Below are 58,538 nucleotides of genomic sequence, written 5' to 3' on the forward strand. Positions count from 1 at the left end.
CAACCAGGTCTTGTTAATTGTGATGTCATCAATACAGTAGGTCTACGACCAGGTCTTATTAATTGTGACGTCATCAGTACAGTAGGTCTACAACCAGGTCTTGTTAATTGTGATGTCATCAATACAGTAGGTCTACAACCAGGTCTTATTAATTGTGATGTCATCAATACAGTAGGTCTACGACCAGGTCTTATTAATTGTGATGTCATCAATACAGTAGGTCTACAACCGGTTTTGTTAATTGTGATGTCATCAATACAGTAGGTCTACAACCAGGTCTTGTTAATTGTGACGTCATCAGTACAGTAGGTCTACAACCAGGTCTTGTTAATTGTGATGTCATCAATACAGTAGGTCTACGACCAGGTCTTATTAATTGTGACGTCATCAGTACAGTAGGTCTACAACCAGGTCTTGTTAATTGTGATGTCATCAATACAGTAGGTCTACAACCAGGTCTTATTAATTGTGATGTCATCAATACAGTAGGTCTACGACCAGGTCTTATTAATTGTGATGTCATCAATACAGTAGGTCTACAACCGGTTTTGTTAATTGTGATGTCATCAATACAGTAGGTCTACAACCAGGTCTTGTTAATTGTGACGTCATCAGTACAGTAGGTCTACAACCAGGTCTTGTTAATTGTGATGTCATCAATACAGTAGGTCTACAACCAGGTCTTATTAATTGTGATGTCATCAATACAGTAGGTCTACGACCAGGTCTTATTAATTGTGATGTCATCAATACAGTAGGTCTACAACCGGTTTTGTTAATTGTGATGTCATCAATACAGTAGGTCTACAACCAGGTCTTGTTAATTGTGATGTCATCAATACAGTAGGTCTACGACCAGATCTTGTTAATTGTGATGTCATCAATACAGTAGGTCTACGACCAGATCTTATTAATTGTGACGTCATCAATACAGTAGGTCTACGACCAGGTCTTATTAATTGTGATGTCATCAATACAGTAGGTCTACGACCGGTTTTGTTAATTGTGATGTCATCAATACAGTAGGTCTACAACCGGGTTTGTTAATTGTGACGTCATCAATACAGTAGGTCTACAACCGGTTTTGTTAATTGTGATGTCATCAATACAGTAGGTCTACGACCGGTTTTGTTAATTGTGATGTCATCAATACAGTTGCTCTACAACCAGGCCTTGTTTATTGTGACGTCATCAGTACAGCAGGTCTGCAACCAGCCCTCATCCGATTAGTTTAACGTCATTCTCTCACTACGCAATAATGCAATGAATTCTATCAATAAAAACGAGGTGTTTAGACGTGTTTGCACACACATCTGCACTAGCTGCACTACATCTTATGAAGCTCCAATGGAACGCCAATGTCCTAGAGAAGACTGTGCGCTATTTGGCACTGGGCCAAGCAGTATCACCAGAGGGCGAACATCTTGCCAGACTATGAAGTCACGTGATCCCAGGCATGTTTTCATTTACAAGCGTGCGTGAAATGTTAGTAATGCTCAGTTTGTGTGAATGTGTGTGAATGTGTGTGTGCACGCGTTCAAAAGATAGTCAGCCTAATTATATTCTCGATGTACAATGTTTGAAAAACTTCCATTTTACACAACTCAAGAAAACCAAATAATAAAGAAACGCATAGCTGAAATTTGTTATCAACTTACACACTTAAGGTTCAGTAATACAGGGCAGTCATGAAGAAAACCTGAATGAACATTAATGGTCCAATGCTGAAAGAAACTGTATGTCACAAATGATAAGTGTCCCAAGGTTAAGGTCGCAGAGCAGTCGGTATCTTGTGTGGCCACCATTAGCATCAAACTTTGCTTGGCATCGGCGTCCCATAGACTGGACCAGATTCCGGATGAAGTGCCTGGGAATGAGTTGGTACTCTTCCCTCAAAGCCACAAACAGAGCAGGTAACGTCTGTGGATGAGGGTCACGACACGCACGACGATCCAGTTCGTCCCACAAATGTTCAATAGAAATAAGATCCGGTGATCGCGAGTGCCAATCAAGAACCTGAACGTTGTTCTGGGTAAGGAAATACCTGCTTTTTCTGCTGTATGCGGCCGATGCGGTCATCATGCTGAAAAAAGACGTTCTGGCGGTTCATGAAAGGATGGTCATGAGGCCTGATGATTTCATCACGGTAACGTCGAACTGTCAAATTGCCTTGGACCTGTATGAGATCTGCATGTCCTACCACTGTATGAGACTGCAGCCCAAACCATGACGCTTTCATCACCAAATCTGTCCACTTCCTGTACACAATTTGCAGCGTAGCTCTGTGACACGTTCAGTTGCCTTGCAATCGCAAACTGACACTCCCCAGTCTCCAAATGACCAATCGCATTGATGCGCTGAGCCTCAGTAAGCCACATTTAAGATTGTCAACGGTCGCAAGAGCATTGAAAACCCCAGATTTTTATTTTAAATGATGCATGGAATGTGCGTGCAAATGGAAACGCATGAATTTTTGATCGTTCACAATTTATTGCATTTATTGAGGAAAACAGATTTTGATGCGTTTTGGCGAGTTGTCCTCAGTGACAATGGATTCAAACTTGGAAAGGTTTGCAGACAGCATTCGTGATAGATATACTGATTACATAGACACCAATGATTCAAATTTGAAATGTTACATGGAAAAATACTACCTATGTCTTTCTTTCTATTGTTATTAGTTTCAAGTCACCTCTCAGCCATTCACTCAAACAACCAACACTCAGCCATTCACTCACCCAACCACTTCTCAGCCATTCACTCACCCAACCACTTCTCAGCCATTCACTCACCCAACCACCTCTCAGCCATTCACTCACCCAACCACTTCTCAGCCATTCACTCACCCAACCACTTCTCAGCCATTCACTCACCCAACCACTTCTCAGCCATTCACTCAGTCAACCACCTCTCAGCCATTCACTCACCCAACCACCTCTCAGCCATTCACTCAAACAGCCAACACTCAGCCATTCACTCACCCAACCAATTCTCAGCCATTCACTCACCCAACCACCCCTCAGCCATTCACTCACCCAGCCACCGCTGAGCCATTCACTCACCCAGCCAACTCTCAGCCATTCACTCACCCAACCACTTCTCAGCCATTCACTCACCCAGTCACCTCTCAGCCATTCACTCAGAAAGCCACCTCTCAGCCATTCACTCACCCAGCCACCACTCAGCCACTCACTCACCCAACCACTTCTCAGCCATTCACTCACCCAACCACCACTCAGCCATTCACTCACCCAACCACTTCTCAGCCATTCACTCACCCAGCCACCACTCAGCCATTCACTCACCCAACCACTTCTCAGCCATTCACTCAACCAGCCACTTCTCAGCCATTCACTCAGTCAACCACCTCTCAGTCATTCACTCACTCAGTCACAACTCAGCCATTCACTCACCCAACCACTTCTCAGCCATTCACTCAACCAGCCACTTCTCAGCCATTCACTCAAACAACCAACACTCAGCCATTCACTCACCCAACCACCTCTCAGCCATTCACTCACCCAACCACCAGTGAGCCATTCACTCACCCAGCCACCTCTCAGCCATTCACTCACCCAACCACCACTCAGCCATTCACTCACCCAGTCACCTCTCACCCATTCACTCAACCAGCCACCTCTCAGCCATTCACTCAAACAACCACCACTGAGCCATTCACTCACCAAACCACCACTCAGCCATTCACTCACCCAACCACTTCTCAGCCATTCACTCACCCAGCCACCGCTGAGCCATTCACTCAACCAACCACTTCTTAGCAATTCACTCAACCAGCCAGCACTCAGCCATTCACTCAACCAAACAATTCTCAGCCATTCACTCAACCAGCCACTTCTCAGCCATTCACTCAGTCAACCACCTCTCAGTCATTCACTCACTCAGTCACAACTCAGCCATTCACTCAACCAGGCACCACTCAGCCATTCACTCAAACAACCAGCACTCAGCCATTCACTCACCCAACCACTTCTCAGCTATTCACTCAACCAGCCACTTCTCAGCCATTCACTCACCAAACCACAACTCAGCCATTCACTCAACCAGCCACTTCTTAGCCCTTCACTCACCCAACCACCACTCAGCCATTCACTCACCCAGTCACCTCTCAGCCATTCACTCACAAAGCCACCTCTCAGCCATTCACTCACCCAACCACCACTCAGCCATTCACTCAACCAGGCACCACTCAGCCATTCACTCACCCAGCCACCTCTCAGCCATTCACTCACCCAACCACTTCTCAGCCATTCACTCAACCAGGCACCACTCAACCATTCACTCAAACAACCAACACTCAGCCATTCACTCACCCAACCACTTCTCAGCCATTCACTCACCCAGCCACCACTCAGCCATTCACTCACCCAGCCACCTCTCAGCCATTCATTCACCCAGTCACCTCTCAGCCATTCACTCACCCAGCCACCACTCAGTCATTCACTCGCCCAGCAATCTCTCAGCCATTCCCTCAACCAGCCACCACTCAGTTATCGACTCAACCAGGCACCACTCAACCATTCACTCACCCAGTAATCTCTCAGCCATTCACTCACCCAGCCACCACTCAGGCATTCGTATGTAAAACGCTTCCACCCTGTGATGAGCTTTTCTTTGTTCCTGACGGTCACTGCCTTTAACCACGGACCGGTGTGTGGAACTCTCCGGTTGTAACATTTGCACGCCATCTTTGGTAAGAAAAACGTACAAAAACCTATTAGCACTGATTTAGTACATTTGTACTTTAAAGTGAAAAATGCCACGGGAAAGTATTGTTTACCATTATTCGTTCGGATTGTATTTCTTCGATGCGATGGGTCTGGCTATTTTGAAACATTTCTTTTAGTTAATATACGATAATCAAGTTACCAGAGCCATTAGTATTCAAAAACTTTGAAGCAAATATCTATGGAAACAGATGGCGTTACGAATGTAGCAACATACTAATGAAGATCATATAACATATATATTGTGTTCACTGGAAACCCATCAGTGATATTAATAGGTAGGATTAATGTCAGTTACTGTCGCATTGGACTTAGATATACGCCTAGGTGAAGCAAATGCACAACGTGAAACGTGAGGCAACCAAGAGCGTTCAACAAGGCTTCAACTTCACCTTCTGCACTCGCCTTCAGCCATCAAACCGTGATACAACAGTACAACAGTACAACAGTACAACAGTACAACATTACAACAGCATCGGATTGCATAAAAATGGGGACAGTTAGCATTTGAAGTCTGATAGTGGTCTGTAAAAAAAACATCGATATCTTTGTACACATTTTAGTTGCTTGAAGGTAACCAGATTTTTCTATTTGAGGTATTGTGTATGATTATAATTTAGTCAGTTAGGGAAGATCAGTTATTGATGTCGCAAGAGCGATGAGATGCAGCCGTCGTACTGTGTGTGACTTGCGAGGTCATCTACAACAAACTGGCACCACTTCTGATCGTCCACGGTCGGGTCGTCCACGTGTGAGGTCACGAGCAGAAGACCGTCAGATCGTCCTACGTCACCTACGTGACAGATTTCCGTCGGCTACACGAACCAGGGCTGAGATGTTTAGAGGTTGACTGTCCTCACAGACCATTCGAAATCGGTTGCATGCTGCCAATCTCCATTCTCGACGTCCATATTGTGGGTCAAAATTGACGCAGTTTCATCAACGTCAAGGTCTGCTGTGAGTCAACGTCACCTCTGATGGACCGAGAGAGACTGGAATCGAGTCGTATTGATGAATCCAGGTTTACCCTCAGATTCGCTGACGGCAGGCATAGTGTCTGGAGACGACGTCGTGAACGGTATGCCCAGTGTTGTGCACAAGAAGTCGACAGATTCGGTGGCGAAAGTTGCATGGTATGGGGTGCTTTCTGTGGGAACAACCTCACAGCTGCTGCTTACCGCGACCAGGTGCTCACCCTTGAACTCGTTCCTTTTATGGCAGCTCATGACCCAGGTCGACAGTTCCAGCATGATAATACTCGGCCGCATACCGCGATGTTGACACGAATTTTCCTTCAAAACGCTGGAATCAACGTCATGGGATGGCCGTCGAGGTTCCCTGACCTTAATCCAATAGAGCACATTCGGGATGCACTTGGGAGACGGCTTCGTAGTCTTAGGAACCAACCTCAGAATTTGCAGGAACTTGGGACTGCCTCGCAAGAGCAATTGCGCAAAATCCCCAACCAAGTGTTCACAAGCATCAGACAGTCGATGAGAAGACAGTGTTTGGCGGTGTAGCCTAATGGAACTGATTGTGGCAGAGTCAGTGTATCGAGTACATCACACAGATCTCCGTAATGAAATAATAACAATTTAATCATCTTACCATGTCTTGTTCTTTTATAGTGCCCTGGAGAAAGAATGTGAAGTTTTTTTTTGACTCAGTATATATATGTTTGAAACTGATATTTGTAAATGCTGAGGTAACAAAAAAGAGAGATAGTATACTATCTTCAACCACCAGCTTCGGTATTTCTGGCTGATGTCGTTAAAGGCCATGTTTCAAAGTTTTATGATCACAAATTATACGAAACAAAAGAAACGCAACTCTAGCTTTTTGTCAATTTTTGAAATAGAAGACAAACATAAATGCTTACCATTAAATAAGATGTTGCGTTTCAAAAGCCGTATAGTATGTTTAATATAACATTTGGTAAGACGATACTTTTAAAATCTGCGTAACCATATTCCCGTTGTTTCTGTCCTGGGTTCAACTGTTACATCTATATGCACCAACTTCTGTATGGGGATGAAACAAGAACAATGCAGGTGTACCTGGCGAATTGTATTGCATTTTGACTGCAGAAGGTTATGCAGTTTTTACATCTAGTGCTGATCAACACGCTGAGAAAATAGCATTTATTAACAATTGATTCTTATTGCCTGGATCAGCAGCCTCAGAGATCAGGTTTAATGAAAGGTTAGTCGTTGAAAAAAATGTTCTCAAATGTACGTTTGAGTTTGTTGACATGGTAAATATATGGTGATGTGCACTTTCATTAGAGACTAACACACACAAATCGTTATGTATGATTACAGAGGTACATTTAATAATATTAATGACATTTTACAATAAAAGATTCCATGCTGGAAGAAAGAGGACTTACAAACATGACCACGGACGACATAACATTACGACATGCTGGAGGAAAGAGGACTTACAAGCATGACCATGGACGACATTACATTACGACATGCTGGAGGAAAGAGGACTTACAAGCATGACCATGGACGACATTACATTACGACATGTTGGAGGAAAGAGGACTTACAAACATGACCACGGACGACATTACATTACGACATGCTGGAGGAAGGGGACTCACAAACATGACAATGGACGACATTACATTATAACATGCTGGAAGAAAGAGGACTTACAAGCATGACCATGGACGAGATTACATTACGACATGCTGGAGGAAAGAGGACTTACAAACATGACCACGGATGACATTACATTATAACATGCTGGAGGAAAGAGGACTTACAAACATGACCATGGACGACATTACATTATAACATGCTGGAGGAAAGAGGACTTACAAGTGAGTGAGTGAGTGAGTTTAGTTTTACGCCGCACTCAGCAATATTACAGCTATATGGCGGCGGTCTGTAAATAATCGAGTCTGGACCAGACAATCCAGTGATCAACAACATGAGTATCGGTCTGCGCAATTGGGAACCGATGACATGCGTCAACCAAGTCAGCGAGCCTGACCACCCGATCCCGTTAGTCGCCTCTTACGACAAGCTGAGTCGCCTTTTATGGCAAGCATGGGTTGCTGAAGGCCTATTCTACCCCGGGACCTTCACGGGTCTGAGGACTTACAAACATGACCACGGACGACATTACATTACGACATGTTGGAAGAAAGAGGACTTACAAACATGACCACGGACGACATTACATTACGACATGCTGGAGGAAAGAGGACTTACAAGCATGACCATGGACGACATTACATATACGACATGCTGGAGGAAAGAGGACTTAGAAGCATGACCCGGACGGCATTACATTACAATATGCTGGAGGAAAGAGGACTTACAAGCATGACCACGGACGACATTACATTACGACATGCTGGAAGAAAGAGGACTTAGAAGCATGACCACGGATGACATTACATTATAACATGCTGGAGAAAAGAAGACTTACAAGCATGACCACGGACGACATTACATTACGACATGCTGGAAGAAAGGGGATTTACAAACATGACCACGGACGACATTACATTATAACATGCTGGAGGAAAGAGGACTTACAAGCATGACCCGGACGACATTACATTACGACATGCTGGAGGAAAGAGGACTTACAAACATGACCACGGACGACATTACAAAGTAATAATTCTGTGTTTGTAAACTGGACAAAGTAACAAGAAATGACACTCGTTTTAAGTCACAAATTTACTTTGTGAGTCCTAAGCGTGTGAAAAGTCACACCTGAAACGAAATGTCAGATATCTTAAGTGCTTGAAAAGAGTGCCTGGGGCGATGAAAGAAAAAAGGTTGAAGAGATAGCGAGCTCACCTGTATCGTACTGAGATCTTTCTGTTAACGGGCAGTGGGGTATCCTAGTGATTAAAGCGTTAGCTCGTCACGCCAAAGACCCACGTTCGATTCCCCATATGGGTATGATATGTGAAGCCCATTTCTGGTGTCCCCCGCCTTGACATTGCTGGAATGTTGCTGAAAGCGGCGTAAAATCATACTCTGTCTATTAGACGTAGATTGTCGGTAATGTGTCCATGACACTCACTGGGTCACCTTTCCTGTAGTCAGTTTTCCTTTCATGTCGTGCAAGGACATACACTGCAGGCTTTAAGGTGCCATCGACTATACGTTATCACCAAACCTTGACGAACATACAGCAAAATCCAAGTAAGAAGTCAGTAAGAGGTTTATGTTGGACAAAGTAAGGCCTCGGTAAAAGGTCTATGTTGGACAAAATGAGGCCTAAGTAAAAGGTTTATGTTGGCCAAAGTAAGGCCTCAGTAAGAGGTTTATGTTGGCCAAAGCAAGGCCTCAGTAAAAGGTTTATGTTGGACAAAGTAAGGCCTCAAAAAGAGGTTTACGTTGGAGAAAGTAAGGCCTCAATAAGAGGTTTATGTTGGACAAAGTAAGGCCTCAAAAAGAGGTTTACGTTGGACAAAGTAAGGCCTCAGAAAGAGGTTTATGTTGGACAAATGAAGGCCTCAGTAAGAGGTTTATGTTGGACAAAGTAAGGCCTCAGAAAGAGGTTTATGTTGGACAAAGTAAGGCCTCAGAAAGAGGTTTACGTTGGACAAAGTAAGGCCTCAGAAAGAGGTTTATGTTGGACAAATGAAGGCCTCAGAAAGAGGTTTATGTTGGTCAAAGTAAGGCCTCAATAAGAGGTTTATGTTGGACAAAAAAGGGTCTCAATAAGAGGTTTATGTTGGACAAAGCAAGGCCTCAGTAAGAGGTTTATGTTGGACACTGTAGGAAAATTAGGACGATGTCAGTGACGGGCCTACAGGTGTGTCCGATGGAATTATATATTTGATACTTGTCTCCGTTTTTTGTGCAGGACACTTGACGTCCCTTGACAGGTTGGACAAGAGCTTGAGGTCGCGTGTACCTAACTCATAGTGATTCATAAGCAGGATTAGAAAAAAGCAGGAAACGAACAGCCTTCTATGCTTTTAGTGAAGGTTTTTTTTATGGTTCTGGAAAGGACGTTCTTAAGAAAAAGGTAAACATTCATCAGTAATCAGCTCGCCACCAGGAATCGTTTGAAAGCTAAGAATAGTGAAGAGTTTACATATGTGTACCGAACTTGTTGTGGGAAGCATGACAGATATGTAATATGTGGTGTTATCACAGCATGGTGTTGTGGGAAGAATGACAGATATGTAATATGTGATGATATCTCCAACAGGATATTTTGGGAAGCATGACAGATATGTAATATGTGGTGTTATCGCAACATGGTGTTGTGGGAAGCATGACAGATATGTAATATGTGGTGTTATCACAGCATGGTGTTGTGGGAAGCATGACAGATATGTAATATGTGGTGCTATCACAACATGGTGGTGTGGGAAGCATGGCAGATATGTAATATGTGGTGTTATCACAACATGGTGTTGTGTGAAGCATGGCAGATATGTAATATGTGGTGTTATCATAACAGGGCGTTGTGGGCAGCAGGGCAGATATGTAATATGTGGTGTTATCACAACATGGTGTTGTGTGAAGCATGGCAGATATGTAATATGTGGTGTTATCATAACAGGGCGTTGTGGGGAGCAGGGCAGATATGTAATATGTGGTGTTATCGCAACATAGTGTTGTGGGAAGCATGACAGATATGTAATATGTGGTGTTATCATAACATGGCGTTGTGGGGAGCATGGCAGATATGTAATATGTGATGATATCTCCAACAGGATATTTTGGGAAGCATGACAGATATGTAATATGTGGTGTTATCGCAACATGGTGTTGTGGGAAGCATGGCAGATATGTGATATGTGGTGTTATCACAACATGGTGTTGTGTGAAGCATGGCAGATATGTAATATGTGGTGTTATCGCAACATAGTGTTGTGGGAAGCATGGCAGATATGTAATATGTGGTGTTATCTTAAAATGGTGTAGAAACATATTTACAGTTTGGTTCCGGATATTCTGACACGTAAATACCGTTGGCAACAACAAGTCCTAGTGTTAGCTTTTGTCACGTATTGGATTACCACCTTGAAACTAGGCGGGTACAACGAAGCGATGTGCTGTAATTAACAGGTGTATTCAGGCGTATTTTTAAACTGACGTTCACAAATCACTTCAAACTATCACCACGGCAGTATAGAAATTCTTACCTGCACAAATTCCGAGGTACTGCAACAGCTGCGAATATAGCAATACATGCAATGGTGATATACGTCTCTCAGCAACAATAATTCCACTTGGAAGAGTGTCAGTAAGTGATTTTAGTTTTACTCCACACATGGCACTATTCCAGCTACATGGTTTTGTAAATAATCGGTTTGAACATAATCGAGTCTGGACCAGACAATCCAGTGATCAACAACATGACCATCCATCTACTCATTTGGAAACCTTAGCCATGTGTCAGCTAAGTCAGCTAGCCTGACCACCCGATCCCGTCAGTCGCCACTTTTGTGGCAAACATGGGTTGCTGAAGATCCGTCATAACTCGTGGAATGAACAGAACATTCAGAGCACGACTCTACATTCTCTACAGATACAATGCATCACTCTTGAAACAGTGCTGCACAAAGGAATCGCAATCGACCAGTGGCTGATGAAATATTACAGTGGACCAAAGCATGGAACCAGTGTGATTTTGTAATGTTACGGTTAAGAATTTACCGTGACAAACGATGTAAGAAATCCCCTTGTGAACCAGCAAAACAGAACAAAGACAAATCATAAACTTTCAAATGTGTAGTATTATGCAACGAGAGCAAGGTATGCAGAATGTAAACACAGTGATCGGTCTGACAGCAGATAATGTAGATTTAGGCGTTGACGGGTTTTGATGATCAAGCGTTGGCAGGTATGTATATCCTCCAGTTAATATGAATGAGTGTCGCCTCAACACGGCAACCACCCTTTTTATATATACTAAGTCATTTCCCGAAAGTTCGGGCACTTATGAACATCGTCAACACTGTCGAATGCCATCGAATGTCTCCCGGATGTAAACACATAGAAAACTAGGAGCAGATAAATTCCGGAAAAGCGGAATCCTAAACGTGTTGACCATCTATTAAAATGAAATGTGACCCATCATAATTATTATTCAAAACACTAAATGTCGTGACCCAATAATACTTATTACTTAATTAATAACGAAATATACAGGAAATACACACTCGTAAGAGTAAACATTATGTTTCGCTAAAATTCAAAGGTATATTCAAAAACAGTTAATAGAACCTTTAAACACATTTCTCGTAATGCTCACAAAAAGATTGACCGGAAACCTGCTTGGAATTCATATTTTCAGTCAGGGTTCAAACAAGGTAAACAATACTTTCACTTTAAAAAATATTAGGCATTTCACTACTTACTATTTTCACATGGTTATACGTGTAAAAGTAGATTTCCGTTACTTCCACATATTTCTTAACCTTTAACAGCATTTTGACCTTGTAGCAGTGAGTGAGTGAGTGAATAAGTGAGTAAGTTGAGCTTAATGGTGGGTTAGCTTAATGATGCAGTTCTTAGAATCTGAGTCTGGTGGAAACCCACAAAATCAGACGTGGTGCCGTCAAACCCAGAGTGAGTGAGGGTGTGAGTGAGTAAGTGGGTTGGGATTTAGGCCGCCATAGCAATATTCCAACAATATCACATTGTAGAAACGGGCTTCACACATTGCGCCTATGTGGGGAATCGAACCCAGGTCACCCCTAGGGTAGCCCACCGCCTTCAAAACTAGAAACGGGGTGTACCGTGAATCGAACCAAATGTTTCGGGGTTCAGCTCTGAATTACTTTTATCCGAAGCGGCCCTACTGGTACGGCAATTGTAAGGGTACGTCGAGATACAGGAGTTACGATCACTGTACTGATACAACATTGTAAGGTATGGTAGTTACGACGGCAGCATGCGAAACGTATTGGGGTGTCTAAGGCAACATTGTGACAGGTGCTTTAACTTTTACTGAAATAACTGACTGCTGAGAATGATGGACAATAAATCTCAGACATTTAGAAGTTGAAAGAAAATATGCCGACACTTAATCAATAACACATATATAGGTGTTATCCGTAAAAGTTTTATGTCTTTCATAAAAGAAACACCAAACAACATGTTATTGGAAACATGTGTACTCTGCAGCTGACGCGATGACTCATCTGGTAAGAAAATTTGATACTAGTCGCAGAAGGACGTTTATGAAGTTTCAACATATGAACAACGAATCGGTTGCGGTGTAAGCTTGCACAATGAGCACTTGGCATCATGTGAACCGATGCTGTTTCCAAACCAGCTGTGGCCTCACAACGCTATGCTAACATTACTGCCAAGATATACACTGTTTTTCAGGTGGGTTTGAACATTGTACATTGTGATAGCAACTGTCCTGACGGCAGACGTAGATTTCAGTTTTTTTCCAAAATATACATTGAAATACATTTCGAAATGGAATATTTTTGAATCCATGTGTAAAATATCTTACTAACCGGTCACGAAGTGTTACAGTAAATATGACACTGGGTTTTACCAAAAGTGTCATCACGTGTCAACCAAGTCGGCACCCTGACCACTCGATTCCGTTAGTCGCCTCCTACGACAAGCATGGGTTACTGAAGATTTCTCATAACAGGGGCTTCCACTGGTAGAGTGAGTGAGTGAGTGAGTGAGTGAGTGAGTGAGTGAGTGAGTGAGTGAGTGAGTGAGTGAGTGAGTGAGTGAGTGAGTGAGTGAGTGAGTGAGTGAGTGAGTGAGTGAGTGAGTGACCCTACTTTGTCCGGTGTTTCCAGTGATAAAACACAGTATGATGATACTGACATAATGCAAGTCTCTGACAGCGGTTGGGATGACACACCTATAACCAGGCCGAAGGTGGGATTCGACCCACGAGCACCGCTTACAAGTGTACGCACCTACACACAGTGAAGTCGTAGTTGACCATCGTGCCACGTATAATTATGTGAACGGAACATCATGATACATTAGTCCACACAGGAGTAGAGGAACACTGACGCTTATTTACTACCTATTGAACACATGCATAGTGTTATAGTGCCTAATTCAGGACAGCCATCGTCCAAATATTTCTAAAAAACAAAAAAAAAATGTACCCATGCCATATGAGACTTATTTGTTAATATTATATTTTATAATTATTTTTAACCTGCATTCTTAATCTTTATCACTTTGTCTTGTCAACCACCCCGTTCCTCTTTGTCACTTTCGTTACTTACTGTATATGACACTTATGGCCTTTATTGGTCACCCCCCGTTGCTGTCTGTTCTCAGATCACATGTACAAGGAAGTGCTATTGTTTCTATATATGTCCATTGTTTGTATATATTGAACAATGGAGTCAGGTATTCTGGGTGCCAGGGACGTCTGCTAGCAACATAATGCTGCTCGTAAGAAACGCCCTGGGGTTCAGCAGGAATTCCGTATACCTCATTTATGTCTTGTCTATGTCTATTGGTTTGTCATGTAACTAAACAAGTTTGAACTCTACGATGCCTTCATCAGCGTATTCACTTGTCTTCGTCAACGTACACTCCAACTGAATTAACAACTAATTCCCCGACGCACCATAGACACGAACTGACAATAGTATACAATTGTATACTCCAGACAACCCCTACAGGGACCCACGTGCTTCAGTGATAGACAGGACAATGTACAAGCATATCTTAGCAGTCCCGAGGCCAGACAACCCCTACAGGGACCCACGTGCTTCAGTGATAGACAGGACAATGTACAAGCATATCTTAGCAGTCCCGAGGCCAGACAACCCCTACAGGGACCCACGTGCTTCAGTGATAGACAGGACAATGTACAAGCATATCTTAGCAGTCCCGAGGCCAGACAGCCCCTACAGGGACCCACGTGCTTCAGTGATAGACAGGACAATGTACAAGCATATCTTAGCAGTCCCGAGGCCAGACAACCCCTACAGGGACCCACGTGCTTCAGTGATAGACAGGACGATGTACAAGCATATCTTAGCAGTCCCGAGGCCAGACAGCCCCTACAGGGACCCACGTGCTTCAGTGATAGACAGGACAATGTACAAGCATATCTTAGCAGTCCCGAGGCCAGACAACCACACCCATCCGCCAGCTGATGATGCCATTAACTTAACTTTGTCCAACTCATTACTTCATAGTTAGCAAGTTAGTTGGTTTTCCCCAGTTTTTAGCAATATTCCAGCAAATTTCACAGCTGGGGCACCAGAAGTGGGCTCCACACATAGTATCGAATGGGGAATCAAACAGCTGAATAATACACTTAAATATCATTATAAAGACGGACAATACTGACTCTCTCCAAAAACATTAACGAACAGGGAACGCATAAGAAGTGGTACAGTTTTCAAAATTAAATCCTAGGATGGAAAAGATATAATGTTGCGCTGTTAAATGTAAACAATATCGACATTCTATTGTTACTGATCAAAACGGTTCCATTGGCTTTGATAGAGTTAATATGGAGGAGTTTTGGAATTGCATCCTTATTAAAACACTTTAGAGCATATTTCCTGCAAATGATGCAATTATGTGACGTCAAAATGTCATAATGACCTAACAATCCAGATTTTAGGGCCACTGAAAACTGTTTAACATGGAACACTCTACACCCTAGTGCGGCACCAGATATCGTCAGTGTCGGTTGGCGCAAGCTCATTATATTGCCTGAAGGACAAAACGGACTCGACTTCAAACGAGACTTGTTGTTTTTTGTAAATTCTGGAAATGATTCTTGTTGATTTTCTTAAATTCTGACATAAGTGCCATCGTAGTGGAAACACATCGGTGGACAGTTTATCTCAGCTATCTAATTATTTCCTAACTGAAGGTGTTACATCCTTTGTCTCTTTAAGATATATCCTTAAAGAAAGTAAAGGATGTTACATTTTGCGAGCACACCACTAGCCAACGCCAATGCATAGGATAACAAGTTCTATATATAGCCATACACATGTAACATTTCCACAGGAATGGAATAAATTTTCACAATATCTCTTAATTTCTCATCATCATCTGTTTCCCCCTTGGCTTCATCATTTGCATAATTTTATCAATGTTTAAATCCAACTTCCTCCAGGTTTTTTAATGGTATTTAACGCCAACATTGACTGTGTGCCATGGATACATTGTATGATATGAGGGAAACTGCGGGAGTACTCAGTCGTGATGTCACTGGAATATTAATGTGATGAAATGACTTACTTAATCAGTGATTAGCAAGTAGTTTACCAAAACGATTCTGTATAAGTGGGTTCGATGAAGTCCGGTGTTTCTTCACTGAACTGTTCGCTGTTACCAGAGTAAAGGAGAATGTTTTAGCTTTGATTTTCAGTCACACTTGTTAGCCTCTAAATATCACCGTATAGGAGCTGTCGGTGAATCCGAAGTGGAATTCAGTAAAGGATGTGTGTGAGAGTGATAGGTTATTGCCATACAATTGTTAATTAGCTACTGACAACTACTGGCGGCAGCAGACGGGATCGGCCTGGTACAGAAGTGATATTTTACCAATCTCATTGTGCGTTACAGAATTGCACTGACTAAGCGTAAAAACACATAACTGGTGTAACCAGTGAGCCTAGCGCATTGTGAAACATTTTACGACCTCATCAAACAGGGTCACTCTGTGATTTCTTATTTAAGGTATACTGCCTAATCCTCGACATAAATACAGAAATACGGTGTTACAAAAGTTTGTAAATACCATTTTCTCATGAAACAAGGAATTGGAATTCAGTGTAGCCAGAGTTGTTTGTTGTGTCTATTTTCACTTTCACACGAGAAAATTCGGATCTGCCGAATGAGACTCAGCTATGACATACTTGTTTGTCACAAGAAGACATGTCCACGGCAGATGACGGATATTTGTGTCCGCACATTTATTTGTGTTTGTCAAGTTGGATGTAAATCGACGTAACACGTGTTCTGATTCGATAGAAAGAAGGGGGATAATTCTGGTTGCGATTCTTTTACCGCTAGGGGATTTTACACTAACCGGGAAATATGGCCTTTTAGAACAGAGATTCGTAGGGAGATATGCGGGAAGAGAATGACCGTCAGTATGCACGTGCAATTCGTGTTACACCAGAAAAAGTCATTTGTTTTTCGGTTTTGGGGGTTTTTTTTGGAAGTTTATAGTGGGCGATTCGTTTAATTGTTTCTACGATTGTTCCCGCAAAGAAGAGTTCTTCGCGTGTGTAGCGTGGCTCAGTATGCTTTTATCATATAAGCTTTTGAGGGGGTGATATTTTATGCTATATATTTCGGTGGATAGTATCTTTTGAAAACTAGTTTACATAAACTTAATCATTTCTCCCGCAGAAGAAAGATAATGGGTGCCACATGATGAAAGCGAACTGTCAGCTCCACTGAACTCCAGAGAACAAACTACAGCATTATCAAATTCTGATGAAGTCGGTTTTCTCAATGTAACCTTATAATTGTGCCAATTTCTAATATAAAAAGCAACTTGCACTTTTCAAATTTGTCTTTAATCTATATTTCTGAATATGGCTGTAACCTTTTCAACATAATGTCATAGCTATTATGTTAAACAAAAAATAGATAGATTAATATCACGTAACTAACGTCGATGTTTTTCTTTCACATATATGAGATCTCAGGACTTGTAAAAAGTGTAGAAGTATGCTATTACTAAGCTATGCGAAATATTGTGGATAACGACGTACTTCCATGCCGAGGCTGATGAGGTTTACCATGGATGGACGTCGTTTTAAAAGTCTTTCACAGGATAAAAGCATGCTTAATCTGTTATTAACAAGAATAACTATTGCTAATATCATAATCTCCTGTAAAGACAGGATGACGGCGGAAAGGTTTCAGATTAGCTAACACCTCAGTTTTATGGCTAATGTCACTACGTGTTCTACGACTAATGTCACTGTTCTATGGCTAATGTCACTACTTGTTCAATGGCTAATGTCACTGTTCTATGGCTAATGTCAGTACTTGTTCTACGACTAATGTCACTGTTCTATGGCTAATGTCACTATTTGTTCTACGACTAATGTCACTGTTCTATGGCTAATGTCACTACTTGTTCTATGGCTAATGTCACTGTTCTGTGGCTAATGTCACTACTTGTTCTATGACTAATGTCACTGTTTTAAGGCTAATGTCACTACTTGTTCTACGACTAATGTCACTGTTCTATGGCTAATGTCACTACTTGTTCTATGACTAATGTCACTGTTCTATGGCTAATGTCACTACTTGTTCTATGACTAATGTCACTGTTCTATGGCTAATGTCACTACTTGTTCTACAACTGATGTCACTGTTCTATGGCTAATGTCACTACTTGTTCTATGACAAATGTCACTGTTTTAAGGCTAATGTCACTACTTGTTCTATGACTAATGTCACTGTTTTAAGGCTAATGTCACTACTTGTTCTATGACTAATGTCACTGTTTTAAGGCTAATGTCACTACTTGTTCTACGACTAATGTCACTGTTCTATGGCTAATGTCACTACTTGTTCTATGACTAATGTCACTGTTCTATGGCTAATGTCACTACTTGTTCTATGACTAATGTCACTGTTCTATGGCTAATGTCACTACTTGTTCTACAACTGATGTCACTGTTCTATGGCTAATGTCACTACTTGTTCTATGACAAATGTCACTGTTTTAAGGCTAATGTCACTACTTGTTCTATGACTAATGTCACTGTTCTATGGCTAATGTCACTACTTGTTCTATGACTAATGTCACTGTTTTAAGGCTAATGTCACTACTTGTTCTACGACTAATGTCACTGTTCTATGGCTAATGTCACTACTTGTTCTATGACTAATGTCACTGTTCTATGGCTAATGTCACTACTTGTTCTATGACTAATGTCACTGTTCTATGGCTAATGTCACTACTTGTTCTACAACTGATGTCACTGTTCTATGGCTAATGTCACTACTTGTTCTATGACAAATGTCACTGTTTTAAGGCTAATGTCACTACTTGTTCTATGGCTAATGTCACTGTTCTATGGCTAATGTCACTACTTGTTCTATGACTAATGTCACTGTTCTGTGGCTAATGTCACTACTTGTTGTATGGCTAATGTAAGGAACAACTCGGAATTATGAGAGTGGAATGTTTGTTACGAGGTTTTGTCTGTAGGAAAAATAATTTCATTGAGACGGTAATCACTGATTCCTCGTTGTCCGTCTAGCATCCTTAAGATGATAAACAATGAAATTGCGTGAGTCAGTTTTACTGGTTTTACGCCGCTTTTGGCAATATCCCGACGCTACAAATGGGCTTTACAGATCGTAGCCTTGTGGGGAATGAATAAAACCCCAAAGACCTGATGTACCCCGGACCTTCTGTTGTAAACCGGACCTTCTGTTGTAACCCGGAGCTTCTGTTGTACACCGGACCTTCATAGGTATTGGAATTCAGAAACAAGGAACAGTATCCAATACCTGTTTCGAATTCAGGCCCTGGTGCTGTATTATATTTGGACTTTCTGATCACTCTTTTACTAGCAAGTAGTTCTAGTGAACCTCACAGATAGGTTCTGTTTTTTTCTGAACAGTATTGCTGAACTCCTTCACCAATGGTTCATCAATGTTGAAGTACATAGACCACAAATGTTTCAAACATCTTCATTACCATAGCAACCGAATATCACATTTACTGTTTCTGCTGGGGATACATCGCATATAACGATATTGATGAATCCACGCAGTATTAAAGCTTCATGTATTGTCACTGCCTTATGCCATGTTCGTCTCTTTGTTTTCGCACATATACTTAAAAAAACCCAAAATACATCCTATAAAAGTAACCGTTCGTGTTTATGTCTGCTATTCAGGCACTTGAAAAAGCCAGTGTTGCGTTTCTTTTGCTGTTCAGTATGTTTGTTTTCATGGACGTGTTCGATCCATGTCTGTTTACTAACACCGTAATACCATCCTCGTGACAAATGACGATCAAATTGTATTAGGTTTAACTATATGCCTGTGTGACCTGCTGGGATAAACCAGTAGATTTCAGTTGGACTTTGTTTGGTCTGTACAAAGGAAGGTCCCGTTGCTGACTGTGGTGAAATGTACGCGCACCACACAGTCGTAGCCGTCATGGACCCCCACTATCAATAACCAAAGCTCGTCTATGTATCCTACAGCCTTCATAATATTCTTTGAAAAGAAATGTAAGTAACTGGTTTTCCGCAGCGGACATTTGCCTTTAGACCGAACAAATGTACAACAAGTTCGGCATGATTTTCACGTACGGTGGGAGCCGACTTGCTGACCTTTGACCTACAAACAAGCTGAGTATTTTCTTCTCCGTAACATGCCGTGTGACTGGGCGCCCTCTTGCGGTTGATCTTACATGTGCGTGGGAGGGGAGAGAATTTTCTGAATGTCTTCGGTAAAACATTCAGTGTGGTGCAACTCGATAAGCCAGATAATGTACTGGAGCCGAATTCTCGGGATTCTGGATGAAAGGGTAAAATGTGATAAACAAACCACGAATTCCACAGCAGTTAATGTAGCTGTATGTACACGTATTGTCTTAACATATGAGAGGAAATACTTTGGATTTTGTAGATCCGGCCTTCAAACTCCTTACATCAGTTGTCCAGAAATTAGCTAACACATGGGCAACCATGGATCGATAGTTCTTCAAGATATTCACGGTATTCACACACGGGCACGCACACACGCACGTACGCAGATCTGCACACATGCACAAGAAGTACGAGAGCTCACACTCCGTTGGTCATCTTGATAAATATACACATGCACTCATAGTCCAACGTGCCACTATTCCCTGAGACAGATACCTTTGACCGTAAGTTCGAGTCCCGGGTTTACTGGTGTATGTTTCTTGGTTCGTCAGAACGCAGCTCCTGTTGTCCAAAGTGTATACATGCCTGAGGTTTGCATCGCTCCAGGGTTTTCTCCCAACAGCGTTTAGATGCGGAAAGTTGTTCAAAGGGGAGGTAAGCCTAACCCATTCACTCACTCTCGTGTATGGGTCACGAGGGCCAGCTTCCTTCTCGAGATGCCCCAAATACACACAGACGCGCACGTTAGACAAGGCTTTGTCTTGGAACTGAAAGGAAAATAAACAAGGTTACAAGAAACACACAGTTCCATTTAAATCGAAAAGGGCCAATGACCCGGAAGATTCAGAACCTGGCAAAACCTAGAGATTATGTATTGCAGAAGAGGTAATATTTTATCAGTGTGAATATCCCCTCTGTGTCGACAGTGTCCCCTCTCTGTCGTCAGTGTAACCTCCGTGTCGTCAGTGTAACCTCCGTGTCATAAGTGTCCAGTCAGTTTCGTTATCGACCCCTCTCTCTATATCATTAGCATCCCCACAGTGTCGCCAGTGTCCCCCCTGTGTCGTTATTTCCCATCAGTGTCGTAAGTGCTCCTCGGTGTTGTCAATGTCCCCTCAGTGTCGTTATTGTCCCCTGTTACGGTTAAACATTTTCCGTGGGACAAGTTGTAAGAAATCCCATCAGAACCGGCAAAATATATTACACTGAGAAGTTTAAAATTTACGATATATTTGTATACAGCAAAAACAAAGGCAATATACAAAGTACAGAGATTCACAATAGAGGTTTCTTGTGCAATACTACTGAGTCAATTCTAAATTAATGGGTATATATTGACAACATATTGTCAACTCACCGAAGTCTTGATGTAAGAGTGAGAGACAGTTATGCAAAATGTAACACAGCGAGGTGTCTGGCAGCGGTTATGATGATCAAGCGTTGACGGAGAGGCAGATATATACTCCAGTAGTGCGTGTGAATTTCCGTGTCTACAACATGGCAGCTAACCTTTATATATACAGTCAGTAATTCCTGAAAGTTATTACTGCACTTTATTATTAAAGCACTTACGACCATCGCCGTCAACGTGGAATCCTCCATGCCAGCCTCATGGTTACCTCATAAAGTAATCAAAGGGAGGTAATTCTATAGAACTACCATAAACGCCTGCCGATAAAATACTAATACCACTGAACATTTATGATACGAAATGTGACCCATAATAATATTTACTTCATTAATAACACAATTTACAGAAAATACACTCTCGTAACACCCCTCAGTGTTATCATTGGCGTTAATGTCCTTAGTGTCCCTTCCGTGTCGTTAGTGTCCCCTCAGTGGCGTCAGTGTCCTCTTAGTGAGTCCCATCAGTGCTGCCAGTGCCCCCTCCGTGTCGTTAGTGTTCCTTCACTGTCGTTAGCATCCCGTCAGTGGCGTTAGTGTCATATCAAAGTCGACAGTGTCCCCTCAGTGTCGTTAGTGTCCCTTCAGTGTCTTTATTGTCCTTTCTGTGTCGTCAGTGTCTCATCACTGTGGTTAGTGTTCCCTCCGTGTCGTCAGTGTTCCCTCTGTGTCGTTAGTATCCCTTCCGCTCCATCAGTATCCCCTTAATGTCCCGCCAGTGTCGTCAGTGTCGTAAGTGTCCCATCAGGTTTCATCAGTGTGATTAGTGTCTTCTCAGTGTTGTCAATGTCAGTACAGTGTGGTCAGTGTCACCTCAGTCTTGTCAGTGTCACCCCAGTTTTGTCAGTGCCCCCTTCAGTGTCGTCAGTCTCCCGTCAGTGTTGTCAGTGTCCCCTCATTGTTATCGCTGTCGTTAGTGTCCCGTGTATGACCTTAGTATCCCCTCAGTGTCCCCTCTGTCGTCAGGATTTCCTGTAGATTAAATAATTTTCGTCAACACCCGAACAACCTGGATCACATATAAGCACTGACTAACCGTAGATACTGGCACTGATTACATACTAGAGCGAAGTACAGCGAAATATGATACAGTTATATCTGATCAAATCTATATAAAGTGTCTTTTGATATCTTTTTATAGCAAGTTTAACTCATTCGAGTTTACATACATAAACATGGTTTCATGTTTACTGCTCGTTGCTCTACACGCAACTAGGTGTTTGCACCTATTCATGTGGCCACCATCTGGTCATGTACCACCAGATTCGTGGGTTCTTTTAAGTGCACATGTGTACTGCACACTAGGGGTTTGGATGAAACTTGAAAAGTCTGAACACAAAGTTGACTCCTAACTTTTTCATAGCCGTTCACAGGTGGGCTCGATCCCGGCATCTCCAAGCTCGCGGGATTACTAGCCTGGCGCTTTAGACAGCTCGCCCATGATCTGAATAATGACGTGCTCAGGTAGCTCAACTTTGGTAATGTGGCTGTAGTTGCCTACAGGGCTACAGTGACTACTTATTGTTTCACGCCCCTTGTTATGACAACAGTCAGCGGACTAGGCTATCCAGAGGTTCGTATTAAGAGCATATGAGTTGGACTATCCGACACGAGTCAGTGAGTGAGTGTGTTGACTTGTACGCTGCCTTTAGCAAAATGACGAAATACCAGAAATGGGCATGACAGATTTATTCATGTGAGGAATTAAACTTAGGCCTTCGGCTACCCCACCGCCTCGATACCCATTAAGACAGGTTTAAAGTATTAGGGGTATTATTCCCACAAAGGTCTCGCCAGTGACGTTGGGATCACGGTTCAAATAGTCAAATAATATCTGAGGCCCCGTTATTGTGTCGTAGTACGATAACACGACAAACATTCTGCTCTTAATAGCTTCATGTGGCACTAAACAGTGTTCGCTCCCGTGCTTATTCATTAAGGATTTTCTGCTTGAACACTGCAATACTGTCACACCTGGAGGGAGATGTGGGGCAGAGTTGGACAGGGGCACAAAAACAAGAGTTACGTTTTCGCCAAACATCGTTCGCGACCGTATGTAAGTGGACATCCTGACCGCACCACGTGGTGGCGAGTATGGACTGAGGGAGTGGGGGCACGATTGCTTTGACACGCTGGTTCAAAAGACCAGTATCAAGTGACTAAAGTCACAACTGACGCCTGCATTTATCGCCTGTTCATTATCGCATTTCGATCCGCTCTTTTCGCGAAAATCATTTACTCTGGTGCTAGTGAAATGCCAAGGCAATAGCAACGTCAACTCTGACGATCTACGTCCTCGGTGTGTGTGGGATGAGGGAAGAGGATACAGCTGTCGTTATTCTGGTGGGGAAGGCTCTGAGGGCTGAGAACTGCTTTCCAATATGTCAGCCAGTAACATTATCCACACCTTGATCGTGTAAAATAACCTTTCAAACAGGCTATTCCGGGAAGGTAGAAAATATTTTATTGCAAATGAGGTTTCATAATTAACTGATGGTAGGTGGTTTACGTTTCCTGGGAATGTAATTATTTTTATTGCAGCTTAGATCCATCATACTCATACTTGCAGAGGCTTCAGGTCAAGCATATAAACACTTACGCCTGTTCTTTTGTCTGCCCACCATTGTTCCGTAGCTAGATGTACATATATGTCGGCAATGATGTACGGTAAATATGTACATTTACTGCTGTGTGTATAGATACACAAACAAGTTGACATGTATGTGATTTGATGATCATGTTCATGTGACTGTGCTTTAGTTAATATTATACATCTTTTACATGGGTCTTTCTATAGTGCCGTGTAAACCCGAATATTACGGAAAGTTCACTATATATAATTGCCGTGCTCTTGCAGAGGAACCATCACGGGCCGCTTGTGGTTGTGAATGTCGTATGCTTTATCGTGTCATTATGTTCTGTTCCCAAGGCACCAATGACTTAAGACAAGTGAAGAACCGGGATAGAACTGGATTTCAACCCATGCGTGTCGTAAGCGGTGACTAACGGGATCGGGTGGTCAGACTCCCCGACTTGGTGGACACATGTCATCGTATCCAAATGACGTAAATCGATGCTCATGGTGTTGATCATTGGATTGTCTGGTCAGGACGTTCCTGTTTACAGACCGCCGCCATATACAGTAGTTGAAATATAGTGCAGCGTTAAACACCAAACAAACGACACCGATGACTTCACAACATCGCTGACGATGTGACCAGACGTACCTGACTTCCGAGTCTCAGTATATCCTCCTGACTTGTTCTCTGTTACAGCCGTACGCACGATGTGGCACATTCACATCAGGGTGCTATAAGCTACTCAACCGACCAGCTTACTAGTGATGGTGAGTTGTTCTCTGTTACAGCCGTACGCACGATGTGGCACATTCACATCAGGGTGCTATAAGCCACTCAACCGACCAGCTTACTAGTGATGGTGAGTTTATCGAAGCCCTAACACTTGCCGTGTTTCAAGAATGTGCTGAACGCTGAGCCCCTTGAAAGAACAGTCTTTAATGGAGGCTAGTCTAGATAAACGAACACCACAAGGATCCCACTGTGTTGCATGTATTTTTAAGAAATTATCGTTTAAACTCTTAGTTTTTACCCGGGTCCGATTTTCAATATGGGTACGAAGTGACGTCCATGCCGTCGTGATATTGTTCGTATATTGTTATAAGCGGCACAAAACAATACCCACTCACCTTAGCGACTTGTGCAAGTCTGCTCTATAAGCCCACAGCACTGGCCTCGAGGTAAACAAACTATCAGACGTGAATGTGAACACAGCTTCATGCCATAACATTCATAGCATACGTTTCAGCAGAGGCAACATACACACTACAAGTAGTAACCTACTCTTAAATATACCACTAGTTATTGTGTATTGGTTATTAAAGGGGCATAACCGAGGGGAGATGGGTTGACGGTGGCAATTGGCGCATCATTGCTCAGATTCGGGACGCATCATACAGTGCTGGTGGAATTCTTCCGAGCTCTTATTCTTTCAACGATGCGCGTCAAAACGTCATAGTTTCCCCTTCTAGATGAACAAAAACAGATTACATGTGACCTTGACTGTACATGCGCGCAAGGGCTGGGAAATACAAGACGCAATAACTATAGTCTATACAACGTGGAACCTCCCCTCCCGTATCACCGCCATGTGAGTCTGGACGAGCAGCTGTTTGAATAGACCAAAGACATACACTCCCTGCCCCTTCGTTCATCTATCCATATTATCTATTACAGCATCCACAACATCTGCTGGATTTCGTCTGCTCACAGTTACTTCAGTAAACCCGCTAGCTCTTCTTCTATAGATGTAACAGTCAAAGTATGGTCCTCGGCCGTCACTATCAACATATGCAAAGTATCATCCACAGTCTGCATTGATACACAATATCCACTTAGTACAGTATCCATTTACACACAGTACCGACAATACACAGTAGTCATTTGAAAACAAAATCCATGTACACACAGCATCTGCCCGCACTGACTACTTACATTCATGTTATCCAGTCACTATCCGCCTATGACTGGCTCATTTTAGTCGCCATTTGGATTCTGTGTTTTGTTAATAAACAATAGCAAACAAATATACAAACAAAAACATAAACAATAAAGCAGAAACAAAAACTAACAATAATCGGATTGTGGTAATACTGGAATAAACACCCATCCATCCATACAAAGCGGGCACGCACTCTCCGTTTTTAAGTAATTTTCATCTGCATGCATTCTATATGTATAGTATATTCTTCTTCAACATGTGTGAATGAGTATGACTTTACTCGGAGTCCGCTTTTAGCATTATTTCAGCAATATCACGGCGGGGGACTCTAGAAATGGGCTTCACACATAATATTCGCACTTACACAACTGTATTCTCAACATACACTTCAAACTTGACTCACTCTACACGAAAGTCAAATGGCATAATTACTCATTAGTTAATACCTCAAGGGAAAAACGGAAGTGTTTAGAGGATTGTGCATGAGAAAGGTCTGTTATATTAAGAACCGCAGTAAATCAGTCAAGTCGTTTTGATACTCTTCTATCGAGTGCAAGAATCAAAATGGCTGACATGATGAAGGCTTTCTGACGTAGAATTTACGGCGGCCACAGACATTACGAAAGGTCAAATGCCAAGTTCGCTTTCTCCAGGGCATTGGTCGTAGAGAGGATAGTGGTGAAAGTGCACACACTACTCTGAGGATTATAGGTCTAGATGTCCAGAAAGAACGTATCTCTATGCATTCCTCTCTAGGTGACAGACCCATAAACATTCGGGCTAGAGGTGGTCTTCAGCAACCCATGGTTGTCAGTAGTGCAGGTCATCGTGTCATAACTGTGTCGTAATAGACACCAGCCACAAAAATGTCAGTGACACGATTGACCGTGGTCGTGAAGCAGGAATTGTGAGTGCGGTGATAAGCAACAGAAACTCCAAGCAAAAACTCCCATCACTGTAGTGTGTGTTTGTGTGTGTGTGTGTGTGTGTGTGTGTGTGTGTTGTTTTTATTTTTTTAAACAAAACATGTCAACGCTGTATTGTGTTTTCATACAACGTAATTTACGTCTAGTCAGTCTCATAGTCTCTGTACTGCCTAGCCTTCTAGCTTTCCTCAAACCCGTACAGCCTAGCCTTCTAGCATTCGTCAAACCCGTACAGCCTAGCCCTCTAGCTTTCCTCAAACCCGTACAGCCTAGCCCTCTAGCTTTCCTCAAACCCGTACAGCCTAGCCCTCTAGCTTTCCTCAAACCTGTACAGCCTAGCCCTCTAGCTTTCCTCAAACCCGTACAGCCTAGCCCTCTAGCTTTCCTCAAATCCGTACTGCCTAGCCCTCTAGCTTTCCTCAAACCCGTACAGCCTAGCCCTCTAGCTTTCCTCAAACCTGTACAGCCTAGCCCTCTAGCTTTCCTCAAACCCGTACAACCTAGCCCTCTAGCTTTCCTCAAATCCGTACTGCCTAGCCCTCTAGCTTTCCTCAAACCCGTACTGCCTAGCCCTCTAGCTTTCCTCAAACCCGTACAGCCTAGCCCTCTAGCTTTCCTCAAACCCGTACAGCCTAGCCCTCTAGCTTTCCTCAAACCCGTACAGCCTAGCCGTCAAGCTTTCCTCAAACCCGTACAGCCTAGCCGTCAAGCTTTCCTCAAACCCGTACAGCCTAGCCCTCTAGCTTTCCTCAAATCCGTACAGCTTAGCCCTCTAGCTTTCCTCAAGTTCATGGGTACAGTGTGTGAAGCCAATTTATGTTGTCCCATTAACTGGACGTTGCTGGAATATCCGTCTGAATATCCCATGTCCCTGGTGCTCCTTGTCGGTTTAAATGGGATTATTTGCGTCAATTTAGTCAGAGTCTAAGTTTTATTCTACTTGACACCAAATAAATTCGCAAAACTGGGTATGCATTTGCCCTGATATTTTGTTTTGAAACGAGCAGGGTTCATATATTTCTAAACATGTCTGTGGTCACTAATAAACACTATGTGTTATTGTATATGCATTAAATTTGTTTTGTTACTGTGCAACGTCTCATATGTCATGTTCTCTGAATGACAAAGGTCATTGAGGCGTAAGGTCAGTTCTCTAATCAGAAATATACTTGATTTGATTTGGAACCTCTGCTTGATCAATGAGACATACGACACTACAATCTACATTCACACGTTCTTGTCATGTTTTCCAACTGAAATTCAGCGTTCAGGGGTTTTGGCTAGGTTAGTTGTGGTATCATTGCCAAGTTTCACCTGGGTATGCATGGGTTTGAGTCCTAAATATTCTGACACCGATTCTCTGTCAGACTGGAAAACTGGCCGTGTAAAATAGTCAGCTACTAGTAGGTTTTACGCCGCTTTTAGCAACATACAATCAATATTGATTATGGTACTGCAAGTGATTAAAACACGCTAACTGATAAGGCCTGAGAAAGTTTGAGACAGGTCGAACGTGCTCGACACTCTGGATGATCTTGGCATGATGTTTTCTCACTGTGCAGAATGTTCCAAGCACAGGCGCCCAAAACGGGTGCGAAAAATCGATAAACCAAGCCCTGGTTTACTATCCAGCCCCCTTACTATATAACCTATAAAGGTGCATCACCAAATCGCGGCGACGTGATTAAAAACAGAACAATTTTGCACTCGTCCTTGAATATATCGTATTTTAAAAGTCTCACGAGTATCAGAAGCTTCTGTCCACATTTCTGATGTGTGTGGGAGGCATGTACACAGACCTTTCGAGGGGATGCACTTCTTGTTTTTTATTAAATCGCCAAAGACCGAGTTGCTGTGCCGGAAGTATACAAAACTAGGTCGTCAACACTCGGTCCGGGGATCTGATTGGTTAATAATGCAAACTACAACTTCACGTGGGTGTGTGTGTTTTGTACACAGTAGTGTCAGAGTCATTCTGATTACTTACATATCACATTTATGCATAAACGATCCAAGAAATGAGGGAAGAGCCCTCGCAAAATCCTGTGCACCCTTGTCAATGAAGTCGCCATTTTGTAAGAAATCGGTCATTGGCTGTGATGTCATACGTCAACATTGTTGTACACATTAGGCAATTTCTTGGAGGTAGAAGGTCGGATGGACAAGAGCAAACAAAAAAGTTTCCGACAGCACTTTCAGTACTAATGTATATTTTGCGTATGGTCCAGATATGTTTTCATGAAACCAGCATCTACCTTTAGCCTCATACGTGGATATAGGGTATACGGTTTTATTCTTTTCACATTTTTAATTGACTGAATAAAAGTTACGAAAGAAGTTGACACATTTAGTGTAACGGACCACGGTTAAACCTTTACACAAGACTAGTGTTATTAGATCAAACGTAGACGTAACGGCAACATGGTTAATGGACAGCGATTAATTTAAACCTTATACTTAAACTGCTAATATTAATGGAACTGATTTATACATTTTATCTTGTAACTTTCAATGGAATTTAGTGAGAGAATAAAATTATTACGATAACATAATCTGTGCTATCTATTAAAAACATGGCATTTGCGCTAGTATTGAAACTGTGTCTGCTTTTGTGAAACGCAGCCCAGGTCTTTGGCGTAACGCGTTAACGCTTTAACCACGTGTCTACCCCAACACCCCATCGCGGAGTAAAACAAGATTTGTTCACCATCCCAATAACCACCACCGCCACCATATTAGACAGTTTTTTTGACGGAGAGCTGACCGAGGTGACTCTGGGTAAAGCCATTGCCACCATATTAGACAGTTTTTTTTGACGGAGAGCTGACCGAGGTGACTCTGGGTAAAGCCACCGCCACCATATTAGACAGTTTTTTTTGACGGAGAGCTGACCGAGGCGACTCTGGGTAAAGCCATTGCCACCATGTTAGACAGTTATATTGATGGAGAGCTGACCGAGGCGACTCTGGGTAAAGCCACCGCCACCATGTTAGACAGTTATATTGACAGAGAACTGACCGAGGCGACTCTGGGTAAAGCCATCGCCACCATGTTAGACAGTTATATTGATGGAGAGCTGACCGAGGTGACTCTGGGTAAAGCCACCGCCACCATGTTAGACAGTTATATTGACGGAGAGCTGACCGAGGCGACTCTGGGTAAAGCCACCGCCACCATGTTAGACAGTTATATTGACGGAGAGCTGACCGAGGCGACTCTGGGTAAAGCCACCGCCACCATGTTAGACAGTTATATTGATGGAGAGCTGACCGAGGTGACTCTGGGTAAAGCCACCGCCACCATGTTAGACAGTTATATTGATGGAGAGCTGACCGAGGCGACTCTGGGTAAAGCCACCGCCACCATGTTAGACAGTTATATTGACGGAGAGCTGACCGAGACGACCCTGGGTAAAACCACCGCCACCATGTTAGACAGTTATATTGATGGAGAGCTGACCGAGGCGACTCTGGGTAAAGCCACCGCCACCATGTTAGACAGTTATATTGACGGAGGGCTGACCGAGGTGACTCTGGGTAAAGCCACCGCCACCATGTTAGACAGTTATATTGATGGAGCGCTGACCGAGGTGACTGTGGGTAAAGCCATTGCCACCATGTTAGACAGTTATATTGATGGAGAGCTGACCGAGGTGACTCTGGGTAAAGCCATCGCCACCATGTTAGACAGTTATATTGATGGAGAGCTGACCGAGGCGACTCTGGGTAAAGCCATTGCCACCATGTTAGACAGTTATATTGATGGAGAGCTGACCGAGATGACTCTGGGTAAAGACACCGCCACCATCTTAGACAGTTATATTGAGAGCTGACCGAGGCGACTCTGGGTAAAGCCATTGCCACCATCTTAGACAGTTATATTGATGGAGAGCTGACCGAGGCGACTCTGGGTAAAGCCACCGCCACCATGTTAGACAGTTATATTGATGGAGAGCTGATCGAGGCGACTCTGGGTAAAGCCATCGCCACCATGTTAGACAGTTATATTGACGGAGAGCTGACCGAGATGACTCTGGGTAAAGACATCGCCACCATCTTAGACAGTTATATTGACGGAGAGCTGACCGAGATGACTCTGGGTAAAGCGACTGCCACCATCTTAGACAGTTATATTGACGGAGAGCTGACCGAGTTGACTCTGGGTAAAGCCACCGCCACCATGTTAGACAGTTATATTGATGGAGAGCTGACCGAGGTGACTCTGGGTAAAGACACCGCCACCATGTTAGACAGTTATATTGACGGAGAGCTGACCGAGGCGACTCTGGGTAAAGCCAAACACAGCAATGACTTCGATTCACAACAGAAGAAGCTCGATGAGCAGTCGTTGGTTGGGAAACATTTTGGTCCTAGTTTTGAGCACATGACGTCGTACATCATGCAGTCATGGGCGGTTAGGAATGTGAAACTGTCTCCGTTTAAATTTGTATGTTTACTCTTTTCGCCGACATTTCGCTCCTCCGCGCATATTTAGAGGTCCATTCGTGTAATTTTCACCGTTACCAAATTTGTTCTGCATGTGCGGATAACCAGTAGCATTGACTGGTCACTAAAACAATGTCTTCGGTAAGACCGTGAGGATGTTTCCACTGAATATCCGAGATACTTAAGTTACCAGTATTGGTATTCCAGATGTTGGTGTGTTTCACCTTGTCTGTCACACAGACCCTGAAACAAATATACCCAATGCAGCCCAAGCAAATCTAGAATATGTGGCAAGACTAGATTACGACAGTCTGAATGCAGTCTAAGTAAACTTAGTCTCAGTGTATTTCGTTACACTCCACCACTGAGTCTAACAAAACCTAGCAGAAGGCGCGTCAGGTAACCTTTCAGCGACCAATGACCGTCCAATCAAACGCGAGACGGTTAAATAGATTTAACCTATCAGACAACGGCTACTATTTAGGGATCGGAGGGACTTTCAGGTCACTGACACAGATCTCTCCACAAACACCATTATTTGACCTCCAGTATATACGCTTTTGGTTTTCTGTTGATATGGTTACCATTAGCTAATATTTCCGCAAGATGACATCCTTGAATATTGCCAAAAAAACAACAGCAACTGTTTACTCACCGTTGTCATGCTTGAACGTACGGAACGTGCATCACCCGGAAGCGAGAGTTCGTAAAATAGCATTCGGAATCGTTCGGGTATGAACCTTTTCGAGATGAAAAGTTCAAAAGGCATTTTCGAATGTCCACTTTCGCGATTTGGTAAGCTGTATTCTGATTGGTCAATCTCAAAGCTTACCTGACGCGCCCCCCATAAGGTTTTGTAAGACTCAGTAATGGAGTGTAACGAAAAGAACTGAGGATAAGTTTCCTTAGACTGGTCTGTATGTGAAGGAAGTCTCTCGCCTCATTTTTATTGTATACGAATTTAATTTTATACTCATGTATTTTCGGTAAAATATATGTTCATTTCAGAGACCAACCGCCTGTTAATGTGTCACCAAGTGAGTCTATACGTGCTCGAAGCCATCGTAAAATATACAACAGGGGGAAAATCTTGTCCGCCAGGTCACAGGGTGCTCCACTTTTGCCAGCCAGGGTTGAAGTTTGTTAGTTTGCTTGTTTCATACATCTTATAGAGAGGATAACCAGCTGCCATCCTGGGAATCGACATGTGTTGCACGAGGAGTAGGGATGGCTCACGAAACACAGGTTAAAGTAGGTCATCTCCATTTCCTATAGTTAAAGGTCACATGAAACCAAAAAAATCAAACTTAATTGTAACACAGTTATCACTTGTGCGTGGTGTATAAAATGCATTGCTGATTGAAAAAGCAAATAAAAGGAATTATAGGCGCATAATCGCAAATCAAAAGTGCAGTATTTTGTACTTAGGTTTTTACTTTCCAAGAGACGAAGCAGCCGCGATACCGAACGAGTCAGAGCCGGTGAGTGTACACTCATGTGTAACGAAGTCTTTTCATTGGCTGGTTCCTTTGCCGATACGCTTAGCCGGCTCTTTGTTTATGTTTAAGCCTGATAGGCGTTAATTTCAAATTGCATGTGGTCAAGGAATGAAGTTGTGCATTGCATATTGTCATTAGCAGACAGACAGACACACATATAGGTGTCAATAAACCGGACATTGAGTTTTCTCTGTGACAGAGTCTGCATATCACAAATAGCATGTATTCTTTATATGTAACGAGAAGATTGTTTACTTGTTTGTATACACAACCAACACAACAACTGTGTCAAGTTCCGCTACCTATTCACAGCGCATGCGTTATGGGCGCAGGCCAGCATAGTTGTTGAAACCACTTTTTTTCCCAGCGCTGGGGGAAAATTAGTGATTTGTTCGCAGGCATTTATTCATCGCGTTTTTTCAACTTTATAGGCTGAATTGGCATTTTTAATGATTTGTTTCGGTAAGTGCATACCAAAAGGTATCAGAATCTGCAAAGTTGTGTTTTACGTTGCCTGTGACCTTTAACTGTTAACATCGAGCGAATGAGACACTTCGGAGAGGTCTCTCTCGATCTGACATGAATACAAGCTAACGATATTAAGGCACCCTTTAAACGATGCTTCAAATCTAGTATTATCTGCTAAGGAATGACGCAAGTCTCCCACAACCCCAGGGCTGTACCTGATGTGATCGTGATGGACACACAGTTATAGACTTGTCTGTAGGTAATGCATTCTGGTGGTATACATTTTCCTTTCGGTTCCATTTCAGTCGGTTCCATGTATGTAGTTGTCTATTTCATTGACCAAAGAATACTTTGAAGAAAACCTCGTGGTGATTTTGCCCAATATCAAGGGATAAGTTGTAAAAAGAAGAAGCTAATATATATGTGTATTACATTAGGTATGTGTTTAGGGAACCTCACAGAAAAATATGTTATGTTATTTCTCACTTTTCAAATTACTTCAGTGATCATATGCATGGATCAATCAATGAAAAAAAACTCTCTTTCCCATATAAGAGCAAACTATAACATAAAACTACTATCAATGCACCTTGTACGGCCCTCTGGCTAGTCATACCCTTTAAATGATTATTATTGTATTTCTTGTGGGTTGTTTAGCATGAAACATTCAACTTAAAGCCAGCAAAACAAAGGCACGATTCCACTATGTTGTACGAATAGCACAGTATTCATCGCCGCTATCCAGTAATAGCAGTGACGTAAAAGTGGCGGTGTTATAACCCGGTTCTAGCGCCCTCTCGTCACACGGAATACTGGGGTTCCTCCATCGTGATATTTCTGGAATATTGCTAAAAGCGGTGTAAAACCATAATCACTCTCTCACTCACTGCCCCGACAATGATGCTCTCGCGCAACATATTGTAATAACGTCTCAGATATCCAGTGAACAAAATAAACAATCGAAGATATGCTGCTCCATTGTTCATGCTGCAATCTTACACAGTCGGGGAAAGCTATTACGTCATACATGACTTGATTAAATGCATGCTTGTTATTGGTCAATGGAAGTATGATAAGTATATAATTATGTAATGTAGGCCTCTGATATTCCTCTGCACAATGTTGAACATGTAACGACAATGTATCTGTTTCCCATCAACATGGCTGACTGGTGATGAGCTGTTGATGATGAGCTGAACTTATTACTTGTGCAAATATCAAAAACACGTGGGTTTTACATACATATTATTTCACAAATCTAGAAAAAAACAAGGTCAAAGGAGTCCGCTTTCCTAAAATCAATTACTAAAGATATAGAGATCTTTCCATGTTGTGCCAAAAATGGATTAAGCAAGTGACTGTTACATAATTTGAATATTAATTTTTAAATTTGACAATGGAGGATACCCCAATATCGCACCCGTAGAGAAACCTTCACTCCACTTAGATATAGACAAATCGGGCAATAGGCCTGACTCCAATGACATTATTCAGTTATGAGTAAACTGCACTGATTCAAATTTAGCGGCATGAAAACATAATTATGGCAGCTGAAAATTTCACTTAAAATCTATTGATTTTTGTCCTCCAGTATGAATCGTCAATATATCTTGCAAAATATAAATGAGGTTCAAATATTGGTGAACAAAGTTAACCAGTGCAAAATAATCACACTATATTTCTACATAGCTTCAAGATGCCTGGCATTAAATTAAAGGATATAATAATTAAATTTTTATTGTGTTCATTAAAATTTTGGCAATCTGATTGGTTAACTGGGAACATTTCTTTTGATTTCATTTCCCAATGAATCTGAAAAACAGGACTACTTTCGGACCTGAGGAATGTCGGGGAATACCTTTACACAGCGAGGGAATTCCCTTGCACCCGGGTAACTTAATGAACTTTGGGTAAACACTGAAGTGATACATTGTGGTTAACATAAACAAACAACTCAAAATTATCCGTGAACGTTAATAACGTTGCAACGCCTCGACAAGAGCATGCGCACGGTTGGAACATTAGTTCATGGCATCGCAATCCCAGTCACATCACAGCCTCTTTCTACTTGCGCAAATACTACAATCTCAGTTCCACTAACTTCATATCACTTGTTTCATTTCCATTTCTCACTTTTCAAACTGTCTCTTTCAGTTCGCAGGTAGGAATTCAAACGTTTGAACTTGAAACTTTGCCGATACCGGGACGCGTCACGTTGAGTTGTTCCACTCTGATTCGCCGACCGATGTTAGCTTGGTTGATTGACAGCTGTTTGGGGGTGCTCTATGCTGATTGGCTAATGGTTTGGCAGGCGTGTCATTTTATGTAAATGAGTCACCTGAGTCATGTCACGCCATTACCGAATTCTTACACCGAAAATGTTAATCGGTGGTAGCAAAGATATCTGTTTCGATGAATTTGATTATGTTTAAAGACAATATTGTTGACAGGGTATAGTATTCGTTGCTGAATTTAATTATAAGGATTGGCTGTGTATTTCTTTCGTTGCATTGAAGTATGAAACTAAAAACCAATGTGCAAACTTTTGTGCAAACTTTTGTAAGAATCCGCTACGCGGATTCATACAGTTTGCACATTGGTTTTTAGTTTCATACTTCAATGCAACGAAAGAAATACACAGTCAATCCTTAGATAGAAGCCTATGGCAATTTAGAACATTTTGAATTTGAATAAATGGGGTCAACAGACCCGCGAATGCATTTAGAATGCGTAATCACGTGTATAAAAGACAAGATTTTATGCATATAAATGAGTTGGTGAGTGTAAAAGGGTAGCTTTCGAGTCATCTCCCTTGGATGACATCCAGTGGAGCAGACGCCACAGCTACAATCGAAAACGATCAATGGTCCTGGTTTTCATGCGAGTAATATGTGAAACACGAACAGTAACTCAGCTATCTGCTCTTAGGATACGGTTAATAATTTGCCGTGACAAAAGGTATACGAAATCCTCTCAGAACCAGCAAAATATAACACAGACAAGTCTAAAATATTTAGTATTATGTACTGAGCAAACAAAAGCAAGGTACAAAGATTCACAATAGAGATTTATAGTGTATACGCAATGGAACTGAGTCAAATCCAAAGTATTGGGTCACAAATATAATATCAACTCACCAAAGTCTTGGTTTTCATTGAGAAACAGTTCTACTGAATCTTTACGTAGCAAACGGTGTTGAATGTAGGTTGAAAGTTGACGGAGAGTTAGACAGATTCCTGAGATGGATATAGGCCAATGATGACACAACTGCGGGAAAACTCTCCCTCTCTCTCTCTCTCTCTCACTCACTCTCTCTCTCTCTCTCTCTCTCTCTCTCTCTCTCTCTCTGTGTGTGTGTGTGTGATCACAACAACCAGCCTTGCATATACACAGTCACTGATTCTTGTGCATTCCAGCGAGGTAATGAACCTTCGCGATCGGGAAGTCAGAACACACGAATTCTAAAGCGCTCCCTCAAAGGCCTGCCACTAAAACATTATTACCGATGCCACGAAATGTGATCCATAATAACTATCACTCAAAACTCTAACCATTGTGACTCAATAATAACTATTACTTAATCAGTTACAATACAAATTAAAGAAAGTACACTCTCTTTACACTTTACATTGGCCAGAGATCCAAGCCGGTTGTAGGTTCCATGGTGTGGAAATCAGTTAAGTTTGTCCTAAACCTGATGAAGCAGACGCGCTCGATACGGTATCAAACGTCAAGATGCGTCCGGAAGGAATATCTTCAGGTAATGTTCCAGGGGCAGATAACTGTTGGGGAATGTCGGAAAGGTCAAGGTTCAAGTATGATGACTGTCATCATTACCCCATCCACTGCAGGCCTGTGAGGCAACCCGTGATGACACTATGTGAACATCCATGCAAACAGTTTTGTGGAAGCATCCAGTATATCCTTCACCGATGTTGGATAGTCTGACAGACCTAGAGATAGAGACAGCTGAACAGCATGGCACGTATCGATGGACGGTGAATGCGTCAACATTTCTGGGCAGTAACTGAGGAAAAGACTGCTCCACACGAAGTGCCTTATGTACCTGCTCTAACTATGGTCTCACTTGCAGTGTTGCTCATCAGAACTTCCCTGCTGCAAGATGAACCTATGTACAGCTACTAGACGTGCCAAAAAATAATGTCCACAAAAACGAATGTGAACACAGTTTACACCACTGACTGTGTATGCTCCACCAGAGTGACCTTGTGTTGCTCAGAAAGGCGTAGAGGCGGATGAAATCGTGAAGTCCACGGACACAACAGTCTACAGTCTCATTCAACAAAGACTCGAATGCATCAAATCTCTTTCCATTTTTGCAAGGTTCCAGTAATCAGATTTCCACAATTCTACCTTAGACATGCCATTAACCGTGCGCAAACTGTCTGAAGCTCTCCTGTTTCATCTTTTCAATTTTTCAATTGCAACTTCACAGCAAACAATTACTTTCGTGAATAGGTCAAAGTCACGATGGCGATACCATTATTAGAGTGGGCAAGGGTCAAGTAAGGAAAAGTTAAATGCAAACCAAGCCATCTAAACCTATTCGATATACTTCTCAGATCTTCAGGTATTCCTAGGTGATTACTGCAGTGGATAAACAAAATGTTATTTATAACAACTGAACTTGGTATTTGTTTGTTTAACCACCCACCACCCCATCTGGGTAGTTACTACTTGAGACTGGAATGGGAGGATGCATACAGGCTTAAAGCTAAACTCACTAACCACCCACCACCCCATCTGGGTCGTTACTACTTGAGACTGGAATGGGAGGATGCATACAGGCTTAAAGCGAAACTCACTAACCACCCACCACCCCATCTGGGTCGTTACTACTTGAGACTGGAATGGGAGGATGCATACAGGCTTAAAGCTAAACTCACTAACCACCCACCACCCCATCTGGGTAGTTACTACTTGAGACTGGAATGGGAGGATGCATACAGGCTTAAAGCGAAACTCACTAACCACCCACCACCCCATCTGGGTCGTTACTACTTGAGACTGGAATGGGAGGATGCATACAGGCTTAAAGCGAAACTCACTAACCACCCACCACCCCATCTGGGTCGTTACTACTTGAGACTGGAATGGGAGGATGCATACAGGCTTAAAGCGAAACTCACTAACCACCCACCACCCCATCTGGGTAGTTACTACTTGAGACTGGAATGGGAGGATGCATACAGGCTTAAAGCTAAACTCACTAACCACCCACCACCCCATCTGGGTCGTTACTACTTGAGACTGGAATGGGAGGATGCATACAGGCTTAAAGCTAAACTCACTAACCACCCACCACCCCATCTGGGTCGTTACTACTTGAGACTGGAATGGGAGGATGCATACAGGCTTAAAGCTAAACTCACTAACCACCCACCACCCCATCTGGGTCGTTACTACTTGAGACTGGAATGGGAGGATGCATACAGGCTTAAAGCGAAACTCACTAACCACCCACCACCCCATCTGGGTCGTTACTACTTGAGACTGGAATGGGAGGATGCATACAGGCTTAAAGCTAAACTCACTAACCACCCACCACCCCATCTGGGTCGTTACTACTTGAGACTGGAATGGGAGGATGCATACAGGCTTAAAGCTAAACTCACTAACCACCCACCACCCCATCTGGGTCGTTACTACTTGAGACTGGAATGGGAGGATGCATACAGGCTTAAAGCTAAACTCACTAACCACCCACCACCCCATCTGGGTCGTTACTACTTGAGACTGGAATGGGAGGATGCATACAGGCTTAAAGCTAAACTCACTAACCACCCACCACCCCATCTGGGTCGTTACTACTTGAGACTGGAATGGGAGGATGCATACAGGCTTAAAGCTAAACTCACTAACCACCCACCACCCCATCTGGGTCGTTACTACTTGAGACTGGAATGGGAGGATGCATACAGGCTTAAAGCTAAACTCACTAACCACCCACCACCCCATCTGGGTCGTTACTACTTGAGACTGGGATGGGAGGATGCATACAGGCTTAAAGCTAAACTCACTAACCACCCACCACCCCATCTGGGTCGTTACTACTTGAGACTGGAATGGGAGGATGCATACAGGCTTAAAGCGAAACTCACTAACCACCCACCACCCCATCTGGGTAGTTACTACTTGAGACTGGAATGGGAGGATGGATACAGGCTTAAAGCTAAACTCACTAACCACCCACCACCCCATCTGGGTCGTTACTACTTGAGACTGGAATGGGAGGATGCATACAGGCTTAAAGCGAAACTCACTAACCACCCACCACCCCATCTGGGTCGTTACTACTTGAGACTGGAATGGGAGGATGCATACAGGCTTAAAGCTAAACTCACTAACCACCCACCACCCCATCTGGGTCGTTACTACTTGAGACTGGAATGGGAGGATGTATACAGGCTAAAAGCTAAACTCACTAACCACCCACCACCCCATCTGGGTCGTTACTACTTGAGACTGGAATGGGAGGATGCATACAGGCTTAAAGCGAAACTCACTAACCACCCACCACCCCATCTGGGTAGTTACTACTTGAGACTGGAATGGGAGGATGCATACAGGCTTAAAGCTAAACTCACTAACCACCCACCACCCCATCTGGGTCGTTACTACTTGAGACTGGAATGGGAGGATGTATACAGGCTAAAAGCTAAACTCACTAACCACCCACCACCCCATCTGGGTCGTTACTACTTGAGACTGGAATGGGAGGATGCATACAGGCTTAAAGCGAAACTCACTAACCACCCACCACCCCATCTGGGTAGTTACTACTTGAGACTGGAATGGGAGGATGCATACAGGCTTAAAGCTAAACTCACTAACCACCCACCACCCCATCTGGGTCGTTACTACTTGAGACTGGAATGGGAGGATATATACAGGCTAAAAGCTAAACTCACTAACCACCCACCACCCCATCTGGGTCGTTACTACTTGAGACTGGAATGGGAGGATGCATACAGGCTTAAAGCTAAACTCACTAACTCCTAGACATTATTCTTGTAGACTGTGTAGCATTCGGTAGCATTTAGCATGTTAACATGTCTAGCCAACATTTCTAAAAACAAAATCTGTGCATCTCCAAGTAATTTCCAAGTAAACATGTCATATTCACGTGCTGTTTTATTTCGCAAGTCGTTTCACAAAAGGTGCAGTTATCATTATCTTTTTCAGATTTTGGTGTGAGAACTACGTAAGTGGATAATACAATTACTCTCTGTTGAAAATGCTCTATATCCTATATACATAGTGGGGAATAAATATCAACATAATTGTGGCGTTACTGGACACATGAAAGACAACCTCAGGTATACAAGGAAGGTGTCGCTACTCAAAGACAGTCAGCAACCAGTCTATTTTAAAGGTTTCCCGGTTCAAATCTGATCGATTCCCCTGAAAGAAGACTTTATGCGATAGTCGTGTCGTACGTTACGTCGTACAAACAGTAGAAGAACATAGCTGTTGTTTTGTGTGAAATTCCTTTTGCTCTTGTCCTTGTCATTTGACAAATAAACATAACGTTACACTCGGAAGCCCAGAAAGTGTGAGTGATGTTGACAATATAAAAACGTCGACAGTATCTGTAAACATATGACAAGAACTCACTGTGCCCGTGGTGTGGTGCCTGTTTTACTTACAACATGATTAATTACTTTACACTTAGGCGCCACATTTTGGATATAATGTGGTTTCGGAGCCTGGGAGCTCAAAGGATCAACCATCCTGGAGAAATTCAGAAAACAGGGAAAAAACCGTCCAAGCACTTGGTGTGTGTTTTGTTTCGACGGGGGAACGAGGGCACGGAGCCTCTGAAGCACATGTCTGTGAAGGGCATTGTACTCAAATCTTTGAACTTGTACGTTTAAAAAATACTTTCAAGACTTGTGGAAACGAGCATTGTGTCACGCCATGGGCAGAATATACACTTCCTTCAGAATTTACGTAGAAGATAAATTAAACTTAACAAAAACGTGGATTGTTTTAGGATGGTTTCATCATGAATTACTCATTCATGGGCAGGGGTCAGGGGTGGTCCATTTATTGTGCAGTGTTGCATCTTTGAGGAGAGCCAGTAACAAAGTATCGTGGGATGGAATATCTCTCCAAGGCGAAGCAATGCCACTGGTAACACAACTCACTCATCCAGTACTCGGTGTACATGACAATTGTCATGCTGTTCCTGTTAGGCGTATCTTAATCTCACTGTAGTGTACATGTGTCGCAGTTTGAAAGGTATCACACATGTGGATAGCAATTAACCGCTTGATGTATAAAACGTGTCCTGTGAGTGTGTCATACTAGCTGGTTTGGCACGGGTGTTATTTATGTCACGTTTCTCCAGTGGGCGTGACCAGTGGGCGTGACCAGTGGGCGCGTCATACCACTTTGTGCACCTACTTGATCAACATAAAAAAAAACAAAAACAATTTTCAGTAATTATCCAGTTGATCAACCATACACGAACAACCTTCAGTAATTACCCAAATGATCAACCTTACGTCGACCATCTTCATTAACTAGCCATTCGATCACCCTTACATCAACCACCTTCATTTATTACCCAGTTGATCAACCTTACATCAACCATCTCCATTAATTATTCAGTTGATCAAACTTACATCGACCATCTTAATTAATCGACCACTAATTACTCAGCTGACCAACCTTATATCAACCATCATTAATTACCTAGTCGATCCTATCCAGTTGATTTACAAACATAAACCGTCTACTGCTGTTTTGTGGACTACACATTGCGACTGCACATCATTATCGCAAGCTGCATGAAAGAGAAGAACAGCGGGTGGCATACAGACTGGTGGTCTGCACGACACTGACAACTGCGCGGTGATGACCTCGGCAATGACAGTGAGATCCACCCTGTCGCTTCATATAGCTGAATACTGCGCAGTTGTTAAACGGAACAGCGCCTATGTTGCCTCGCGAAACAAATTGTGAACTTGAATCCAGAACTAGAAAGTATCCAAAGCAGCAAGTACCAATGAGCACCCTCCCTCCCCTCTTCACTCACTCACTCATTCACTCACTCACTCACTCACTCACTCACTCACTCACTCCGTCGCCTAGCCCTTACAGTGACAAACGAACATCACGTTGAATGTCACTGTAGGACAATCTACGCTATGATCATGTAAGCCGATAATGTCATTCTGGATCACCTTTTATTACCCGACTTGTGAAAGGTCTGATTGGACATGAGTTTCACATTGCTGGCGACTACACCGTGTTTGTGTTTACTTGCGGGAACGAAATATTATCAAATTATATTCCGTGAACTTGTGTCTCTAAGATGTGATTTCCATATATGTGATGTGTTTTTATATAAAAGACATAAATATGAACACTTACTTTTATGAGACTGCATTTTCAGGAATTTCTTTTACCGTTCTGATGTATTCGTTTCTTTTTGAGATTGTATAATTTCATTGTTGGTACACAAAATGACTCAAAATGGATGATCTTATAAGTCATTTCACGAAATGACTGATTTCACAATCTGACTGTAACTATACAATTAATGGAACACGTTTCTAGGTGCAAGTGGCTGTAACACCCGTGAAGATCCTGGCTACATTTGTTCTTCAGCAGCCAATGCTTGTCATGTTAAGAGGCGGCAAATGGTTCTGGTGGTCCGACTGCTCACTGACCACCGGATAGTCCAGGCTCGATATTCACAGAGCACGTGGTCTGGTAAGTTTGGTCAAACAACAAACAAACGAAATCAGCTCGAATCCTCGCCCAGAATTAATGTTCAAGTACATCAATGATCGGAAGTAGTCATCAATAACAATCAGAAAGTGAATTCCTTCCCCACATTTACCCACTTGGACAAGACAGAAAAAACCGTGGAGTCCCCCCGACTGTCTAGACGTACATGAAGAGTGACCAGGAAGTATCGACAACATCAAGAAGACTACTGATACTTTCTAGTTCTGTCAGAAATGTAGACTGTAATGAGATCGACTGGACACTTATTTTATGACATTGTAAATTACTGGAAATTGTAGATATTACAGACTAAACAACCACGTTCCAGTATCATAGACCTTCCAATGGTTGCTGATAACTAGCATCGTACAAGACCCAAGAACGGTATCTCTCATTGTGCTGACCATATCAGGAAAGACTGTCCATGTTCTCTATGTTAATTAGAAGGTGTATATTTTTGTTATTAATTATTATTGCGGTAGTTGTAATTGGGTCACAATATTTAAGGTTTTAGTGTTAGTTATTACGGGTCACATTTCCCACAGAGAATTATTTAAGCGGCACGCCTCAAAGGCAGTACTTTAGAGTTACCTCCCTTTGAAAAAAGATAAACACGAGACCACTACTGTTCTTGAGCATTCCACGTTAGTGGCGATGGTCGTATGTGCTCGAACTTTGGCGAAATGACTGAATGTATATATAAATGCTAGCTGCCGTGTTGGGACACGGACACACATTCACTGGAGTTTACATCATCAATATCCGCAAACGCCTGAAACTGCTGTCAGACCGCTCGCTGTGTTACATTCTGCATAACTTTTTCTCGCTCGCGCTAAGACCTTGGTGAGTTTGCTTCAGATATTTTGTGACCCATTGCCTTAGATTTTGTCTCACTTGTATTGTATTTGAAATCGGTATTGTGAAATTGACAATTGATTTTGTATAACTTGCTCTCTTGCTAAATAATACAATAATTGAATGTTTTAGACATGACTTTGTTCTGTTTTGCTGGTTCACGGGGGATTTCTTACACCTTTTGTCACGGCAAATTTTTAACAATATATATTTCATACATACTGAAATGATAGAAATCTAGGGCGAAAAAATTGAGACACCATTTGGTGACGGCTAATGTCATGTCTGAATAGACGTTTTCGTTTGTCGTCATTGCAGCCATGCCAGTAGTGGCATATTTATGCAATATCACGGCGGCTGACATCAGAAATGGGCTTCACACATTGTACCCATGTGGGGAATCAAACCCTGGTCATCTTTGTGACGAGCGGAAACCTTTACTAATGTGTCTATGGTACCACCCTTGTTACCCTGACAGAAGTACAGTGTGAGTGAAACTTCTCTCATATACGGCTGTATATCGACAAATAGAAAGACCATTCAACTAGACTGCCCCCGAAGACCCTTTTCTTTACTCGGTATTCAGCTTCAAAACAACCAGGTTGAAATAGTTGAAAGAAAAAAAGAAAGAAGATAAACAAAGCAGGTTGACAATACAATGACAATGTGTTTTAGAAGAGACCTTACTCTGTTTGGAAGAAGTACTGTACTTAAAAGCCTTATATTACTTTGGAGTTTCCCTTTTTACCATGTGCTAAGTACAAGACGTAACACCATTGCAAATCTACAGGAAAGTCGTTAGGAAGGGAAAACGTGACAAGATCATTCGAAACTGTTTAATTGTTCAAAGGTACCTTTAATTCCTGAACAACTTCAGTTTTATTAAAACACTCTAACATATCAAATCATATAGAGTTGGGGATTCCAAGAAAAAGTCTTCACCCGACAGAGATGGGAGCACATTACTTAAGACACATTATTATCCTAAATATCAGAAATGTTTTTTGGGAGATGTTTACGAATCATGGGCAAATACGCAATCTTTACAAATAAATGATGATACTGATACTGAAACTTCACAACGGACAAACGACAATATCACCATAGATAAAAAAACCCCTTATTATTTATAAATATTTTCTGACCTGAGAGGTGTTTGTATCCGCATTCAATATAAAGACAATTTGTTTAGAACATAGGGGTATCATCAATTGTATCAAATCATACTTACTTTCGAAAAAAACCTCTGTGTAAAACAGAGGAGACATTTATTTCTAACTAATAATATACACATTCTTTACAAATCACGTAAAGGATGCAAGAGTTTCGAATCTGACTGCAATGGCAACATGCCTTACAAGACAACCAACCAACTTAAATGGGAAAGGGATATCAAAGCAGATATATCAGAACAACTCAGGAGTTTTTCACTTTTGTGCGTTTCATTACAACTTGGAACACACAATTCAGACGGTTTCAAAGGATAATTGCAACAAACAAGGATTTGATACAATCTGCTTCTTAACATTTTGTAATATTAAAATCAAATCAATTATCCACATATTTTGTGAGTGTGTACATGTAGAAAGGTTGTGGCAGTGACTATACGTCTTGATTGAACAAGATACAGGTACAAGATGCAAAACATATCATCTTTGGATACCCCTAGATAAGTGCAGTGTGAGATAGTCTCCCATGCACGGCTCAATATGGACATACCTTTGGTCAACAAACACATAGTTTAGGTCACTAAGAAATTGTCTGATGTTCGTTAAACATGAGTACATGGTGATGTTGATTTTCGTCATAAAAATGCTACATAATCTCATATTTCTAAGCTCACTGTTCCTGCTTGTTTCGTTTATAAGAGTGAGTGAGAGTACTTTTTTTACGACGCTCTCAGCAATCTTTGAGCACGAGAACTCGTGAAACATCAAAAAGACAACCACATTCGGCTGACCAAGACCAATCTCAGGAATCGATTCCAGACTGTCAGTTTGACTGTCGGGCCATTCCTGACTTGTCCTGTCCGATCAGTTCCAGGACTTTACGGACCAACTGGAGGAGTACAACATCCAACCCGATGGCCTGCAATACGCCCAATTTTGCTACAAGCTCACGTACAGACATGTCTTGAGGGGCGCAGACAGAATATACGGTACAGGACGATCCCTGGCAAGTCAAGACCTCAGCTGAAGAGCTAAAATGGCAGAGCAGTGGTGTACATACGGTAAACGGCATGCTGACTCCTGTGTTGTTTCATCTCGTCGGTTTAGTAGTGACAGCATTACCGTATGGAGAGGGATTACATCTCATGGTCCGACACAACATGTCATTGACAATGGCACTCTGACCGGTATGCGGTACAGGGAGGAGATCATTGGACTTCATGTTCATTCAAGGACAGACACGTAACAACACGCTTTAGCAAGATAATGTCAACACATGTATGCATCAATGATGGACACACGAAACTGAATTTGTGAACTGAGTTATGATACCACGTATATCTAAGGGCGTGTCACGATGCCTCGTGTATTACAGATTTAGATACATGCAGTGATTACGCAAAACAATACAAATCATGGTATTATTCTTTTTCGCATTATAAAACCGCATAACATAAAATAATTATTTGATTTCAATAGTATACGCAGGGCAACTTCCACCGTCGCCTCGTACAACATGCACTGACATAGAGAACGCAGTCCCTATCAATCGTGTTCACATTCCACAACGTATACATATCAATAACCTAAGAGAGCACGTATCAACAATCGTACAGAAAAAGTCAAATCGGTTGTAATGGCTTAAACACTAATAATAGTCAGAACGTACCAAATGATCCCTGACTAGCATATTGACATACCTCTGCTATACGATACCAATACTGAATGTAAATTCTACCATGACTTAAGTAAATACTGAACTGTGATTGGTTAATCACGTTATATACCTCTGATTTTGCAAACACAGAATGTATTTTTTTAAATGTTAATAACGCGGTTGTGTGTGTGTGTGTGTGTGTGTGTGTGTGTGTGTATGTATGTATGTGTGTGTGTGTGTGTGTGTGTACACACACACACATACATACATACACACACACACATATATGCACTGACACACACACACACACACACACACATATATATATATATCCCTAAGCTGGTGATATATGCGTATTCGCGTACGTGTTCATTTGTATATAGATGGGAAGGTCGAAGGGAGACAACTACGAGGGAATGTTGTTGACGCAGTCATTGTTTCGTACTGTAACAAGTACACCAACACAATTCTCTCACAAAACAGTCCTTATTATATCTGTCTACGAAAGCCTGTCTACGAAAAAAAACCTTCAGATTTCTTCTGAAACGTTTCACGCTCAAATTACAAAAGAGAATGTTCGTACTGGCTTAACCTCTGACAAACAATCTTCAATTACAATACATACATTGTCGGAGATTTGGATGGACCCGAGGCAAACAGAAAGTCATATATATTGCTACCTTATAAGGTAGTATCGGATAGGCAATGCAGCATGACTAAATTACTTTCTACTCCTCTGTACTATGGGATAAGAGATAGCTTTAAAGGAAACGGGATATTTGTAAAATGATATGATGAGAAGTAATATGAAGAATTAATGGTTTTCACTCGGGAATATTGACTGCTGTGAAGCAAATGTCATTTTGGAGGACGAGATCAACCTTGTGACAAAATGTCTAATACTCCATTCAATACCTACAGGCCATAAAATCGCCAGTGGCTGCGATAAAAACGATTACACAAAATATTTTTTGAAGTATGGGATAAGAAGCAACATATTAATATCGTAGATACAATTAGCTTGCAAAATATGTTTTGTTTGGCATTTGGTGACTCGGGGAAGTATGTGGGGGCGGGAAACAGCTGTGTGGTGGAGAGGCAGGAAGCCCTATTTCATGAGATTGTGTATTCTGATTGTTCTGTTGTCAGATGTGGGTGAATTTAATTTTACACCACATTACGCATTATTCTGGCTATAAATCGAGTCTGGACAATCCAGCCATCAAAAGTATGAGCTTCGATCTATACAATAACATGCGGGATACAGCATGTATCTTATCTCAAACATAAATGTCTTTTTCTGATTGGCTCAGCATTCTTTTATTATTTTCAATGTACCCCACTTACAAGCGAGGTACATTTCAATGTAACCCGCGGTCAATGGCAACTCATTCAGTACTTCGCGGTAGTACTTCTTTATCTCGAATTACACTGAATCACGCTCGACGCATAATCACTTATGTTTGTGCGAATGCAAATAACTTTAAATCCATTTATCTCGTGTCGTGGGCAAAATATAGCCATGGCTACGGAATGATTTGCCTCGCATTCCATTAAATAAATCTTGATAAAACGTTCAAATGTAGTCCCTGTGAATATTAAGAAGGGCAATTACACTGCGCGAAAATTCATTAAGACAATACCTACAGGGAAAACAGCAAGATGCAAAATTCGAATCGTTTGATTCACACAGGTTGGCTGAAGTGTACGGTTCAAAACAGTTCAAAATAAACGTTGAGGTGTTCGGAAAGATCAACACCTTGTTCACCGATCCCTTGGGGCCCATGTGTTGATCTTCCCTCTACGTTTGTAAATGTTTCCTTCGCCCTTCGGCGGATACGAGGATACATCAACCCATGCCTCCCCCCTCCTCCCCCAACGTCACCCCCCCCCCCCCCCCCCCGGACACCATATGTAAAAACTACATAATGACAAGCACCCACACGTATACATGCAGTATGAACCTGATAACACTTACACACGTTGGCATGTGCCAATTACAGACATTTACACCTACGAACATGAACAAAAATAACAATTACACATATGGCACACACATTTACACATTCAATGATGTAGAAAGTGACATTTACCCATTCAATTACACACATTTACCCACTCAGTTACACACATTTACACACTCGATTTACCCACTAAATTACACACATTTACAAACTCAATTACACACATTTATTTATGCCGTTGCAGTATACCCTGGTTATAGGGCCATCGTTTTTCCAGGAGAAAATATGCCATTATATCCAGTGTGGCATTATAAGCAGCGTCTGGTATTTAGAAGTTTGGCCAGTAAGGAACGATGACAATATATGGTTGAACACACTCTTAATTGCTATGAGAGTGACGTTTCGGTGTAGGTTCTAACACCGTTATCAAGGTATGTGATGACATTAAAACCAGGTGGGACAGATAGAGGCCGTGTGCAATCCCGCGAGATACCTCAGCTGATGTCTCACGCAATGAACCTTGAAGGATTGGACAATTCCAGCACCTTGGGGCTGCGGGTGGTACAGCGACATGTTGGTGGTGGCAAGAAGTGTATTGTCACACGGGTCGTCCGACTAGGATATTACAAGGCAGTAATGAGTTTGGTCAATTAATTTGTGTCATGTGAATTAACCAATTACTGCTTGTATACTACATGTAGCCACTGTTATTGGCATCATAACCAAAGACAAATGTTTTCTTCAAAAAGCCTTTAGCAAATAGCAATATATCCAGTTTGATACTGTGACCGGGGTATTATATCGGCAGGAAATCCGTTCTGGCAAAAACATGACATGGTATCCAGGGTGGCATTATAACCAGGATGCACTGTATGCACAAAATGACAATCAAAGACATTTGCACACGCGATAACATCCACATTAATGTTCATGTTTCAAGATCAGGTAACTGCGACTGTTCCATTGTTTCTGTACTCAACACCGTGTTCATAACCGAATGTTTTGTGCATTAAAGGATGTTTTGTACATTAGTGTTTGGTTTGTTCATTATACGGTGTTTTGTCTGTCCTTGCTGTTTTTGTAATTTCTTTGTGTGCTTTGTTCATTACCGGGTGGTCTTTTCATCACTGGATGTTTTGTTCATTGCTGAAAATTTTGTTATTTATGGTGCAATTGTTGGCTTAATTGGCCTAAGTATCACTTCTAACTCTGTTGGGTTCAATCTAATATAGGTATAAAATTGTTTTTATCCCACTCTATCCTTTCCAGCGGTGAACGTCTCTCCTGTTGCCGGTCTGTACGATTCTGGAACCCCCAGCGGGACGCAGTTGTATAGATCTGCAGCAACACTGAGCTAACTGAACGATCAGCATTGACTCGGGGTGGTCTTCGGGTGGAACGGGACACGATTTAAAGAAGTGAGTTAGCTAGACCGGCCGGGTGTCGGGTGTCTGTGATAACATGATGGCAATGGGCGATGCGAAATGAACAAACTATGTTACCACTACGACAGAGCAAGATTCAGAGACAATCGCTAGAAGTGTATTTATTATGTGTCCAGATTCTGATGAAAGGATTGTGAAGATTGTTTAGTGTACAGAGTGAAAACAAATTGTGTGGATGATTTGTTCAGGATGCACAACACGCTGTAGCGAGTGTATAACAGATTGTATGAATGGTTGGTGCAGAATGTATAACAGATTGTATGAATGGTTGGTGCAGGATGTATAACAGATTGTAAGAATGGTTGGTACAGGATGTATAACAGATTGTATGAATGGTTGGTACAGAATGTATAACAGATTGTATGAATGGTTGGTGCAGGATGTATAACAGATTGTATGAATGGGTGGTGCAAGATGTATAACAGATGGTATGAATGGTTTGTGCTGGATGAATAACAGATTGTAAGAATGGTCGGTGCAGGATGTGTAACAGATTGTATGAATGGTTGATGCAGGATGTATAACAGATTGTAAGAATGGTTTGTGTAGGATGTTTGCCAGATTGTATGAATGGTTGGTGCAGGATGTATAACAGATTGTATGAATGGGTGGTGCAAGATGTATAACAGATTGTATGAATGGTTGGTACAGGATGTATAACAGATTGTATGAATGGTTGGTACAGGATGTATAACAGATTGTAAGAATGGTTGATGCAGGATGTATAACAGATTGTATGAATGGCTTGTGTAGGATGTTTACCAGATTGTATGAATGGCTTGTGCAGAATGTATAACAGATTGTAAGAATGGTTTGTGTAGGATGTTTGCCAGATTGTATGAATGGTTGGTGCAGGATGTATAACAGAGTGTAAGAATGGTTGGTACAGGATGTATAACAGATTGTATGAATGGGTGGTGCAAGATGTATAACAGATGGTATGAATGGGTGGTGCAAGATGTATAACAGATGGTATGAATGGTTTGTGCAGGATGTATAACAGATTGTAAGAATGGTTGGTACAGGATGTATAACAGATTGTATGAATGGTTGGTGCAAGATGTATAACAGATGGTATGAATGGTTTGTGCTGGATGAATAACAGATTGCAAGAATGGTCGGTGCAGGATGTGTAACAGATTGTAAGAATGGTTGGTGCAGAATGTATAACAGATTGTATGAATGGTTTGTGTAGGATGTTTGCCAGATTGTATGAATGGCTTGTGCAGAATGTATAAAGATTGTATGAATGGTTGGTGCAGGATGTATAACAGATTGTATGAATGGTTTGTGTAGGATGTTTGCCAGATTGTATGAATGGCTTGTGCAGAATGTATAAAGATTGTATGAATGGTTGGTGCAGAATGTATAACAGATTGTATGAATGGTTTGTGTAGGATGTTTGCCAGATTGTATGAATGGCTTGTGCAGAATGTATAAAGATTGCATGAATGGTTGGTGCAGGATGTATAAAAGATTGTATGAATGCTTGGTGCAAGATGTATAACAGATGGTATGAATGGTTTGTGCTGGATGAATAACAGATTGTAAGAATGGTTGGTGCAGGGTGTATAACAGATTGTATGAATGGCTTGTGCAGAATGTTTACCAGATTGTATGAATGGTTGGTGCAGAATGTATAAAAGATTGTAAGAATGGTTGGTACAGGATGTATAACAGATTGTATGAATGGTTGGTGCAAGATGTATAACAGATGGTATGAATGGTTTGTGCTGGATGAATAAAAGATTGTATGAATGGTTGATGCAGAATGAATAAAAGATTGCATGAATGGTTGGTACAGGATGTACAACAGATTGTATGAATGGCTTGTGTAGGATGTTTACCAGATTGTATGAATGGCTTGTGCAGAGACAATCGCTAGAAGTGTATTTATTATGTGTCCAGATTCTGATGAAAGGATTGTGAAGACTGTTTAGTGTACAGAGTGAAAACAAATTGTGTGGATGATTTGTTCAGGATGCACAACACTCTGTAGCGAGTGTATAACAGATTGTATGAATGGTTGGTGCAGAATGTATAACAGATTGTATGAATGGTTGGTGCAGGATGTATAACAGATTGTAAGAATGGTTGGTACAGGATGTGTAACAGATTGTAAGAATGGTTGGTACAGGATGTATAACAGATTGTATGAATGGTTGATGCAGGATGTTATGATTATTAAACAGCTGAATGAACTTCTTCAGTTCATCATTGTAATATATATTCATCTGAACGTAGGTTTCTGTAGCATACATTTGCTAATGTTGTAAACGATTGCTCATCTCACCCATTCATCATAACTGGCATGGTCACGTTTTCGACTGAAGTATAATCAATAAACGAAAGGACATTTTCATCATCTAAATGTCACACAACTCTATTATTTAGGTTTGTGGTCTGAAACAATTATCCTTTGTGACGTAGGTAATATTGTATTGCTGAGTTTACTGACAAGAAACAGGCCAGGACATGACAAAACATAAAGCTGTCGGCGAAACAGGAGTTATGCGGGTGTAATATAGACAATATTATCTATTTTTCAGACGTGGCATTTGTCGTTTATAACGTTACGAACGCCCCTGCACTGTTGGCATGCACCAAACTGGTAGAGCTTAGGAAGCTGAAGACAAAGTGTTCATCAATTTAATTTAGTCTCTGATTTGCAGACGATTTCCTGCGGACACAAATACTAATGATCGGTCCTGCACAATAGCTTGGCTTCTGATTAATCGATCCTGGATCAAGTACAAATTGATTTTGTAACAGTAGGAGGCGATGAAAATGGTTCATTGCAAAGGCTTAACTATTTAAAAGCAAGAAGCGGGAATATACAAAATTAGAAAGTATGTAGATTGCTCGCTTTAACAAAGTTCTTGTGTAGCGATGTGAGTGCGGACCAATTCCCTATAGAAATCCGAGCACCCTGTAACAAGGAAAACCTCGTAGGTCACGGTAGTCTGACTCCATGGTGAACAGCTCTTGTTTCTTTCTTTGACTGTCCAGTGTCAGGTAGGCAAGAAATGAGTGAGTGAGTGAGTGAGTGAGTGAGTGAGTGAGTGAGTGAGTGAGTGAGTGAGTGAGTGAGTGAGTTAAAAGTCACATCCCCAATACTTCAGCAGCCATATCGTAACTGGTAGGGAAGAAAAACATCTTGTTGTACGATGAGACCGGTGATAGATCCACTAACGTATCGTTTCTCTGACAGGAGCGATGTTTTCCCAGGAAGCGGTACAGGTGTTCAGGTCCGGCACTGGTGCTACTCCACAACTATACACGTGTTCATTCTAGGGACGCTGACACATGCGTTATTATAGATGCAATTATATACACTGATATGATGGACACGAAGGAGGAAACATGGAAAAATAGTGAAGGAAAGAGATATACTGCCGGTGCATTTGAAATGGGGCGCATACAAATTCAGACCAAAGGTCAATATTTTCCATGTTAGTTGTAACCTATGTCTGTGGATGCCATCTTGGCACATGAACGGAACGTTCTGGATTAATTCTTGAATACAACCTGTGGAAAGGGATTCCATTGTTCCTGAACAGCGACTAGCATGGCATCCAATATCAGTGACTGGAGACTCGTTAAGATCCGGGTTCCAACTGATCTAGAGCAAACCATGCTGTATAGTCAGGATTCCATATATACAAAGCACCGTCTCGGCTGACGATACTCATGATTCCAGGGACGTATGGTGCCAGTCGCTCTCTTCTACGTCGAAAAACTCGAACTCTGCCATCGTATATGTACCGACAGATCCGACTTTCATCTATAAAGAATACTCACACCCTGTCACACCGCTGTCACCGACGTACAGTTCGTACCCATTGTAGTCTGAGTTGACAATGCAGACGGGTCAAGGTCAACCAATTACATTCCCACAATACATATAAGTTGCAGAAGGAATGAATTGACGTGTTTCTTATGACTGAAACAAACAGTTCTGTCACAACGTGCCCCTTTGAGTACACACAGCCCCAAATATAAACATAACAATTTCTAACATGTAAATCGGAAAGCCTTGTAAAAACACACCTCTGTCTATACAGAGTGTGCAGCACAACGTTAGCAAACATGTACCCGTATGGTTAATGGTATAACTGTTTCTGTTTAGAACGGGAAATTCGCAAGATAACGGTCAGACGAAACACATAATTTATTCCGCTGATACTCCATCACGTGCCATTTCAAACTGTTGTATACCTGGCTACTTCCAAGAAAAAAGATGCGGTTTTCATTCAGTAATTTGTATCATTAAAGAAGAATGGAGTGTATTTACTTATATTATATATTTTGAAGCGGTAAAAATGCATTACACGTCAGCTTTCTTCGTGCCTCTTCGGCCAATGGGTATTATTTATTAGGATTATTTTCAAGGGTTTAGATTGGTTAGGTTTAGGTTTAGGGTTAGTGTTGCGGGTTACAGTTCTAACGTCACAATGTTAATAGATTGATTCCCACGCTATTCTCAATAGAAGGCATATTATTACATAGAGAATCTCACCAAGTCTGTACTGATATCAAATGTATCAACACGAGTTGATAAAGTAACAAATATCCGGGTCTTTCCGAGAATATGTTTGCCTTTATCAAGGAGTGTTCACATAACTGATGTCAGTAGATTAGATTCTATTTATCATAAAGTATCATTCGTCATTAGCTTTCAATGAAAAATGAACATTTCTGAACACAGTACTGACATTAAATTTGCAGTGTGGCAATGTCACAGCATTGTGACGTCATCAGCTTCATGACGTCATTTAACATTGTCAGGGCATTGTACAAAATCTACTGTCCAAACGATATCAAACAAGCGATATCTCCTATTGAACACAGTTTTGGATTATAAAGTAAGGTATGTACATTGTTTATTCCTATTCCCCCCCCACCCACCCCCCCACCCCCACCCCCGTTCGTTCACGGTCACAATACAGTATTGAAATTTAAATTGCTCATTAAGAAAATAAATTTCTTATGGTTGACTTGGTTCGGTTCCCCGAAGCATTTTGCCAATGAGAAAACAAAATAGTAATCGAAAATTGAACGAATCTGGTTACAATGCACGCAGCGATATCGTACGGCAGCTGTAGCACTTCCACGAGTAACTTCTAGTGCGTGATCATGTAGCTTGTTACAATGGCTATTTAAGATATCAATTCCTGTTTGGAGTCCAGGTTAGAAACACTCCACGGGAATCCATGTTAGATGTCAATAGGCAGAGTTACTTTCAATACAAATTGCACGTTGACACACGTTGAACCCTCCAAAACCTTAAGAAATTTCAAAGTATATTTCAGCTTCGGACAAACTAAATTTATAAACTTGTTCGAATCACTGTTTGGACAATAATTTTTAGAAATAAAAATTTAGACTTTTGCAAGTATATTGTTGTTATATGTTATGATCAACATATATTTCCTGTTTGAACTAAATAGTTATTTGAAGTTTGAAAATCATTCGAAGTGTAAATAGATCACATTGTAAAGACACTTAAACACAGAGGTCCGTCATGCAGTGATCAAAGGAAATCTGTTTTAAATTTCAGTAAAAGAAGCCACATCCAAATTGTAATGGCTCCTGGAGTGAAATGGCGTGAGTCACACTCGGTCAGGACCTGTGCAGCGGCAAGACGTAGAAGCCGAGGCATAACAAGAAACGTGGCTTATCTCCCTTTTGTGAGTAAATTGTGCCAACAATGTTGCAGTGTGACGTCATATTGCTCCATTTGACCAATCAGCATTATGAATCGACAAACTCCATCTGCGCAAATGTCAGAAAGTAGGTCAGCAGAAAACCTCTAACAATCAATGTCCCAAGACATGCCTGTTCTCGGAGAAACCTCACTGGCGAATTTGTTTCCCCATCCATGTTGCGTGCCCAAAAGTCTAACAAAAATATAACCGAAAATTTGTCGTTTGACGTTTCCCAGGATTGACTTGAATCTCTTCCATCATAACAACTGGTTGGTAGCCGAACAGTATTTACATAAAAAACAACTATTATATGTAAAACGACATATATTAACTGAGTTATTTGCTTGAAACATTGATTGTCAGGAGGTATTCTCTATATTTTGAAAATTATTTCTCTTGAAACTTAAACTACTGAAATACTGAAATATCTTGTCTCAATGAATTTAATGACATTTGGTTAGCTCCAGGAGGACGACAGGGGGGTTGGGGGTTGGGGGTTGGGGTTGGGGTTGGGGTGTTACTTCGGCCGGACCCTGACTTTTAACAGTTCTCACTTCCTGGGTACGCTTTGGGCTGGCATAGTTCTATGAACATGCATTTCAAACATGTTTGTGATATTGTGAAAAATAATCAAGCACTCGGAACATCGAGAACATATTCGCTAAAAATGACCAAACACGTGGACATGTGACAAAAACCCCACCAAGAGGGTATATATTTGAGTTGAACAAAATATGGAACCAATACTCCAGGTATACCGGTGTTCTACCTACAATGGAGTCCTCACCATACGATCTGATGATCGACATCATGAGCATATATCTAAAGCATTGTGGATGTGATGACGTCAACCAGGTCGACTTAATCACCTAATCCTATTAGCCCGCCTGTCGCAAAAGAAAAGGCATGGGTTGTTAAAGATATATTGTGCACGGTTCTTAGCTTTTCCAGCGTGGAAGGATAGGTTAGACATATTTTTTCACCACTCATATTTCAGAATCAGCTAACAAGAGAGATACAGCATAATACATACATTTTTGGTTTTATTGTAAATAAATTTCAAAACCAACGCAATATTAGCCCACAGGCTATACCGACGGATGTCAAACAGCAACACCCTCTGTTGTCCTGTCTAGCAAGGACCATGCTGTGACGGCCACAGACCATTCCTCGCCTTATACTACTTCCTGAACTCTCGATCTTGTCCATTTGGGTGGTGACCTCTTCTCTGCTCGACAAGACCGACATCGACTCTAATTATGGAGTAAGTGCTATCAAGGTCGGCCGTGACGTCACAAGTAAGTGAGTTTAGATTTACGCCGCTTTTAGCATTGCTCCAGCAACTGCCAGACATACAAGGGGCGTCATGTGATTCTTCAACAGCCGATGCCGGCATGTTGTCGTCAAATGTGTTGTTTTTCTCGGAACCCAGAAAATAACTTACATATGAATCATTTATCTCATATGTAGATCGCCCTAGTCTGCCATACTGACCATGGAGCACCATAGGCGGATCTCGAGGCAAGATGCAGGGTGCGTTCCAATTCCTGCTCCTCCCCCCCCCCCCCCCCCCCCCCCCCGCGCACACACACACACACACCTCCCCCGACTACTGTTCTAGAAATTTGGTTATATGAGCATTGAAGCTCGGGTGAAAAGTCTAGAACATATGGCAAGTCTAGTTTTCCACAGCTTCCGAGATAAAAGTTTCTGGGCTCCTTATAGTATTATATTTATAATTTTTAGTAAAAAAACATTTATTTTCTGTGAAATATGTTCATTTAAGAGACTAGCTGCTAGTGTAAGATTGGACAACTCTGGACCACATCCATTCATTGATTCATTCATTCACTCATTCATTTATTCATTCAAGATATGTATCATTATCTTGCTACCTTATTTTCGGGACTGAATGCCAACCAGTATGTTGTTAATGACACGGGTACACTACGACGTGAATTACCTCCAATGCCACTTTCTCCGCTTCAAATCCACCTGGCGAAACAAGTTTATTATGTAAGTTCATGTTAGAAGAACAAATGTTCCGTCGTTGCCAAGTGGTTTATCTTGTAATTTATGTCAGACTTCAGACAAAGGAACCCTATCTTAATTCATGGTAGTGTAACTTGTTAAAAACAACCCTGGTTTCGCCAGTGTGCCGTGGACACCGCTAAACAGCCTTCATTTAACCATGGAGCCTATATAGAGAGTATCCCTGATTTAACAAAACAACATGGTGACTGACAACAAGATCGATAGATTACGAACGGGAATATTTGTTTCTTTCTATGTGATACCCCATCAGTTCAAATGACAGTTAGTTTAACAGACTTTTCTGTTAAATCTGTTAAAGAAAAAATTGTTTCGCGTAATAGCCGTGTCGATGAGGGCGTATGATTCCTAACTGTGGTCACATAAGCAAACTGATTGTTTTCATTAATTGCTAATGGACATACATTACGCATAGCCGGAAATGACATATAGGTGCCCGAATGAAGTCTCACTGAACATGTCTCGCGTGGGTCACTCATGGGGTAAACAACAAACGATACCTGGTACTCTCCCCGACGACTACAGTGGTGGAAACAATTTACTTTAGGCGTTTAAACTTATAAGACTCTCTGTACCGTGGTTGTAAAATATGTGGGACA

General features: G+C 41.8%; 2 protein-coding genes across 2 annotated transcripts; both read left to right on the forward strand.

The window, feature by feature from the left end:
* Positions 1–26,855: 26,855 nt before the first annotated feature.
* Positions 26,856–29,120, forward strand: LOC137274744 (phosphatase and actin regulator 4-A-like). The gene is made up of 3 exons (XM_067808082.1): positions 26,856–26,896; positions 27,090–27,709; positions 29,047–29,120. The coding sequence occupies exons 1-3, from the start codon at positions 26,856–26,858 to the stop codon at positions 29,118–29,120; spliced, it is 735 nt and encodes a 244-aa protein (XP_067664183.1).
* A 718-nt stretch (positions 29,121–29,838) lies between these two features.
* LOC137274745 (uncharacterized) lies at positions 29,839–30,747 on the forward strand. Its single transcript, XM_067808083.1, has one exon. It carries the CDS (start codon positions 29,839–29,841, stop codon positions 30,745–30,747), a length of 909 nt encoding a protein of 302 aa, XP_067664184.1.
* Positions 30,748–58,538: the final 27,791 nt, after the last annotated feature.

This window comes from Haliotis asinina, chromosome 2 (assembly GCF_037392515.1).
Source record: "Haliotis asinina isolate JCU_RB_2024 chromosome 2, JCU_Hal_asi_v2, whole genome shotgun sequence".
Taxonomy (NCBI): domain Eukaryota; kingdom Metazoa; phylum Mollusca; class Gastropoda; order Lepetellida; family Haliotidae; genus Haliotis; species Haliotis asinina.

Bases quoted from the DNA above. Each gene is read 5' to 3' on its own strand.
- LOC137274745 (XM_067808083.1), top strand. From the start codon at position 29,839: ATGTTAGACAGTTATATTGATGGAGAGCTGACCGAGGCGACTCTGGGT.
- LOC137274744 (XM_067808082.1), top strand. From the start codon at position 26,856: ATGTCAGTGACACGATTGACCGTGGTCGTGAAGCAGGAATT. The intron at 26,897-27,089 runs GTGAGTGCGGTG...TGTACTGCCTAG, and splicing joins GTGGTCGTGAAGCAGGAATT to CCTTCTAGCTTTCCTCAAAC. The intron at 27,710-29,046 runs GTACAGTGTGTG...TGTACACATTAG, and splicing joins AGCTTTCCTCAAGTTCATGG to GCAATTTCTTGGAGGTAGAA.